The sequence below is a fragment of the Homalodisca vitripennis genome, chromosome 1, assembly GCF_021130785.1.
Source record: "Homalodisca vitripennis isolate AUS2020 chromosome 1, UT_GWSS_2.1, whole genome shotgun sequence".
Taxonomy (NCBI): domain Eukaryota; kingdom Metazoa; phylum Arthropoda; class Insecta; order Hemiptera; family Cicadellidae; genus Homalodisca; species Homalodisca vitripennis.
In genome coordinates this window covers 54268038-54328985 of record NC_060207.1, presented here as the reverse complement: position 1 = coordinate 54328985, position 60948 = coordinate 54268038, and the positions used below count along the sequence as shown (strand labels likewise).

Sequence of the window (60948 nt, the reverse complement as noted above, 5' to 3'; positions counted from 1 at the left end):
ACTATTAAATTTATGTATTACATATTACATCTAACATGAAATGTTAAACCTGTGAATAATAGTTCATGAGGTGTAAAGGGCTTATTCACTTCCAAGTAAACCCTGTTTAATATTTATATATTTTTGTTTGTTAGAGCCATTGAAAGTGACCATTTTAATTAGTATGCTACTAATATAGGATCTAATGACAAATTCGAGTATGACGAGTTGAGACAAATGAATGTTTTTGAGCCTGCTAAACTGCGAATAAGAAAAAAGGAAGAAGAATATAACATCTGCAATTTTAAGTGCAATTATTATTTATTGCATGCATTGCATCCTGCAATTTTTTGTTATTGTTTACTTCTAATTCTAAGATCGATTTGTTTGTGTTTCTCTTCTGGTTCTGATTCCGAACTTATATAAAATAAAACGACACACGAGCTGTCTATGTCGGCTGTCCTGTTAACCCATTAAGTTATATTTGCTTGGCAACAAGTATGTGAAATGGATGACAGCGCTGTAGAGGACTATTCAGATTCTTTTTCAGAGGATTCTTCAGGTAAGATGACCTTTCCTTAAAATTATTTGTTTTTACCACTAATATTTTAATACGCATATCAACAATCATAGCTGCAGTCTTATATTCATCCTTTTTTGTACTGATAAAAAGTTTGTTACTGTAAGAGCCCATGATCCAGTAAATATTTACTTTAGTTACTTCACACTATTTGTCAAAGTTTCAACTTAAAAAAGATAATAAATGTATAAGAGAGTAGTATTATCACTGAATATCACATATATCACTGAAATTCAAGCTCAGATCACATGAGTGCTCGTTTCCACCCTATTCAATGTTCATTCAACATGATTTGACATTGGATAAATGATGTACCCGGGAGACAATTAGCCTACACAAGAGTTAAAGTAATAAAATTTCAAACATAAATAAAAATATATATATATATATATATATATATATATACAAATTATAGAAACTTACAGAATATTAAGTGAAGGATTCTCTAAGAAATTTATGAAGCTGGTCCAGCATCTAAAACAATGAAAGGGTAGGGTACGATAAGCGGACCCGGTTTTTTATATCGAAGAATATAATCATCGATACCTAATATTCGCATCTCAATACATGTTTGACTCGTGCGGAAAAACCCATTATGTGAAATTTGTGGGAAAGAAACAATTTTAACTGTGAGAGGAGCAAATATGGTCGTCTTCAGTTTTCCTAATTTTGGTTATAATAATTTGTTTGATCACTGTAAATATTTCATATTTTAATTTAAAACATACGATTGTTATTGAGAACTATAGATACTTTATATCGATTGATAGTCTAGGGTTTGAGATGCGATATTAGGTATTGATGATTACATTCTTCGATATAAAAAACCGGGTCCGCTTATTGTACCCTACCCCAATGAAACAACAATGTATCCTCAGCTAGAGGATATTGGCTGTCAAATTTTATACTCAAGGAAAACTTTTAAATCTCATGTTGAACTAAAAACAATACAATTTCTGGATTAAATTGTTTAATGGATGTAATCAAATAACTTTAGGGAACACCCATTGCACATATTATTCACAAGTAAAACCTCTTGTAGAAGGCAAAGGAAACACAAATACAAAATTGCTAATGGTGACAAAAAAAATACGTAGAACAAGTCTTTTTTTTAAATGTACTATGCAGCAAAATCTGATTGAAACAGATAAAATTAATCTAATAACTAGATGAGTGTTGGTGGAAAATGTTGTTAAGAAAGAGGAACAAGACGACCACAGAGGAAGAATGTCAATATAAAGATAGAATCTGATGAAAAAATGCTCTGACATCTAAAATTCCTTGTATTTTTTCACCTAAATGCTGTTCTACCCAATTATTCCCTCCACTAAATGGGTCAATCCAAATCAAGTGGTCCAGAAATAAATTATTAATTGCTTCAAATAAAAACAACGCTAATGCCTACCCCTCCTTAGCTTGTTATCTCCCTCACCCAGAAACCACAATTCCCCCTCAGTCCCCTAGATTGATGGGTGGGCTATTTGAGATATATCTTAACCTAAAATTTCAGACATATTAGTTACTTTTCTTATTGGAATTCTTGGTATCAATTTACAATAACGTGACCATGGAAAGGTATGTTCAATTTTTTTCCTGAAAACTACAATTTTTCCTGAAAACAATAGTGAAGAAAAAATTCGTCGGCAACGAAAATCAAAGGAGTTACGATTTTTTGAAATCCTCTGAAAACTCTGTTTTTGACAGTACCTCTGGCAATTTTACTGAAATGATGCTGACTAGTACGTTAATCCTGTCAACGATGCCTGCCCGCTGCGCAGTGCTGCGCACTGCTTGCTCTTTTAGAAAAAAAAATTAACTCGAGCTTGCAAAAGTCGAATCCCAGATCACGTGATGCCCCTGATCCTTAACCCTCCAAGTGTTGTTCGACAAAAGTTTGTCGGTTATTTTCCATCCTTAACGCAATAATGCCCGAAAGGCATCAATATAATACAATAATATACTTTCCCCCCAGTTTATATGCACCTGTGATAATAATACTTGGCTATAAATGCCCAATCCATGAAAAAAAAGTCCATTTTTCATGGTCACGGTATTGTAATTAAATACCGAATTCTTAAATAATTTGAAAACAAACACTCCAATAATACACTTTTTATTTTTGTGAGGCCTTTCGTGTTCCTTGAACATGAACCAAGGAACGATTGTAACCACTATTATTCAGTTATGTCATTCTAATGAAATGTTTCTTGATCACGAAAGGCCTCACAAAAATATAAAGTGTATTATTGGAGTGTTTGTTTTTAAATTAATTAATATTAGTTACTGCGCAATTATGGATTACGACCACCTTAAAATTCTTTCTGGATATTAAAACATACTATTTTAAGAAATTGCTAAAAGTAATTTGAGATTGTTATAGCAAACTTCGCTAAAGTAAATTTGAACTGCTAAGTTAAGTAGGCATAACTCAGGAATTGAATTTTCAACTCAATTTCCAACTACCTTGGACTGGATTTGGACTTTGGATGTGAAACACATAAGTTAGATGGAGCAGTTTGGCTATGAAACTTTTTGAGAAGATTGTTTTAACCCTCTAGCTGGCAACTGCTGTCAGCAGATTGGCCGGCCCTGTACAGATACTACTGTATATACAGAAGTAAACAGATATTTCAGAAATCAGTTATTTTGACTGCGGTATAGTAAGTGGCCTCGACCACAATCAAACCAGGGTACTAAATATCAATTAGAATTACATAAACTATAGACTACAATAAATTCATCAATACAACAATAAAGTATTAAATTAAAAAAACTGTTTCAAAATAGGCCTAATTCATACAAAGTAAAATCATTTGTTTGGTATTTGAGTAATGGCTGCAATAGTGACATACTTGTGTTATTTGTGTCACAAGCTGGACATATTTTATCCTTCAATATAATAATAAGTTACTAAGTTAATTGTTATACTGTTTTGTTTGTTACATTTTATCAATACACATAAGTCTATCCTTTTTATGTAGATTTTACTCATTATTAAATTATTACCTTTTTAGATAACCAATAGAAAAAGCTGAACTATACTGTAATTTGAAATATCTGTAACGTAATTAGAACTATTGACCCATCGATTGAAGTACATTATTATTTAATAATTAAAACTTTATTTCTTTTTGTACAGCTAGAAAGACTGACTGTCATTAGTTTTAGTTTATTTACTTTATGTTTTATTTTTAGTTTATGTTTTGTTTTAATTATTAGTAATATGAGTAAGAATAAGAATAAGAATAAGAATATTTATTTGCCATTCGGCCATAGTAGCAATAGACATCGTCAGGTGTTTAATTTACTTAAAACTAAAAAAAATACGGTTTGCCAAGGCACTGGAAATTGACAAACTTAACAGTTTAAAAATATTTTAACAACAACAACAATAAAAACAAGTTAAAAATAGCAAAAATAACAAATATATAGCAACAGCCTTGTCACACAACAATAAAGCAAGAGCTTACGTCATCAAACCAGCAAGGTGTGTCAAAAAGCAAAACTTAACAATTCTAAAATGAATATAAACAGTAACAAAAAAAGACAAAATAAATTCAAAAATAATAATAACAGCCATGTGATTAACAGCAAGTCAGAACAATAACAATAAAAGAAACAACAATAACAAGTCAAAATATAGAGTCAGCAATATCACAGTCCATGAACTCATTTAAAGAATAAAAAGGGTGGTTTACTAACCAGTCCATCAGCTTTCTCTTGAAACTCTTTATATCAACTGTATGGGCTTTATGGCCTAATTTATTAAAAAGTGTAATTGACATTGCATTGGCATTTGACTGTGTTTTACTAAGTCTAGCAAAATCTTTATTTATTTTATAACTAGTTCTAATATTGTAGGAATGAAGTCTACCTCTTATAACATAATCACCTAGATTAGATTTCACATTGACAACAAGTAAATAAATATATAAACAAACAACAGTGGGTATAGACTCTCTAATGAATAACGGCTTACAACTAGTTCTTTGGTCTGAGTCAGTGAGCACTCGTACAGCTTTCTTTTGGATTAACAGAACTCTATGTATTTCTGAACCATTACCCCAAAGTTGGAGCCCATACAGTAAAATACTGTTGAAAAAGGCAAAATAAGCACTCCTTAGATATTGCTTAGGAACATTTTTCTTTAGTTGCCTCAACAAAAAAACCACTCTACTAAGCCTTCCACATACATAGTTAATATGATCTACCCATGATAGCTTATTATCTAGATAGATGCCCAATAGCTTAACACTATCAGAGAAAGTACTGGGGGAACTCATGTTTTTCAGTGTAAAGCAAATATTTTGTGTTTTGAGATCATTTAAAACAAGTTGATTGGCATTAAACCAGTTTTTTAGCATACACAACATTTTCATCCATAAAAGTGGCTAAGCTATTTATATTAGAGTTAGAACTAAAAAAAGTGGTATCATCTGCAAACATTATCACGTTAGCTTGAACATTGTGAGGGAGATCATTCATTACAACTAAGAACAGCAAGGGACCCAGGACCGATCCCTGTGGTACCCCATACTCAACACAACGCGAAGTAGAGAGAGAACCTCCAACACTTACCCTTTGTTCACGTCCCGTTAGGTATGACTCAAATAATGCCAATTCAGTACCAATTATACCATAGTGAGACAATTTAGAGAGCAGTAGGTCCCTAGGAACGCAGTCAAAAGCCTTGGTTAGATCAAAAAGAGTAGAAGAAGACGCATTCAATTTTAGGGATGAATTGAGTGATCTGTGAGAACTAGTAGCTGATTAGAACCAGTGTCTAGCACATTACAATGATGTTGGTAATTTTACTGGTCTAGGTTGGGAAGTTATAAGAAATCACTTGCTGATTTTTTTGTCAGGAAGTAATGTTGATTATGAATCAAAACAGATGAATTTGAAGTGTGGAGGGATCAACATCATGATTAACCAATGAGTGATCAAAATCTCTGCTTATATATGGCTTTCAAATACGTTTACTACTGTACATGATATGTCTGATTCCCTTTTTACTCCCAAACATGCTGTTGGGTCTAATCATCTCGTTGAAACAGCAACTATGAACACCCCTATTTCTTCAGAACTATTATTTAGTCATTATCTTCTTAAGCAGGAAAAGACACTGGAGTTTCAGGTAAGAGATACCAGCACTGGAATAAACATTTAACCACCTAGAAATTCTAATGCTATTGAGTACTTTTTTATTTTTTACTCAAACCATTTGCCTTGTGATTATGACAGAAACTAACAAATATGTCACTAAAGACATTGAAGATGCAAGGGGATGATGAAAAGGAGTAGGTGCAAGGCATGGACAGGTATTACAGTTTCAGACCTTACAAAATTTATTACAATTAATAGTGAAAAAATGTAGAATTTTGTAGAGACACCGTGGACCCAGAGGATCCATTTTTTATTGAAACCATGTCTCTGAGGTGTTACTATATCTCTGGGTTATTTATTCGGCTGAAGTATAATAAAAAGCCACTGCCACAATCGAACCAGCGACATTCATTGTTATCTAAACTACTGAAACCAAAATATTTAATTGAATTACATTATAGGTATTTCAAATTACAGTATATTGTTCAGCTGCTTTTATATCTTAAAAATTAATAATTTTATTATGAATAAAGAACTACAAAAAGTACATTTAATTATTTTTTACTATTTTGGTATTTATAGTGGTATAGTATATAGGTATTATAGTGGTAATAACCACCCTATCTGTGAGTAGGGCCCTTATCTAGTCACATATTTGACCATCAATACTACATCTTGAGACCACATCGACAATCGCCTGAGTGCCTGTGTTGTCAAAGTCTCCTTCGAAGTCCATAAACAGACCTATGGCTACTTCTTTCACTGCTAGGGCCTTCAAAATCGTGGGTGCATGCCAATAGATGCAGGCCTGAGTTGCATGATCTTCCTGGAGTGTAGACATGCTGATTTGGATGTAAAGGGCACACCAACCTACCCCCCTGCTTCGTTATAAACACTACCATGGATACCCTCCAGGACAGAGACCTACCTCCACCAGAAAAAAGCACCAGAATTCCAGCACTAAGAGTAAATTATTTTAAAAAAAACTTAGAATAATTTTAAAGAAAAGACCCATCTTTGTTCTCTTTTGACAGAAGTAGGCTTCTCTGATCTGTGTTATATATTTTCTTTATCGGGAAACAAAAATAATCAGCTATGGAAAAAAACATGCTAAGAACTTAGTAACTTACTATGGCCATAATTACAAATTTTTTGACATATTTTCTTGATGGTGGTAAGAAGGAAAACTCTACATTGGCTTTGGAAATATAATTCACTCGAACCATAAGTGTTCATACAGGTGCGATACTGCATGCGGAGCCGTGGGTGAATGCTAGTTATTGTTATGTATTCTAAGAGAAAATAATTAATAGCATGTATGCCAGTACAAACTTTTATATGTATATAATACCTCAATTTCATTTGTTATATTATATCATATATTTGTTTATTTTTAGCAATATATCACAACATAGCCTACTTTATATGTATTTATTCACAGATATTTGTGTTCTAACAAACTATGCTATAGAAACAAATAAATACATTTTAAAAATTAATATTCTTTTAGAAATCTTCATACCATTTTTTTTTTTTAGCGAAAACATTTCAAAAAGTGCCCTGTTACACATTATGTTATATTTAATTTATTACTCATAGTATTTTATTTTACCTAATCATTACCCAATCATTTTTATGTGTGGAATATATTTTCAATAAAATATAAAAGTTCAGTGTAGGTTCTAATTTGAAGCTTGTTTTTGTGTTTTCACAAAATATTGGCAACTACATGATATTTTTCTTTTTTCTTTTGCCTCTAAAAATTATATCTTTATAGATTTTGTTATAGATATATTTTATAATAGAGTATTATTGTCACAATAAAAAAACATTTTTTTAAGTATAAAAAAAAATACTTGACCTATTGTTTACAATTTTCGTAACTTATGCAGTTTTTTTATAAAACGTATTGCAGAAATTCCATTTTTATTTCTACTGAAAAACTGCATTCTTTCAATATTCTTTTTCTGCATAATATTCTTATAACTGTCTCTCCTTCAATTGAGATGTGTATTATTACTGTGACATATATACAAACAAATATGATCTAATTTTAGTCTTATTCTGAGAGCTACTTTTGATCAATAGCATTCAGCAAGAACTGCTTCTCCTCAGAAGACATTTACTCCTTTCCAGAAGACCTGGACATCTTCCGAATAATTGCGCTTCTTTACACTGCGTCTTCTTAAGTTTCAGGTTCGTCCTTAGAGCCTCCCGACAATAGGCTATTGTTGTTTGGTGTTCTTTATGCTTTTCTTTTCTTTCTGTTGATGAAGTTATTGAGATTGTAACCATTTATACAGTGTATCCCAAAATATAGTTTCAAGCGAAAGTCCAGAGAGATAAAGCTTCCGTAGACGTATCCAAACAACTTGCTTTGGTACACATTGGGCTTTATTAAAGTGCGTTGTGCACCCAATTGGGTGAACGTGTTAGGCATTGTCTTAAATGAGTAGTCTTATTAATCTGCCTGTATTTGTGGTTTGAGAAATGTGAACTTTGTGCTTGTAGAACTACCTAAGAATAGTGTGTTCCCTGTCCAGTTAATAACCACTAAATTATTTAGGTCAAAAAGATTGTAGCGTTCACACAATAAAAGTTCTTGTCATATTGTTGAACACAATGATTTAAATTAGTTTAAACAACAAAATATTAATAGTTTTAGTGTTCTTTACATAAAACTTGATAATAGTTCAAACTCATAGTCTAATTTGTGCATGTGTGCCCTATCAAGATCATAACATCCAGGCGTAATAAATCGCAAGGGGTGTATCTTCTGTACAAGGGTCAGGTCAAACACGCATGTAATCTTCCATGATAGTTTTGTTTTCAAGCAGTTAGAAACAAATAAATCATGTCCATGTAGAACCACAGCAGCACTATGGGTTAGCTGATTGAGACGGGCATGAAACCACGATGAAGAGTCATAGAGACGATTAAGAATCATATTGAGCGATTTTTCAAAGCAAAGTCCATACTAGAAAAGTGTTCCTCGTAAAACTTAAATTTTTGATGTAAAAGACCATTGTGTTTGTTAGATATAATTCCTGAGTAATATAATGGCTAGTAAAAAAGTTCAATAATTCCTTGTCATTGTGAACGTGTTATTTTTTGTTTGTGATTTAAAAGTAGAGATAAAAGATTAACTTTTGTTTTAAATTCATCTGAATATTAAATGTAACACACATGTACATAATTATTACCATAGGTTTAACATTGGTGGTTAAGTAACTTATTGAATTAAATACATATAATAATGATTGATTTTTTAATCTTAAATATTGTCTTTTAAAAATAAATCAAATTTGCTTTATGTTAATATTATGTATTGGTACAGCAGTATATACAAATTAATCATTTAGAAATAAAAACTTTAAAATGGCTGTAGTTGTAACATTTTTTACTTTTGTTTATGTAAAAACTATTTTTTGCCTTTTAAATTGTTAAAAGCTATTATCTTATTGTTGCTACTAGCAAAGTTTTATTTAGGTCCTGTATCACTTTGTAATTGTCTGTATCACTTAGCACAAATTTTTGCCATTTCGTGATTTGTCTGTAATGTTTGTGTACACAATTTGTTTTTAATTTTGGCTTGTTTTTATCCTTACTTAAAATTGGTTCCAAATGTATTTGAGAAACATTCTTATGACTAGTTTAGTTAAATTAAACTAGATATACTTCTACATTAAATCATGTAAATAATCGTGTAAGTAGACTTTTGCAATATTCACTGATTATTTTTTACCAAGTAGATAAAAACCTAATAAATGGAAATTTGTAACTTTTTTGGGTTAGAAAATATAGTTTGTATTAATAAAGGAATGAATAAATATAGTAAGTTACTTAATCATGAATATACAGTAGTGTAGTAATAAAAACAATAAAAAGTATCAGAAATAAAGTATTAAAAGTAATTTGTACTATTTTATGAATATAAAAGGTTAGAATGTTTGTCTGTGAGATAAAACTGATAATTTTCTTTATTACCCAAAGTTTTCTACAAACTTACTGTAAAGAACCACATGTTGATATTCAATTTAGTCGAATTTTCAGGAAATTAATATGATATAGAATATTATTGTAACCATAACTAAAATAAAGCTTTAAATTGTTATGTAAAGGGTATTGTTAAGTGCTGTTTATTTGAATATATTCAGGGTTTTCTTTTATGCTTGTAGGATAATAGTATAATTGGCACATTGGTGGCAGTTTCACATTGTGCAATTGTTATTGCTCTGTTATGATGAAAATCCCTGTGTTAGTGCTGTAATTATTGTTCAATCATTGATATAGGTTGTTATTAATCATTAAATTCTTAGAATAAGTATGTGTTATTGTCAAGTATATTTAATGTAAATGTTTAATTGTTGGGCATAATAAATAAATATAGGTTTATATTTATTGATTGTATAGTTATTGTTTATTTTGTCAGAGCCAGAAGAGGAGGAGTTTGAGGATGCGGTTGTAGGTGTTGTAGATGAGCTCTCACCAGAACCTGTAGGCCAACTCATGTCTGTCAACATGGAACAGGATCAGTCAGAAGAGCAGTTCGATACTGACCTGCCTTCCTTGCATTCTGTGAGTATCTGTGTACAGTGCATGATTCTAAGTAATCACTAAATTAAAATCTTGTCACTTCTTAGACACTATGCGTTTTATTTGTTGAATAAAACAAATATATATATATATATATATATATATATATATATATATATATATATATATGGATTATTTACTTGTATTTTATTACTCTCATTGAACTTTAGTTTTAATGTATATAAAAACAATTAATTTTGTACAGTAGGTTTACATAAATAAAGAGTAACTTAATGCATGTGTTTTAATGGCTTTTAATTTGTGTTGTGCCCATTTTAATGAAATGAATTAATAACGGGAATCACCAATACTTTATTTTTCACAAGTATTACTTTTGATTGTCTGAAATCTGAGACCTTTTTCTCCACATCTCGGAGTTGACCTTCTTTTCCCAGGCATTTACTAGAGTTCAGCTGTATGAGAATGGAATATCACACCTGGCTCTGGACCAAAATGCTTTCAGAGCCTTCCTATGTCTAGGGCCTATGACATCTATTTCATGTTTCCAGGAATGCTATCATGACTGGGCACTCAATCGAGGACTACTTTGTTCCTCTCACCAGTTCAGTTAGAGCAATCCTTCATATTCATTCTACTCTTAACTCAAATTATTGGCATCAAGTGCCTTTAAAGCAGCATCACTCATGGTGGTATGAAGTACTCAGTACCTTTGGGCTTATTCCAGAAAATTATAATTAACTGCTGTTCCAACTGCTATGATCTCTACGTGGAATACTGTGGATTGTTTCACTAAGGATACTGCCATTCTGGCTCTTATGCAACACTTATGCAGCTCTTCAATCCATACTTGTATATATATATATATATATATATATATATATATATATATATATATACTTCTTAACATCTTTTGTCAATTAGGCTTCTTTGTAGAGCATTTATCTGTATTTTTATGAAGAATCTATGGCTCATCAAAGGATTATATCATTACATCCCATTCAGACATGTTAATTATTATTTTGGCATTATGAGGAAATTTTTTTTATTATTGCATATGTCCTTCTGAAAAGGAGACTTTATCAACTCTAAAGCTCTGCAGTTAATATAGCTATCCTCTTCAAAGGGACATATGGCTATAATAAAGGAATTGCCGTATGTGCTATCTTACAGTGTTACAGTTAGACGGAAGCTCATTATTCCATTGATATGCAAAAATAAGATTTGTTCTTGAGCTTGAGTTTGATCTTATGTACTGTGAAATTTGAATCCATTGTTAGTGTTGGAACCAGACAAATAAATTGTTCTATTGGATTGTGCAGTATCTGGGAGCTGAGCTGGAAGTTGTTAGAGGTCGAACTGTGTTGGAGGATGGAGCAATAGTGACTCTCGACATGTTGCAACCCGCAGACTTGGTGTTAGTGCCAGGTCAGACTCTGCCACTCACTGTATTTGATCCCCCAACAATCAACATGTTGCGGGGCTGTTTACGCAATGACCGAACCTTTGGGGTTCTCGCTAGTTGGTATGTTATTGGATTCTCTCAATTATGTAGAGAGTTACTCTTAATGTTACAAATCTATTATGTATTATATTTTAGCCATAAATTTTTATTTCTAGTCCGCAGAGGATTAGAAAAGTATATGATTCCATTTCCTTAAAAATTCATGTTTTTAAGCTAGAACATAGATTTTCCTATTATATCAGTGTCATCTGTGCATATGAAAATAATTTGAAAAAAAAAAAAAATTCTTAACAATTATGGACCATAGATGGATTCTATATAATGTTAATAGTAATTTGAAATATTTTCCAGTTCAATCGTAAACAGTTATTCCATTTACTTAAGTAGGCTACATTCGTAATTTTCTTCTAACCTAATATAATTCAGTTATCTATATTCTTTATTATGGATTAATCAGTTTCTACAACACAGTGTATTTCATCAGATGTTTTAATTTGTTTCTATGTACTTTTTTAACCCTTTGAGTGCCGGAACATCGCTATTTGCGATCCTGCATTATATGCAAGAAATGCCAGAATCGCTATTTGCGTCTTCAGCAGTGACGCTTATATTTTATATAGTATTTATATAAATTGGCTCAATGACTATACATACGCACTCCAAAGGATTCAACACAACTTTTGATGAAGGTTTTGTTGCATTCTAGTTAGATTCTGATTTTTACGGCGGTTGTAAGGAGAGCGCGAGTTTAGAATCGACAGCTACAAGGACGAGCCGTCACATGTTTTGTTTGCGCTGGTGTTTATTTCACAAATGATTGTAAATATTGAAAGTTTGTAAGTGTAAGTGGGTTTGCAGTGTTAGTATTTTCACATTATTTCGTTTGTGTATGTTGTTCTAGACTGTGTGTTAGTAGAACAATGACTTGACCGTGAGTTACAGTGATCGTAAGCAGCTAGTACTTTACTAAATACATTTGTATAGTTTCTATGTTTTTGTGTTTGTTCAGTGATATTTGTAAGCAATGAGTCGTAAAAACATTGCTAACAATGAAGACCTAGTATTAGATTTAAGCATTAGCAGTGTAGACAATACACAGAGTGTTAGGTTAGGTTAGAAAATTTCTACCTTTTTAGCGGTTAATATTTTCATATTTATTTTCCAAACTTTATTTATAAGTATAAAAAAAGTTTTTATATGTCTTTTTGTAAAGAATTAAATGGAGTATAAGAGTATAGATTAGTGAAAGTGAAAAAATAAAATATTGACACTAAGTTGTGTCAAAATAAGAAACAAAATGTTTTTGCTCATAAAGTTTTTGTTAATTTTTTTATAGGTATAAAAACGTTAAATAAGTAATCAATGTATTATATTTATAAAGAAAATATATTTAACTAAAAAAAAAAAAAAAAAAAAAAAAAAAAAACTAAAACCAGGACATTATACAAAAAAATAATTCTTTATGAATTTTTAACCAGACCCTTGCAAAATCAGGCATTTTCGCTCAGCATTTTATGCATACCATGTAGCAAAACGCTGCAACACTCAAAGGGTTAATACTATACAAAAAATTAGTTATTCACCAGAGGATAAAATTACTTTCATCCATCCAATAAGTGCAGATGATTAATCAGTATGATTGCAGCAACGGTCAAATGAGTTTGTTTTTGAACTCCAATATGGTTGATTGAACTTAATTAAGTTCAATACCATACTAGTATTCAATACTAGGAACTAGTATTGGCTAAAATCAAATTGAAATTATTTGAATGGCTTTATACTTTTCTTTAGAAATAATTTGATTGAATTTTTAGGAGTGATGGGCGCAACACTACTATAAATAACATTGGAACAACGGCAGAAATCTATGAGTATCTTCCGGATGAAGGGTCAGCAGGATTCCGAGTGAAGGCCAAGGCCCGTCAGAGGTTCCGAATGCTGGATCCAAAGTCCAAGTATGCTTATATTTTTCCTTTCAGTACAGAATGAGCTTTAAACCTTGGGAATAATAAATCAATGTTGCAATAGCTATATTATTAAAGCTTAAAAGTAATTAAAATTATAGTTACTTTTATATTTTTTACTAGTATAGTATTTTTTATTGTTTCTTTATTTAATAATAATCAGTAACATATACTCTTTATGAGCTTAAAAAAAGAACTGAGTGCTAGCAAAAATTGTAACTGAAAGTATACTGAATCAATATGAGTGTTACTTGCTATTGCAAAACATACTACAAGTAAAACTAGCATTGATAGATCTATAATAATTTTAAGACTATATATAACATTAACAAAAAAAAAAAAAAAAAAAAAATGGTTCAACTTATACTTAAATATTATTCTGTAGTTGTGAATAATTATTAATCTCTAGTCAATTTACTGTAACTGATAACTGATATATTTAAAAAAAATAACTGTTTGCAATAAGGTTACAATAAATGTAAAGAACAAGTTGGAACAACTGATGTATTGTTAGTGGTCAGCAAAAACAATATTGCTTAACACAATGGCCATTCTTGTTGTTCATGTGCCGGCAACCAAGTATTTGAATAAATGCAAACTAAAATAGTTACTTTTACATGTTTTAAGGTATTTGTTTTATTAAAGTAACACAGTGATTTGAGTTGTGACCAAGTGAAAAACGTGAGTTTTCAGTGTAAAGATAATAAGGTTATTTTGGTTTTTACAAAGTTGCTGACACCTATACAAAAGAAATGTAATTGATTTGTCTCTACATTTACTAGTCAAATTGATTTGTAGTCTCTATGGTTTATTTGATGTATTGTGAAAACTACACTATTACTATGTAATTTTTCATTTCTGACAAATGAAGTACAATTTTAAAAATGTCAATACCTGGCAGCATTTTGTTTGTAAATATTTTATTTTTATTGTAGGATCATAAGAATTTTATTTAGAATTTCGTAGCCTGTACCATGGTATAACTATAAATGTTTACAACAAAATTTACTTGAAATATTTTATTTAATAAAATGTGGGGATTTATATATATATATATATATATATATATATATATTGTTAAATTTTGTTTGTAATAATATGTCTAGTATTCTTTATTTAATAAAAAATAACTACAAAATTGTGAAATATGTTAGATCATTATTTTACAACAGCTTTTTTCTCCAAAAGCTCTGCAAATATGCAAAAAAATAAAACAAACAACATCCCAGCACTTTATCCATATGTATGTGACTTGGAAAAATGCCAGGGAGCACTCAAGGGGAGTAATGCTAGCTGAACATTAAGCAACACTATGTAATTGTATCGTTCTCGTTTTTATTTTACAGGCACAAATAAAATGTGGAATCCAAGAGAAGTAACATAACAAAGATAAAAACAATATAAAACTTACATAATTTATTTTAATATAAGTTTTATTGTAAAACTTGTATTACAGTATCTTGTTAAATACAGTAATGTATGAAGATATTGTGTGTTTCAGTCAGTGGAAGGCTCGTGTGCGTATCCTACCCGAGATAAAGCTACCAGATCCTCTACAGGCTGTACAACTCCAGAGCCTCAACAGGCACAGGACTTCCCCTGCTCTACATCTCAAGTACAGTGCACACTTCTGGAGTTCCATACACCTTGTTTTACACTAGATTCTGAAAGTCAAATTAATCCATTTGCCTAAAATTACAATAATGCACGGGTGGCCCAGATCTAGATTTGCTAGTATATATTGGATATGCGTAAATATAATTAATCTTGTATGTTTCAGAAGCAGTTCTTTGTTTTAAAACTAGTTTGTGTCCCAATATCCTTTTTGCAGATATTTGAATGGTGTGTCAACTTCTAATACTTTGTAATTAATTAAAAATAATTCTGTTAATGGTTGCACTTAGGCACTAATGATACTATAGCAAGTTACAAAGTTTGAATTTATTATATTGTTGTAGTTAAAATGATAATAATTTGGTATTTCACTAGATTGTTTTGGTATGAAACTAGTCTGCAACGTTTAAACAATTAATTTTAGTTGTAAAACGAGGCATATAATATTATTATTTTATAGAATGTATTATATGTTATAAATACATTAATTATGCAAGTAATTTCAGAAATGGTATTTTTCTTTGTATTAAATTCTGAAGTATATGGCTTTGTAAGCTTTTAAATGTTTAATTTAAAACCATTTGTAACTTAAACTCTGAGAAAGGTCCCTAACTGAACTGTTCTGAAGTTTTCTAACTGTGCGGTCTTACCGTAGGTACTGATGTAACCATTTTTGAAAACTGTGCACCATTACCTCAATTGAGTTTTGCTCATTATTAATTTTCTGTATACATTAGAAACTTGGTGATAAATTTAATTTGATTGTGATATTTTGCCAACAATAACCTAACCAAGGAACACACATCATGAGTAATGAGATTTTCTATTGTAGTGATTATTTTAACATTTCGTAGAGAATGAACTTGTAGGAGCACAGTCAGTAGGCTACCACAGCTGCATGATTGACTGTGGGAATGTTTTGACACCAATATGGTGGCTATAGCCTCAAATTCTGCTGCGATAGGCCAAAAGTTGTAACTTTCTGAACAGCCCTAATTTATTTACAGTTCTGAAAACATTTATTACATGTTCAATAAGGAATAATATGTAAGGAAAATAAGAGAATATTTCATTTTTGCATTAGCTCCCATCTTAAGCGCAACAATAATGACATATTTGGACTGGATAGGGTTAAAGATGAGTTCAAAGTAAAATCTTTATACAAAATTAATCATTAACCCGTAGGTTACTGATTGTTTTGTGAAAATATTGTTGTACTTTATAACTAAATTGTAAGTTGAATTCAAAGAAAAATAACAGTAGAAGAGTCATAGAAAATGTAGTTTGGTTTTTATTATAACAGTGTAAGCAAACATTTGCATGTTTAGCCAAATAATTTGCTAGTAATATGTTATAGAAGAATCAGTTTAGCAACTTAGTTTATAGAATACCATTGAACTTATATCTGATAACTCAGGAACAATAAACACATTCATTGTATAATGTTCAGGTCGAGAAGGGCAGATGCGGCTGTAACCAGGTGGCCGGCTTTTGTTTACGAACAATACGACGTAGATAAACTGATCGCTGACATTAAAAAGGAACTTTCTATCTTTTCTCAAGGTGAGTGTATAACAATTGTTTCTGTAAAGTATACAATACAGTAAAACAAAATAATTATATGATGTGTTGTTGGTTAGGACAAAAAGATAAAGAGAAGGAGAAAGCACCTGTAAAGGTTATCATCCCTGATGATCCAACAGAGTTGTCATTCTGGGTGGCTCAGAATGTGCCCATGAAAGAAGAACACAGACTGCTGCTGCTCAGACTGAACTCCCCCATACAGAGGCTGCGTTGGGAACTGCGAGCTCTGCAACAGGTGAACCACTTGTTACAATACTGGAATAGTTGTAAGAAGGGTTAGATCCTACAGAGTTGTCGTTCTGGGTGGACTCAGAAAAAGTGGCTCATGAAAGAAGATCACAGACTGCTGCTGCTCAGACTGAACTCCCCCATACAGAGGCTGCGGTTGGGAACTGCGAGCTCTGCAACAGGTGAGAGCCCACTTGTTACAATACTGGAATAGTTGTAAGAAGGGTTAGATCCTACAGAGTTGTCGTTCTGGGTGGCTCAGAATGTATGCCCAGAAAAAGAGAACACAGACTGCTGCTGCTCAGACTGAAACTCCCCACATTACAGAGGCTGTTGCTTTGGGAACTCGCGAGTGCTCTGCAACAGGTGAACCACTTGTTACAATCACTGGAATAGTTGTAAGAAGGGTTAGATCTACAGAGTTGTCGTTCTGGGTCATGGACTCAGAAAGTGCTCATGAAAGAAGAACACAGACTGCTGCTGCTCAGACTGAACTCCCCCATACAGAGGCTGCGTTGGGAACTGCGAGCTCTGCAAACAGGTGATCCACTTGTTACAATACTGGAAATAGTTGTAAGAAGCTTAGATCCTTACAGAGTTGTCGTTCTGGGTGGCTCAGCAAGTGCTCAAGAAAAGAAGAACACAGACTGCTGCTGCTCAGACTGAACTCCCCATACAGCGGCTGAGTTGGGAACTGCGAGCAGCTCTGCAACAGGTGAACCACTTGTTACACATACTGGAATAGTTGTAAGAAGGGTTAGATCACTACAGAGTGTTGTCGTTTCTGGGTGGCTCAGAAAGTGCTCATGAAAGAAGAACACAGACTGCTGCTGCTCAGATCTGGAACTCCCCCATACAGAGGCTGCGTTGGGGAACTGCGAGCTCTGCAACAGGTGAACCACTTGTTACAATACTGGGAATTAGTTGTAAGAAGGGTTAGATCCTACAGAGTTGTCGTTCTGGGGTGGCTCAGAGAAAGTGCTCATGAAAGAAGAACACAGACTGCTGCTGCTCAGGCTGAACTCCCCCATACAGAGGCTGCTGTGTTGGGAACTGCGAGCTCTGCAACAGGTGAACACTTGTTACATACTGGAATAGTTTCTAAGAAGGGTTAGATCCTACAGAGTTGTCGTTCTGGGTGGCTCAGAAAGTGCTCATGAAATGAAAGAAGAACACAGACTGCTGCTGCTCAGATGAACTCCCCCATACAGAGGCTGCGTTGGGAACTGCGAGCTCTGCAACAGGTGAACACTTGTCACAATACTGGGAATAGTTGTAAGAAGGGTTAGATCTACAGAGTTGTCGTTATTCTGGGTTTGGTCAGAAAGTGCCCATGAAAGAAGAACACAGACTGCTGCTGCTCAGACTGAACTCCCCCATACAGAGGCTGCGTTGGGGAACTGCGAGCTCTGCAACAGGTGAACCACTTGTTTACAATACTGGAATTAGTTGTAAGAAGGGTTAGATCCTACAGAGTTGTCGTTCTGGGTGGTTCGGGAATGTGCCCTATGGAAAGAAGAACACGCACAGACTCCTGCTGCTTCAGACTGAAACTCCCCATTTTTTTTTTTTTTTTTTTTTTACAGAGGCTGTGCGTTGGGAACTGCGAGCTCTGCAAACAGCTCGTGAACCACTTGTTGTTACAATACTGGAATAGTTATAAGAAGGGTTAGATCCTACAGAGTTGTCGTTCTGGGTGGCTCAGAAAGTGCTCATGAAAGAAGAACACAGACTGCTGCTGCTCAGACTGAACTCCCCCATACAGAGGCTGCGTTGGGAACTGCGAGCTCTGCAACAGGTGAACCACTTGTCACAATACTGGAATAGTTTGTAAGAAGGGTTAGATCCAACAGAGTTGTCGCCCATTCTGGGTGGTTCGGAATGTGCCCATGAACGATGAAGAACACAGGGGACTGCTGCTGCTCACGAATGAACTCCCCATACAGAGGCTGCGTTGGGAACTGCGAGCTCTGCAACAGCGTGTGAACACTTGTTACAATACTGGAATAGTTGTAAGAGGGTTAGATACTACAGAGTTGTTCGTTCTGGGTGGCTCAGAATGTGCCATGAAAGAAGAACACAGACTGCTGCTGCTCAGACTGAACTCCCCCATACAGAGGCTGCGTTGGGAACTGCGAGCTCTGCAAAAAGGGTGAACACTTGTCACAATACTGGAATAGTTGTAAGAAGGGTTAGATCCTACAGAGTTGTCGTTCTGGGTCGGCTCAGAATGTGGCCCATGAAAAGAAGAACACAGACTGCTGCTGCTCAGACTGAACTCCCCCATACAGAGGCTGCGTTAGGATCTGTGTTCAATGTGGTAAAGCTAGCAAATATGAATACAAAAATGTATTTAAATAATCACAAATATTTGAACAAATGTTTGTAGTTAAAATACTGTTATCATAGCCCATTTACTAAAAATAAATATATTATAAATATTCAAAATTTTCTCATTTATTTTTTGCATTGCATTTTGATGAAAGTTGTGGTAGAAATTTGTATAACATTTTGTTGAAGATAAAGGTTTACAGTTTTTCTTCTGAGCCCTTTTAGTCATAATATTGTGAATCAGTCGTATTATAAATCCTTTCTTTAAATAAGTTGTTGATCAAAATGGCTTAACCCTGGATCTTTCGGTTTAAACAAGTACTCACTAGTCGTTTTTGCAGTCATCTTTTTAATCAAACCTTTGCTATAGAAAACAAGATTTGAGTAGATAAAAATAGATCTATCTGCATATAAAACGTTCCTTAAAATGTACTGAAAAAGAAAATATAAAATAGTATATTCTTTACTTTTCACTAATAAACATTCTTGATAGATTTGATTGATGAAGTGCACAAGTAAAATAATGCCTGCCATTAAAGGAATTTAATCTGCTAGATTCAGGGTTAAATCAATAACGAATTGAATGTTTATTATAACAAATGATGGTCAAATTAGCAGTTTACTGTATTAAGTTAAGCTCCATTCATCTTCAGCTTAGTGCAGTGTCTGTAATCTGATACTGGTACGGGTGACTCCTGAAATCTGGAGTCTACGTGTGTTTAAGGAGATCCACAACAAGTCGGCGATGAAGATGCTCAAAAAGAACTACTTTAAACATCAGAGACACCTAAGCTATAAAATAGCTTAGTCTGGTTACCCAGCAGCTATATAGTGTTGTTTGAATGAAGAGGTATTCTCATTAGGTGCACAATTGGCTCCAGGAGTCTATCTGTACTAGTATCAGATTTGAGACACTGTACTAAGTTAAAGATTAATGGAGCTTAACTTAATATTCACATTGAGTCAATCCTTCCAAACATAGCTGCATTGCATTTATCTCTATATATAAAAATGAATGTTTGTGTGTTTGTCCTTTATGGAATCGTAAACTATTGGACCGATCATTATGAAAATTTGTATGTATATACATTTTTCCACGGAGAAGGTTTATACGATATGCCCATTGATGTAACTCGCCACGAGGCGGCGCTGTAAAAAGATAACAATTTTCAAAGCGCCTGCACACTATAAACTGCAATTACGAGACAGTTACCAATATTAATTTGCCATAGACTATTAGAAGGCACTAAGTTAGAATATATGTTTGTCTTTATGATAGATATATGGTTAAACTTAAAGCTTGACTGTTAGACCGCTTTATAATAAAATACATGTTCGTGTATAATGGCTATATAATAAGCATACACAGATTTTCTTGATCGTGACAACAAGGCAAACTCTACATCGGTGTTAGAAATATAATGCACTTGAACCAGAAGTGCAAATACATGGTCAAGGCTTACGTAAAGCGTGCGAAGCCGCGGGAAACAGCTAGTTTACTATAAATGTTACTCACTAAAAACCTTCAAGGTTCACATTTAATTGTTTACTTTTGTTTGTAAATTATTATTCAACTAATTTCACTTGAATGATTTTTTGAATCAAATGTTACGAACCACAAAAATTATATATTTACTCACGCTGTATTAATTACTACATTGTGATCATGAAGTTGTATTGATTACTACTTTGAGTTTGTGAAAATTACGATCCACCATTGTAAATAACGGCAACAGCTCACTAAAACACTCTTAAAAAAACACCAACGTAATAGTAGTACTAGTAAATAAAAAATAATAACATCTGATGATAGAATAACATCATCCAAATGAACCTCTGACTCATCACAGCGTACACAGTGGGTGCAATATGTGAGAACGTAAACAAATAGTTTACTTAAACAAATAAATTGAGCTTGTTTATTTCTGTGTTTAGACATATAAAGCAAATAATGTACAAAAAATAACTTCTAAACTCTTTGATCTGAGAGTAAGCATTCCAGGTGCTATATGAAAACTAGCACTATGAGATAAAAGTAAGTTTTTATGTAAAACAGTTGGTATACAAACTCTAAGAGAGTGGTGTCTTAACTGTTATTTGTCTCTTCTATTGGAAAGGTGATTGTAAAGAAAGATGATGATTGTCTTTATCCCAAACAGGCTGACTTGATATGCATACCTGAGCTATTTTGCAATTACAAATACTTATTGTTTCAATTTCAGGACAGCAAAAACCTCATATAAGATAAGATGTATAAGTAGAGCCCTGCCCTTAAATTCAATCTTGATATACTGTATGTGATTAATTTTCCTCTTCTAAAATTTATCTCTTTCTGGAACACTAATTCATAATCACTAATTTAAAAAATATCTTCGTAGAATTTAATATCTTTTAAATAACTATTTGATTCCAATAGTGTTCATTGATTGTTTTAGCTCATTGATAAACTTGGAAAGTAAATTATTTTGTGGTTTGCAGTGCCGGCAGGTGCTGTGCTGCCAATATTGCTTGAACATGATCGGCTGCAGTGCTGACATGTTCTCTATGTCTACTGAAGGCCCTCAGAGCACATATGTCAACCCAGGAGGCTACCTGCACGAAACCATAACTCTCTACAAGGTCAAAAATGTCTTCTCCATTGGCCCTCCCTCCACTGAGTTCAGCTGGTTCCCTGGGTACGTCCTTTGTCCTGTTATATGTTCAGATTGGTATGATTGGAAGTATTAGATAGCGAATCGGATTTTATTTAGTTAACTGAATTTCAAAAAATATATATTTCACATTCATGTAAATCAAACTAGTGATTAACAGCTTTTAAAATAAAAATGAAAAAGCATCAAGAATATTCTAGATTATGGTTATTTTTTTATTGAGAAGTAAAGTTATTGTTGTAGCTTGATTGCCTTATTTATGTCTTCATATTTCAATAAATCATTACCCTGATAAAGCGCAATTCAGGAAAATGAAATTCTACTTATGATATAAAACAACCCTTTAGTTTATTACATAATTGAGGTTAATTAAACTGAATTGTACCTAGATATGGATGGTCATGCTGCAAGTGCAAACATTGTAACCAACACGTGGGCTGGAAGTTCACTGCTACCAAAAGTCAGCTGAAGCCAGTCAAGTTCTGGGGCATCTGTCGTCGGTCTATCACCGTCAAGATGGGCACCCTCCAACCAGCAGACTGTGACAACCAGCTGCTCGTCTTCTAGGCGTCTGTGATGACCGCCAATGCTAAAGCTAGCTCAGTTTTTTTACATTCATCTTGAAAAGTACAATAATGTTTTGTTCCAAACAAAATCAAAACTTCTAAACTTTCTTTGAATTGAAAACTTTGTTTTCTTAGAAATAAATTTTATCAAGACTTTTAGAAAAAAATGAAAGTATAGTAACGCTTTTTGGGATGTTTACGATTAAACTTACTTTCAAAGTTTGTCAGTACCTAATGATGGAATGAAAAAGAGAAATTTACTTACCCAATTGTTAGAAATAAATGTTTTTAAAATGTAGAAGAGTCATTTTGGACAATTGAAACTGTTAGATGTTACAAAAAACTACAGACCTTTCAAGACCTGACATATAGTACCTTCCTCATAGTAATAAATGATCTAATACGTTTAATAACAAACTAGATTAAGTAAACAAGTCGTATCAAATGTTCTGTTTCATGCTAGTGTTGGAAATCATGGCATACACTGGCATGGTGTATCGATTGGAAACACGAGTAGAGTTTAGTAACTGTAACAGAGTGACAGTTGAAATCTGCTATCTCTTTGTATCTGAAGAGATGAAGCAACTTCACAAGTTAGAGTACCAACTTGCAAAGCTTCTATTCCTTTGCTCAACCAAGCTTATAGAAGGACGCAAGGTGCATATTATGGGAATGGTGCTCTCACTGCTACAAAGGATGTCTGTGTTTTACAACCGGGATCAAGCATAATTCAGGAAGCCAAAGATAGCGTGAAGGTCTCAATTTGGACTACAGCGTAAAATCTCTTCTGGGTACTATCTCTCCAGGCTTTGCGTTCTATAGCTGTCATTATTGTAGTGTATCCAGATGAAGATTGAGAGCTTATAGTACCAGCCTTTGTAGAAAACTAAACTCTACTAATAAAAATTTCCTGGGCTAAAAAGATCTTTATAGACTACAACTTGTTCCATTTTGTAATGAACTGGTAAAATGTTTTAAAATTTAACATAAGTAACAAATAATAAAAAACCCACAATACAAAATTTGTATAGATACACAATACAATAGTCAAAGAAACCACTGATAGTAACTAATCAATTATAGTAAGTTATGAAAGTAGTGATTATCTGAAAAATAAGATGGCAAGACAAGGGTTGAATAGAACCTAAAATTAAAACTTGCAATCTCATAAAATAATTTTGAGATGTACCTTAAAGCAGGTACATACCTGTCCTCCACCTTAATTTTAATACCATTTCCAGCACTACTGTGGTATATTTGTCTTCTCTCAAAGACCAATGTGGCTGTTAAATTGATTATTTTATTGCCATGTGATTTTATTATCTGTTAGATTTATTTAGTAGATGTCTCCAGTTGACATACACCTGTAACTTGTTACGTTCATGAAGTCTAACATGTCACATTATTGTAATTATTGAGTCAAGCTACATTTCACCTACTGCTAGTACAGCATCTGAAATCTGACACTACCAGAACACAATGTCAGATTTTGGATGCTGCACTAAGCAGAAGGTGAAATTGAGCTTAATTCAATATTTGCATTGAATCAACTCTTCCTACTATAGCTATGTATGTCACACTATTTAATTATGACTTTGGAATATATTTTGATACCACACAAGTATATTCATCCATCGGAGGAAGAGATAAGTTTACAAATCTAAATATAGTGGTCATGTTCTTTGTAGCATCTAACAATGGTAAGTAATGTTTTTAAACTTATCCCAAGTCAAAAGTTTAAAAATTTTATCAAATTTTAAAGAAAAGAGTATTTCAAGTGAATTGATATTATTAAGAGTTTTATAGCTGGTGAAAAGTTTGGAACAATGAGGGAAAAAAGTGATTATCCCTCAATGATTAGCTGTGTTTTACTGAAGAGTAAGAATTCAATGAATTTTTGTCTTAGATCAGCTCATATGTTCACAAATAACTATGTATATGTAGCTAGTTCAGCATTTTGTAATTTTTGTGTTTATTAGTCTTCTTATAACCATGCCAACTAACTTTGTACGTGTGGTTAAGTTTTAAGTGTTTAAAGAATATCGTACATAAAATATAGTCATTGTGTTCTTATATGGTATAGTCACATTTTTCTTGGATTCGTTTAATAAAGAATTGATCTGAACAGATTAAAATTTGTTTGAATAAGGAATGAACGTAAAGATGTATTAATATCTCACTCTCGTAATAGTATTACAATTAATTTTCTTTAGAGTGAATTTTATAATCACATTTCACAACAATAATTTTCTTCAATAGGTGTCAGCCTCTGACACTTCAGTACTTCACGACATGGTAAAAAGTGAATCTGGAAGAAACTCCATTCTGGATAGAGAAGTCGTCGAACCTTCCAGATATACAAGGTTGGACTGTATGTGCAATATACTATATATATATATTTGTATATGCTCATTTTCTTTATCCTTGGAAATTTTAACATCTGGTCTGGATAGGTGCTTTGGACAACGTCAGCAATCACTACTTCCAGATATGGCAAGAGTTAGTATTTTGGTTTGAGGTTCAACTAAAATAACATTAAAAAAAAATTGCTGCTGGTCCTTTTCAATGCCTTCTCATCATTTTCACATTTTATCAAATGGAAGTATAATCCAAAAACTAATCTTTTATAGAAATAGAAAGGTACACTTACCTATCAGTAATTGATACACCATGCCAAAAAACTTAAAAACCTCTTTTTTCTGAATAATCAAAATATTAGCCAATACATTTCGGTTTCATGTTTTTTTTTGTATTCCCACGTCATAAGTTTATTAGTTCCCCCCCCCCTTGTTTTTGAGGAGCCATCAAACTTTTTGTCCAATTGATCTTTATAAAACTTTTGAGAAGAGTCTAAACGTTTAAATTGTCTCGAACCAAAACTATAAATGGTATTTAGAGGAGCCTTATGAAACTATAGGGTCTGTTCAATAATTATCGAGAGGTAGTTGGGCATCCGACGTGGTGATCGTCTTCGATGAGCTTCCGGTCTTCCTTAAACATTTTGTGCTACTCAAATAATCTTCTGCAGCATAATGCGTCGTCCCCATAAGCCTGTTTAATGAGTTCAAAGGTCTCGGACGTGGATTTATTGAGTTTAAAGGAAAACTTCACAGAGTAGTGTTGCTTGACGGTCTGCTCCATACTGGCGTAATGACACCATAAAAAATAATATGTCACAAAAATCCACCTCTTGTCGAAACGCATGCCTGCAGGCGACTGGATTAAAGTGCACCTGAGTGTTGGGGGACCCTTCTATTGAGCCAGACTGATCGGACTCCCCTCCACCGCTCCATTGTGTACACAGCGAACCAGTCCCGATACTTGAACAGACCTTGTAAATGTGTAGACTATAATAATTGAGAGTGACTGCAACATTTAGTGCTATTTATTCAACATTTGGAACTTTTATCAGTCTACTATTTCTTTATTGTTAATATCACCATAACCACCTTAAAACATTTTTGATGAATTTTGAGATGTATGCAGGGTTATACATTCCTCTTAATTGGTAATTAATGTAAAAAAGGTCCAATGCCTTTGACATTCAAAACTGTATAATTAATGAACTTTTTATCTAGTGTTAGCACTAAGTTGGTGCTTCATTACAGTTTGCCAAAGACTAAATGTTCTAGTGGGAGTGATTTAAGATCGAACAAAGTTAGAATCACAACAGTTTAACTAATGGCATTTTCTGTTTCATCTCTCATACAAATTAGAGATCTTAATTTTTGGTAGTCCTCGTAAATTTATTGTTCTCTTCTTTAAAGTCTTTAATGTTATTTGTTTCACACTATACCAAGTATTAATTTTCTCATAACAGTTCTCATTCTATCATAAAACCCAAATTTCACATCCCAAGGGTTTAGATTACAACACTCACAGGAATGCATGAAAAATGTTTTGTGGGATTTTCAAGTAGAGCAAATAAATTTGATTTTTACTTGAATGCTAAATATTTTGAGCTTTAAATAAAGTAAACTGACCTGAAGTAAATGGGAAAATTCCCATAACATCAGTTGAAAAGAAGCAAAAATTAATAAAAAAAAAGTTTTTGTAAATTTAAAGTTGCTTCTTTAATTTCTCATCTTAATTTTTTTTTATTCACAAATTTTTTACCTAACTGTCCACAAAAAGTAAAAATTAAAATTTTCTTAGATAACAAAATGTACTTGTTTTATTACATTTTCTTAAACTAGAACAGTAGTTTTACTTTGAATTGTACTTGACTGTGACATTTTGAAAAGCTTTCATGTGATGTTTTTGAAGTTTTGTAACATAAAAATGTAGTTTTATATGCTGTTATTATTGTATAAAATATTTTCCCCTTAATGGAAATGTGGTATTGCAACGTAAAGACTGTGATTTGATTAAAAGTCCTGACAAATCTATTGTAGAATTAACACCTTTGATGTCGTGTTTTGCTGGTAGTTGATTCATATATACTGTAGGCCTAGTGCATATATAAAGTATTGTTTCCATTATTGATATTTAGAAATAATATCGTAATACAACAATATACTTACCTGATAGATTTGTAACCAATAATATTAGCAATATGCATTAAGATATAAATGTTTTATCATAAGCAAGTTGGGTGCCCTTGCAAACTGAGGAATAGAGTTTCCAATATTTACTGTAAGTGGAAGCCTAAGGATAAGGGATTCATACAGTCTTGATATCAGCCATTAGGCTATTTGAAGTGGAAACGTGTGCCTTTGTGTAAAAAACTTAGTGAGTCACCAGTCTGATTTGATACCTCGTCCTTAGAGCTTTATAATTATTCAAAGATCAAGTACTATTGTGTTTTTGGTTGAATGGTACAAAATGATGAACTCACAGTTTTAGACTTTACTTATTCTTTAGACTTTCACTTACTCTAAAGGCAGAATAGTTTGTTTCGAAGTGACTACTTCTTTTGGCAGGCTATGGTTGTATTCTTTGCACGGGGAAAAACTTTTGTTTTGAGTCACGCAATGTCATGCATGTTTGTTTTCCACATGCTTTCAAAGTAGAATTGACAGCTTTCCAAAATGTAAACAAACCGTTATATAAACACCTGATCTTAATTAATATGCTATTTAAAGCATGTTTTATTGAAACTACCAGCAGTCAACAACTAGGCAATGAGAATAGTATCTGTAATCAGATGTGGTGGAGTGTATATATTATATATTATTATTATTTAGATTTAAAGGTTGTATATATTTATTTATTTGTTTTTCCACTGATAATTGTAATGGAGAAAAACTAATACAATTATTCCGATTGATCCTCAAAACCAAATAAAAAAGCTTTAAAACCAGTGAAGCAAAATTTGTAATTTACATAAGGCAGAAAACAAAAGTAAGTGTAAATGAAAATACGAATGATGAAGTAAAGCAATCAAGGCAAGAAGAATTGGCTAAATCAGGTTACAAAGAACTTTTAAGACAACGTTCATGTAGATATAGACACAATAGAAGTGCAGATCGTTTGAACAATTTTGATATTCCGTAAGCATGGCAAAAGGAATTGGCTAAATGACTTAAAATGAAATATTTAGAAAGGCAAAAATGTAGAACAAGATAAAATTAATTACTCATCTATGGCATGCTCAAAAGAACTTTCAAGACAATGTTCGTAAAGATATAGAAACAATAAAAGAGCAGATAGTTTGAACAATGTTAATATTCTTACAAATAATGAAAAATCACCTGTCAATGCCCAATCAAAAGTTTAAAATTAAAACATAATTCATAATTTGCAAATGGCTGGACTATCCTTGTTAAATGTTCTATTTGTGCAATTTGAAAACACTGACACAAATAATAGAAAATCACATATTTCTTAAAAAAATGTTGACTCAACTTCAATTCTCACATTCAAATACGAAAAATATAGATAATTTAGAAGTAATTTAAAAAGAAAATGTCAATATGAATGTGGAAATTTCTCAGGATAGCAAGAATATTACATTGCACAGTCTGATACATCAAAGACTGCTTCACAAATTCATTAGTGTACTAATAATCAACAGTCCCAATATTCTCATTCTTGGCAGAAGTATAATTTCCAAGAAGTATGTGTGGTGCTTTTTAGCACTGCACATTCAGAGTTTGCTAAAAAGTTCACTGACAACGATTTTGGTCATCCTTGTAACATTTGTGATATACTATGGTTTAAAAGTGACTTGAAACTTGAAAAAATTATGATTTGATTGACTTGACAGTATACAGTTTATTAGAACACTACTTACAAATTAAATATATATTTAATCAAAATATGCCAAACTTGTTTTCAATCAATCTAAAAACAAAAGAATCCTATCAGTTTATGATGAATTCAAGTACCCACAGATTCCAGATGATTTAAAAATATGTACCATTAGGCTTAGTTTTGGGTAGACTAATCTCTTCAAGAATACCATTCATGCATATAAGTATAGTAATACATGTTAATGACCAATATGGAATCTGTGAACAAGTTATAAATGTTCCACTTAAAGTAAATACAGTGGTAAAAAATTACCAGGGAGTGTGAATGATGAATATACTATTAATGTTCATATTAAAAAAATTAATAAATCAAGCTATGTTTATGGAACAGTCAATATTTAGTAAAATATCTGTGTGAAGTTTATAATGTTATTATTGATGAAATTTGTTTTGAAGAAAATAATGTAACTGATAAGGAAGCAAATGAAACAGATAATGATGTATTTCAAAATATACCAATTAAGGAAAGTTTAGTAGTCCAATAGCATACATTAATGTGAAATGGAGACATGTAATGTTATAAGAAGTAGTCACTTATGATGGTCAGTCCTGTGACTGCCTTACTTTTTTTTAAATATACATTTATTGGAATTTTAAGAATACAAATGTGTATTAATAAGAAAAGAACCCCCTCTCTTGTGTAATGTAGCATGTAGAAAATAATATTATTACATGTGCTACGATATTTACAGCAAATGTCATCCCTACATAATTTGTCTGTTTGTTGATTTGTGTAATAAATTTATGTTATTGTGTTTTGAAATTTATTTTACCATGTTTGCTCATTATAATTCCTTGCTTAAAAGTTAGTTATCTGTATATGCTTCATAACTGAAGGCCGCAAAATTGAGATGGCAAAAAATGCTAGGTACATAGGTAAATATAGAATTTGGGAAGGAAAAGAGAGGCCTTGTCGTTTTTTAAGTACAAGACTGCTTTATCAGTCTATTCTCCAAGAATCTTGCACTTGTAATCACTATTTAACATAAGCAAAGCATTTTTTAAACTATCCTTCATATTTGTATAGAACAATTAGTGATGGGGTGAGATCAGACAGTGGTGTCTCTAATGGAGTCTGTGAGATATCTGGTAATCTCCCTCTGTACGTTCAGAACCTATCCAAGATGGCCGACAAGTAACATTTAGTGATGGGGTGAGATCAGACAGTGGTGTCTCTAATGGAGTCTGTGAGATATCTGGTAATCTCCCTCTGTACGTTCAGAACCTATCCAAGATGGCCGACAAGTAACATTTAGTGATGGGGTGAGATCAGACAGTGGTGTCTCTAATGGAGTCTGTGAGATATCTGGTAATCTCCCTCTGTACGTTCAGAACCTATCCAAGATGGCCGACAAGTGACATTTAGTGATGGGGTGAGATCAGACAGTGGTGTCTCTAATGGAGTCTGTGAGATATCTGGTAATCTCCCTCTGTACGTTCAGAACCTATCCAAGATGGCCGACAAGTAACATTTAGTGAAAGTTACCTCTTATTTAAGTGCAGTATTAGTAGTGATTAATAAAAAAAAAAATCACCACGTTGCTCACAACATTACAACTAACAACTGTAAGTTTGTTCCATTAAGAAAAAACAAATTTCCAATACAAGCCAGGGAAGTTTTTTCCAACAGATTTAAGCATAATTCTAATAACAAGCAACTACACTCAAGAAAAAGTTCTATTCAAACTGTTATAAACTTCAGACAGCTGTTTTAAGCAGAATTAATTAAGACAAACTTTTCAATACAAATAATTACTCAGATATAAAAAATATGACACATTGGCAGTGACGTAGTGCCAGCAACATACTCATCAACTCCAACTCATCACTTCCTCCAACACAAACAAGTGTGGATGCCGACAGACTGCTGGACAAAGTGTGTCGCTGCTGAGCGTGAGTGACCTGACACCTGCTGACACAGAAGCCCTGACCTTGTCATACATACTGTACACACAGCTGAGTGTACAATCTCATTGACAACAGAAGTAGCCTCTTTTACAACTTTAAGGATTATTTCTCACAACACACTACAGCATAACCACTTTTAGACTGCCAAAATAGTCAGACAAAGTTATTAAAACTGTATTCCAGTATCTATTTTAACAATCAATAACCAAAAAATTGACAGATAATCAGACAAGTCTTTAAAACTGTTTTCCTACTACACCAATTTTCAATTAAGAATCCAGTATTTTTATTTAAAAAATGGCTAAATATCCTTGTGAAATGTGCACAGTAGGAGTCAAGCACAAAGGCATTTTGTGCACTGGTGTTTGTAACCAGTGGTACAATTCAAAATGCTTGGATTGGCCAGAAAAAAAGTTCTCAAAGCTTTCTAAATTTGAAATAGAGAACTGGAAATGCAATAAATGTAAACTGAAAATTTCAACTACAAATCTTACTTTGGATACGGTTAATGACCAACTGAACAACTCTGCTATAAGAGTAATACAAGAGAAATTAATTAACGTTCACAACTTAGAAGAAACGGATTTGGAAACTTCTCTTTCGTTAGCTGCTGAAGTTGGTAATGCCCTACTAACGGAAAACCAAAAATTAAAGCAGGACTTACTTGATATGACACTTAATAACACAAAACTAACACAGGACTTTGAAAAATTAAAAACCTACTCTGAAATAAACTACCAATCACAGATTGAAGAGCTAGAAAATGACAGGGAACAAATACTAAACAAATACAACAAACTAGTAGAAAATTTAGATTGTATTGAAAACTAATTAGAAAAAGAAAAACAAATCCGGATGGACCTCACTAACTTATTTGAAGAACAAGATAAAGAAAAGGAAGAGACCATCTGCAAACTTCTAAATGAAGTCAAATCCCTCACTCAGTTCAAAACAAATCAGACTAGCCAGGATCGGGAACCTAAAACTCTCAAAGATATGGAAACCCAAACTAGCAACACTGAGACACCCGATATAAGTCCTAAAAGCCTAATCTTTGTAGAACTAGTTCACATAAAGAGACGGCAAGACCAAGCTGAGGAATTTATGAAGACTATACAAGCACAACTGCAATATACCACTTCGTATCCTAACTGTCCTAGTAACTCAATATCACAAAACTGCTCAGCCAATGATGACAAAGTTAGTGATGGACAAATCAATTGTAAAATATACGACCACTCAGATTTTCAGAGCCTGACAGCAGATAGAGACTCAAACACTACCCCAGGAATCAGCCAAACCTGTAGATAAAAACTAAATACTGTGACTAAAATTATCAGGCCATCAACCCCAGGAACCAGCCAAACCTGTAGACAAAAACTGAAGAAAACTAACACAACATCATCAGTTAGGAACAAAACCAATTATTTTAGCATCTCTTTACAGGCTGCTAAATATGCTGCGGGTAACAATACCTCTCTAACCAAGTCCAACCTAACACCGCTAACATTAGAAAAGAAACCACCAATGACCGCAATAATTCGTCCAGACAACGAAAATTTTGAGGAATTCTTCATGAAAAACATGGATTTTTTAAAAGAGTCAATCAAAATTTCCTGAACAAGCCAATCACACTGCACCGTACCCATGACTTCACAAGCATGGGTATGGTGCCTCTGCCTCTGCTACTTCACAAGCAACATCAGTGACTCCCCCTACTGAAATAGACCAACACCACATAACAGCTGAGACAGAAATACATCGGTACAACCCTTTTTTAGACCATGTAAGCTCAATAAATCACCATCAATAACAAAACTCAAAGCAAAATCAGGACAACTACTTTTCTTCCACCAAAATATGGATAGAATGGCAAGCAAAATTGAGCGGCTAGAACACCTGCTGCACAATACAAATCCAGATTTTATAATACTGACAGAACATGGTCTAAAAAAGGGCACAATAGATCAAGCCATAATAGCTGACTACAAACTAATCAGTGCTTATGGCAGAAGTGAACACATTAAAGGAGGAGTCGGCATATATAAACATAACCAAGTTTCCTATAAAACCGAAAGCGTAGGGTTTGAACAATACAGTATTGAGATGACTTGTGAAGTATCAGCTATTAAAATAAGAATGACCAAGAAAAAATGCTTATACTTACTTGGAGTGTACCGACCACCAGGATCAAATTTTGACAATGTACTTAAGTCCTGTCTGAAGCTCTGGACAAACTACCGCTGAGTGCTAAAAAACTTGTTATGGGGGATGTAAACATTGATAATCTTGATGAGACATCAAGAGAACGCAGTGCATTCAACGAACTGCTAAGGGGATATAACATCCAGAGATTAGACCTCCCACCTACCAGAATCACCGAAATCTCTATATCCTCAATAGACATAGTATGCTCAGATCTGGATCAAGACATGATAAGTGTAGAAGTGACTATCACTGGGCTATCAGACCACACTGGACAATACTGTACAATAGACATGCCAAAAGAGACCATAGGAAACATATATCTCAATGAGAAAAAAACAAAACAAATGACTCTAGGCAGTAAAAAGGCCCTTGTAACTGAACTACCAAATATCGAAGCAGCTGATGAAGTTAAACATCTTGGCATAATACTTTACGAGAACATGAGCTGGAAAACCCATATAGACAGCCTCTGCCTAAAGCTTAACTCAGCATTGTTTGCATTAAAGAGAACCAAGACAACTAGTACTCATGAAGCCACGAGAACAGCATATCATGCGTTATTCGAAAGCCACCTGCGTTATGGAATAGCAGTCTGGGGTGCTTCTTCAGCTGGCAATCTCCACAGAGTTCTGGTGATGCAGAAAAAAGCAATAAGGTTAATGGCTGGAATAGGACCTAGAGAGAGAGCTGCAGAAACATCTTCAAAAACTGGAAAATATTGACAGTAACATCCATTTACATCATAGAAACCATACTTTACTGCATAACTAAGAATCCTCCAAAACAAAGAGATCTCCACGGCCACTACACTAGACAAGCAGGGGATTACACTCTACCAGTCCATAGAACAGCATTGTTCGAGAAAAAAACCATCATATGCTGGAATGAAACTGTTCAACAAGCTACCAGATCATCTAAAAGACAACCCAAGAGCTATAAAGAGAACCTTACGGTGTTGGCTGCAAGACCACGCATACTACACGCTCGATGAGTTCTTCTCATGGAATGATGAATTTTAAATAGACCTCTCATTTAATAATACAATTCACTTTTAAAAACTGTTTGACTCTGTAACATGTCTTGATGATATTGTTAATAAAGCATATTGTCTATTGTCTATTGTCTAATATATCCGTATTTACTTGACAACCTGACTTTTTTCCTTCGAGATTTTACTTGATAATCTAGTCATTGAATGTCCAAATTAGGCCTTTAGGAGGAAAGCCAATAAGTGAAAAAACCAACTATGGGACGTAATTCAGGTTACCTGTTTTAGTGTAACATACCGAAAACCCTCTACTCAAGTGGTGGTGCAAGAGGAGGGAGGGGGGGGAGAAAAGGAAGGAAAACTAGATATGAAGGTTAATTGTGAAATAAAAATTATTTCTTATTCCGGGATTGTTTTTATTTTGATAAACAGTAATAAATTAATGTTTATCGATGTCATAAATGTGTGTCATAATAAAATCAATAGAAAAATGTATGGTAACAATGCTTGGAAGTACTTACGTACGGAGTAATCACTGTGGTTGTTCATTGTAGACAATTTGGGCAAGAGGGACCTGGTTCTAGATCTTGGCACCCCACTTGGTCCCTTGTTTGCATTAATCCACAGAGACCAAGACATCATATTGATGAAATCGGACCGAGTGAAGGTGCCAACCAATCTGTATTCTACTGTTGAGCTACAGAAGCTTGGCAAAGGCATTCTACTTGTCCACACCTTCACAGGGTAGAATACATGAGCAGTATTCCACAAGAGTGAACTTGAATATGCCAAACTGTTCAAAGAGGATGCTGATGTGACGTGAGTTGCTGGTCTTCAACGGTCCTTCAGTCACAAGCAGATTGTAGAGCAGGGTAACAACTGTTCCTCCGGTGATATGGTGCTCCGAAAAGAGAAAAATCTCTCAACAAATACCACTATGACATATTCAGGAATGGAGATGGGAGTGCAATGCAATAGCCTGCCTCTTTCTTATTACAACCCAAGATTTAGTAGCTCTTTAAGTACTTCCAAGTAGTGTTACCACACATTTTTCACTTGGTTTTATCATCACACATTTGTGATTTATTGTTAAATTGTAAAATTAATTTATTATTTTTAATCCAAATAAAAGTTTGGGATAAGTAATTTTTTTATTTAACAACTACATTATGATAATTTTTCCTTTTTCACCTCTCTCCCCACCAATCCCAATCAACCTCTACCCTCTTCTGATCATTACTGAAGATCAAGTACTAATATCATGTAAAAGGAGTTGAGCGTGTATAGAAAATAATGTTTCACTAAGTGCTGGTTCTTATTAAAATCACTCGCTCCAATAAAAATCTTTAAAACCATTAAATTCAAATCCAATAAAAAAAAACAAAAGCTCATGTTGAAGTAAATTTAATTATTTACAGATTTTTTATTGACAAGTTATGTAGAATGAAGAATTGAGGCACTCACTAGACACAAGTTTAGCAATAAATGTGTTGCCAGAAGATTTTTTTGAAAATTATTAATTTACACGAGGTATATATCATTAATGGTAACAGATCTAAGAAATACTGTAAGAACAAAAGATGTAGGAAATTATGTCAGCTTTAATTTTGTATACATGCCAAATTGTTGTAGAAACAATCTGAGATATAGGTGAAAACCTCAATAAAGGGATCTTATAATTCCCCTAATCCCTCTGCGCCACCCCTAAGGTTGGGACATTTAGTATGTTACACTATCAGATACCCTGAACAATTCCCATACTTGGTTTTTTCCGCTTATTAACCTTTCTTCTACATTCATTTAACTGTCAGAAACTGTATGTGGGGGTCAGGGACTTGTTGCTGGGCGGTCTGTAGGGGTGACGGGTGGCGGTGCTCGTGGCGTGCTTGTGGTCAGGCTGTATGTTTGAGAGAATATATGTAGCAATAACAAGAAATTCTTTAAAAAGTAAATTGTTAATTTAAGTTTTAATTTATCTTAGTTTGAATTTTTTCTACATATTTAGCTGATAAATTTGATTTTTAATTATTACATAGTAGTAAATATTTTGGTTAATTTTAAATTTTATTTTAAAATGTAATTTGTTATAGTTTTAAGGTCATTAAATGTACATATGTATATATGTATATATATATATATATATATATATATATATATATATATATATATATATATATATAATGTATATTATGTGAGGTTGAGTGGTAGAGAGGGCTAAATAGCCCTAACTCCGCCTCTTGAATAAAGGCATATTTCATTTCATTTCATTTCTTGACTAGGCTATAACTGCTAAGATAAGATAATAACTATAAATAACTGTTTTATACACATCAGTTGCTGATGGAAACAAATTCAATGCTAGTAAAGAGTTGTATGTATTTATACAAATAGCCATTAATTTATACAATTTAATGTAAAGAAAAATTGTCGTTTGACAGGTATTTGGTCTTCCGATCATATGTTAGTTTGCTTATTTAAACGCATACGTGACAGATACGGCCAAATACAAAATAATTGAATCGGAAAAAGTGAGCGCTCTGTGGTGTAATGGTAGCACATTCACCCGGCAAGTGAGGGATCCGGGTTCGACTCCCAGCGGAGCAAGTACTTTTTGCGATTCAATGTTTATTGAAATTATATATATATATATATATATAAATGAATGAAGGAAACAGGATTATTCCGGACATTTGCCATCGTTCAGTGAAACAAAAAATCAGTAACACTACGTTTCGAGATCTGCAATCTGATCTCTTCTTCAGGTAAATAACTAACCTAATACGTAATTACAAACTAAGTTAAAATAAACAAATCACACCAAAGCGTCGTAGCACGCCTAAGTCAGGAATCACAACCACCAGTTCAGTTTATATAACTTTGTAGCTGATGCAGAACAAGTGGATGTCCAATGTAGGCTTGTCTTTTGCAGGTGCATTGTTTCTTGCAAGGAAGTAGCCACACTGCAAGAAATCTTGACAAATTAAATGTATTTCTGTTGAAATGATCAAAAGGTGTATGAGGAAGTAAATATTAGCATCACAGAAAGTATTCAATACTCTTTTTGGTTGTCACTTACCAATCTACCACTTAAGTGATAGTCACTTGCAGTACTGGTCTTTCTGTGGAAAACAGCTTGGTGCATGGTCATTGTCCTCAATTAACAGATCAGCCCTTTCAAGCCTTTTGGCTGATAAGAAATTTTACCAGCTTTCATGTAATAAGGGCCAAGATTCTACGTAATCTTGTGCAAAGTATTTAGGGCTACAATAGTCTTGAGATGTGGGCCTTAGTAGTGATTGTACATTAAAAGAAAAAAAAGGAGGATGATATTCTTTTTAGTTCTGCTCTGTCTCATGGACCATAGCATGTCGGATCTTATCAAAGTGAATGGAAAAAGAGAGTGCAAATTTATGCATACAATAAGTACAATCTCATATTTCTCACAACAGTTTGTACTTCAAGGTTTATTGATAGACTAAAGTATCGTCCAAAGTTAATCTAATATCAAATACCGGTACCTCACCACTAATTTTCACATGGTTGCATTTGTAAACCATTCTAATAACATGCACATGCGCATGGTAACAAGCTGCTAATTATTCTATTTTAGTCTGTCGGATCCATTATCTCTGGACTAGTGTCAAGGTCATAGTCAACAGACCTCGTTCAACTCAACTACATCGCCAAGCGGCGTCTAACGTTTGCTATGAAAACGTCACCAAGAAAATTGTACCTGCTAGTATTATTCCATTTAAAGTATAAGAAGATACACATACACGCCACCGAATCGGTTAAAATTAGCTAGAATATCTTCAACCATAGACTACGGAGCAACATGTAAGTTAGTGAGTTAGAAAACAAAATCTCTTGTCTCACTGGATATTTGGTTCAACCATAGCGGCGTGTCTAAAATCGGAACTAACGAATTTTCAAATGACTTATATAAGAATAAAAGGTCAAAAACTTAACGATGTTGAAAAATGCTGTGTCCAGATACCTAATTTTGTAATGATCTCATAATAATAACTGAGGCAATACATTTTTACAGTGTTTTTGCAACCCATTTCAATGGATTTAGGCATACATAGGCCTAACATTGATTTAAATGAATCATTACGCGTGTATTTCCCAACTATAATTTATTCGGTAATAGCAAGCCAATAACTAAATATTTGTCATATCAGAGGTTATTTATTATCTGTATAATTGTCACATTTACAGTTTGTAGTTATATCTCGTAAGTTTGGCTTCATGTGTTATAATCAAACATTTTGAGATCTAATCAAATATACAATTTTTGGTATATATATTCTTTGTTATTATGTTTGTAAAAAGGGTAAATTTTTCAGCTGCAATACGGATTTTGATTGGAATGTCGTTTAGCATTGCGTACTTACAGTTTAGGTATCATTATTACAGATTCAGGGATAAAACCTGTGGAATTTAATTCAAACTTTAATATTGTATATTATTACCAAAATTCTATAATTATTGTACGGTAAACTTCTCGTCTTTCCCAAATGAAATTAGTGGGGTAATAAAGAACCAGGGTCGGGAAATGTAGGAGTGTGGCCGTTTATAGACGGTCGTCCGAGGCAGGGGAAGGGCGATGTAGTCGAATTAAAGGAGGTCTGCCATAAAGTTGTGCCCATAAATTGTGTGGGTCGCTATAAACTGTATTATGGTGGTGAGGGGCTGAATATTGATGTGTCTTGACCGGCCAACACTGGCTTTACTGGCACTTGTGGAGTGTTGTAAGCCATCCAGTGCCGTAGCTAGCTAGTTGACCGGTAGATGGGTAGATGGGGGGGGGGTCTTGATTAATCATCACAAATTGAGGAGGCAGCTAGAAGAACGGCCCATCTGCTAAAAGCATGCTTTCAGAAGCAAGTAATTAAAGTTTTCTTACCTCCATGCTCATAACTTTAAGACAGTTTTATAGTTTAACCGGTAAATGTTATACTTACAGTCAAATACAGTTACTTATAGGAGTATTTTAAAACCAAAATAGGACAAAAATGTTAATGACAAATGCGTATATATATCTTACAAAATCTAAAAGTGAACAATCATTTTGGAGAACATGTACTACAGATTACAAATATTCTACGGGAGAAAATACATAAATTTAAATATATTTTACTTGTGATTTGTTAAAAAGAAATATAAAATACTACTTTTGATTAAAACGAGACAGCATTAAAAAAAATGTAATAACCTGAATTTGAACCTGCAGTTGAACTTGTTCAGCTTGGCCAATATTGCACCACAAGAAATAATATACTGACCCAAGATATCCGACTACGACGCCGAAGCTTTCTGGAATAGAAGGAAAGAACACGAAGAATTCAAAACTACTAAACTAGACATTATAGTGTAACGTTTATACTTGGAAACGGGGGTTGTTAAGTAAAACTCGCATTGTTCGTATAACATAGCCTACTACCGGAGGAATACACAGGCTGGTTAGGTTAGTGTGTGATGCTCATGCCTCGAGGATAGGCGTGGAACAGCCTGTGGAAAATTAATCCACAGATTTCGCGAGTTTGCGTTTTCCATGTTACTATTGTTATTTTCAAACTATAAACCAAGATTTAAATAATTTATTTTAACTCTTCCTTAAGCATGACCGTAAATATTGAAATTACTCACATTTTTGTTGCGTCATAATGTTAAGTATTGGACATCTACTAAGCATTCAACATATAAAATTTATAAGTTGTACCAGGTATATGAACGACCATATATAGTGATTCTTTGTAATATACCTATGCCAAAACTACTTCTGGCGTAAAGAAAAGACTCCAGCTGGATTATTTTAATATGTACCGTAATTCTATAGGTAGGTAACTTAGCTGTAGAGCATTCCAAACAACTGCACTTAGCCGAGATCGAGCAAGCACCGCAGGGTTGTGTCAGGCAGTTAGACCGGGATAACCGGCTGAGGGGAGTGACGGCTCGTATTGCCGAATTTGGCTGCATCGGAATGCCATGAAACATTCAAAGGGACGCCCAGGGGGGAGTTTTGAGGAAATTGGAAAAAGTTGGTATTGCGGGGATCACGCCAATCGCCGGTCGTGTGTCTGGGTTACCGCGGTCGGGAATGGGCGATGTGAAGATAGATGTCTGCGGAGAGGTCTTGTACTGTCCAACTCTTCTCAATTCACCAATAGTAAATAAAACGATAATCTGTTTCTAGTTTATGTTTCACTGTCAATCAAAAACAACAATATATTGTGTTCGTTCCTACTTAATGGTTTTATAGAATAAATGAATCAATGGAGACAACGTTCGTCGTCTCAGGAGAGGCTGTGATCATTCGACATTAACCATCGCATCGGTCACGACGATACTTATTTTGTTACAACGTACGAGTATCAATCTCCTTATTAATCCCCAATTTCCGTTTATACTCCCTTACCGGTATATCTGATCCGTCAATCACCTACAGTATTTGTTTCTAGGACCAGTAAGGCAGAAATGTAATAAAACCTATAACATCTATACTCTCTTTGTAGGTAGATTATTGCAATCGTCCTCTTCATCAATCATGATCCCTAAGCTCAAAACTACATATATAAAAATACGCTGCTTGTGGAAACGATAACCATTCCAAAAAACACAAACAAGTGGAAACTTGATACAAACTTTTAAATATCTCAGTTACGTTTGTAAGACAACTTTATACTCAATTTCGTTTCAAAGTGGCTGCTGGTTGCACTTCACAACGTCACAACTCAGTTATTTATAAAGCTAGAGATAAATAGTCATGCGTTCTGGAATGCTTATAACATTACCTTTTTGTATCTTTAACGGTTTTTCGAGATATTGAGTACATGTAAATCGCATGAGAAAGATTAGTAATACTTATGTTGTCACAAGATCTACATACTTCTTCCAAAACAAGTCTTCTTTTGAGCTGGAAAGACTATTTATTTTGATCTTTCCTAGACATGTGAGGCAGGGACATTATATTTAAATGTCCTAAGGACCTAGGTTTGGGACTAAACCACAGTAATTTAAAGTTGTTTAATTCAGTTCGTGTTATAAAATATTTTGACAACGTCATATAGTTAATAATAAATATGAAATATAAAACTGGTCAACTCCATGGTGTGCGTAAAGGTAGGCTAATATTTATAGTAACTAATAACATAAATATTGGTTTAATGGATTCCCCATTTGCTGACGTGTATCTCAAAGTTAGATTGTTAATATATAGGAACATATATATATATATATATATATATATATATATATATATATATATATATATATATATATATCAATCTCAATGTAGTTTTCAGCGTAGCCTACATTTAGATTATTACTGAAAACCTAATACACAAGATAAGAGCTTAATAGAAACATATTGAACTCGTAGAATGTATTTAAAATAAAGATAATTATACAAATTGATTTAAGTTTAACCATTTTAGAACGAACAATATATTTATATTTTCTTTTATTCTGTTTTTTTCAAATGGTAAAGGCATATTGTAGATAAGGAACATGAAAATAGAGAAAATAAAAAACGAAAAAAATCTTAAGTATAGTAATATGGAAGCTATACACACCAATCTTTATCTTATTATTCACAATAAAACCGTCTGCAACACATTACTAGTTTGATTTCTTTTAATTACTGTAAGTTTACTGTAATAAAATAATGCTATCGCAATAACTAACATTTTTTATTTGTGGCGATCGTTTGGCAAATAAAGATTATAGAGGTAAATAAAGAGTACAAAATATCAAATAAGCTCACTAAAACGCATATCGAGCAATGAATGTGTTTGTGTCGTGATTGACTATAAAATACTACACTGCCAACTTAACGCATAAAAATTTGTAGAAATGTTACAAGACCTACACTATCATAGAGAATCATGATCTTTCTATGTAACTTTAAACATAAACATTAAAACAAAAAGAAGGCTATTGACTGCCCGACCTTTTTTCGAGAATGAACTGTGCAGACTGTAAGTAGTAGCCCGCCCGTTAAGCAAGTTCTTAACATTACTTGTAGTGTGACTAAAGAATAAAAATGAAATCTAGGTTTGAATATTGTTATATTGAAACACAATTATAAGGAGATTAACTAAATCCCATATGTTTTAATTGCGTAAACGAATCGAAATAAAAAACCAAATATTTATAATAAATAACACCAAGTACTGCATACTTAATATTCACTTAAAGTAAATTAAAATACAGTTAAAGGCATATTTTTATTAAAACTAATATTAATATGTGTGTAAACTCTGTGATCAACAGTAATTTCAGCAAAAAGTTACATTATGAAGTTTTGTTTACTATTAAGTTTACTATACTTTCTAGACGATAATGTAAACAATTTTAAAATGGTAATAAAATAAAATAAACATAAGGTTGTACTGCCATAATACAATGTTTAGGCTACTGCTATGCATTTCTAATGGGAAAAATTGGAAACTTTAAAGGCGAAGCCCTGGGGTCGTAGAGAAAACTCCTTTCCTAGTGCGCCTCTAGGGCACAAGATAAACCTATGTACCAGATGTTATGTCTCTCTCTTATATGGCTTTTGCTGGACATTGATGAATCAGTAAGTCAGTCAGGAATCTCATTATATATAGACAAGAGGGCACTGTCGATAAGGCTGTATTTTGTTCTGAAATACGTCACGATACACAAGTGATGTTGTGGGCCAGGATTGACAGTAGCCAGTTCACTGACAGACGAAGGAGGAATGCGGAAGACGAGTGTGCTGGCCAGGCCTTTGATTTCCCAAAGGCGCACTTCCACACCTGACACTACTTTAGTTGCGCGCCCCACCGCCAGACTTCTCTACGTTCTAGATAACTTATAAATTTATAATTAATACAACAGTTTCTAAACAAAGAGGAAATACAGGGCGGTTAACATTACCTTTTTACCGTGCAATAATAGTTTCTTTAATAAAGATAAGATAAGATTTGTATTGATCATTGGACATTACATGTTAGTCAGAATACTTATACTAACAGCAAAATAATAAAAAAACAATTTAAATTGTACAGTCATTGATATAAGATGCAGTAATCTACATTCAAAAGTATATTATAATAATACAATATATTAGTGAGACAAAAGTGTAATATTTTAGCAGAACAATACACTAAAAACTATCCCACTGATGTCAGATAAATAAAACTCTGGCAAGTCATAAAATGGCCTTTCTATAAGCCACTTATAAATAACTGTTCTAAACTTACGTAGGCCTAAAGTAACAGTCTGAGAATTCAAAGGCAATTTATTGAATAAATTTATTAGAACAGCCAAATATAAAGATTGAATTTTAGAAAGTCTTGTGAAAGGTTTGCTGATCACGTTAGCGCCCCGAGTGTTGTGAAAATGAATGATTTAGTGTCAGGTTTTAAAAATTATTTTTTACATGGATTAAGCAGTACAATTATAAAGATTAATAACCGTTAAAATGGGTTATTTTGTGACCTTTGACATTAGCACCCGCTATAACTCTCATAGCTTTGCTCTGAGACATACCAGATGCATTGAACCATAAGAGCTTTGACAGTGCAAATTAAACAATTCTCAGCATATTTTTGGAAACAAAGGTTTAGTTTCGCAATAAATATACTCTGCTCAATCCTTTATGAACGTAATCAACCATATGCCAAGACAGTGTAGGATCAAGAAAAATGTCTTATTATTTTTCATTTTCAGTGGTTGTTTCTTTTGAAGTTGCTCTATTTAGAGTAAATACCATGTATTGGGTTTTCTCTGCGTTCATAAATAACATTGGCTTTATACCAGTCATCGGCTTGATTTAAAATCATTGAAAACTAAATCTAATGAAGGTTGAGGTGTAAAAAAAGTAACGTCTTCAGTAAACATAACTGATTTGAAACTGACATTGAATATAAATTATTAACTAAGACTAAAAACAGAAGTGGTCCCAGAACGGATCCTTGTGGTATACCATGACAAACCTCAGCATAATTAGAATGTGTATTATTGCTAAATACGTACTTTTCGAAAACGATTACTCAGATAGGAATTAAAAAAGAAATTTTCAATACCAATTATTCCATAAAACTCCAACTTTTTTAACAGAATACCTCGGTCAACGCAGTCGAACGCTCTAGAAACATCACATAAGTGGCATCTGTAGGTGAACCTAGCTCACACTTGAATAATATGTTGGACACAAGACCCTCGACCGCGTCGATCATTGACATTCCACACATACAGCCGAACTGCTCTTTCTGAAAAGATTGTTAATTTAGAAAAAATAAGTTAATGGAGTTTTTTAGACAGTTTCAAATACTTTGGAGAAACTGGAGACCAGAGAAATCGCTCTGTAGCTGTTTAATTCACCGTAGTTACCTTTCTTAAAAACAGGTACTACCTTAGACATTTTAAACTTAGAGGTGAAGTTTCCCTCTAGAAGACAAGCATTTATACATATATCCAATGGATATGCTATTGCATTGATTACACCCTACAAAATAAATGATAATATGCGATATATATTACAGCTTCCCATGGATTAAAACCCCGAAACCAAACGGCTCACTTCACTATCGGTCACTGGACGCCAGTTGAAGAGCTGGGAAGGGGCCGAAGTACTGAATTGCAGCAGATCGACAGCAGAAGAGGATGGAAGAGAGAGGCTCTGTCGAATCTCGTCAAAAGCACTGATGCAGTACTTACTGAAGTCTTCAGCATTGGGTTGCACATGATGTGATGGTCTATATCTGCCGGTTTCACGGTTCACAGTAATCCAAGCGGTCTTAAACTTGTTATCTGCTGTATTAATGAATTCTTCATTTGACTCCCTTCTTGCAACTTGTAAAGCGTGTCTGTATGTCCTCTTGGATGTCCAAACGACAAAGCAGTGCCATTACACAGTTTTACATGAGTTGTAGATAAGGAGAATACCATGAGTTACGTATCTGTTTGGACTTAAAAGTTTTCGCTTGACTGGTAGATGGACAATCATCCAGCAGATAAAGATGTCGTTGAATTTATCATACATAGTTTCAGATTCCAAACAGCTAACAGTCCTAATCTATTAAGCTTAAGGGGCGTGAAAGACCGTCCAACAGAGTCAGTCGATATTCAATGGAACCATTATCATTTTTTGAGATCCAATTCCTAGCAGAAACCGTGTTAAATATTGAGTATGCCTTAGTTATCTCCATACTCAAAAAACTGTGATCTGTTATGAACTTATACGAGTACTCTGTAAGAAGAAGGATCCAGGTTGGTAGCAATATTGTCGATGCAAGCTTTGGTAGGTTTAATATTGTGCAGTATAATCCTGCAGACCAGTACATTGAGCCAACTAGAAGAAATGTTCCCAAAAATGCGAACTTCAATGTTGGAATCGCCAGTCAATACCAAGTCACAATTTAATATTAACCAAGAAATCTAGAAGTAGGTTAGGTTGTTCAAGGAATATTTTATGTTTTGGACAAAATTTGTAAAACTCATAATTATTTAAGTCTAGCCAATGTTCCACGAAGCAAATCTGAGAAGCTATTACACGGGCAAAGCATTTCAATGTCCGTCACTTTGTTCGTTAGGCATTGCACGTTACCGTATAAGATAATTAGAGTAGAATGTTGGTCATTAAGATCAGGAGTACACATATCGGGAAAATCAAGAGACAAAAGGTCCTTAGGCAACTCTGCACTATGTACAGTATTAGGAGGAAGTGGTTTTAAATTATTAGTACTGTTTGTATCGCATAAAGACTTATTTAAGTTTCTCCACTGGCTGGAATCGGAGCGGACAAAAAAGTTCCCCTGAACTCAGAAGAGATTCAGACGTGAGCGAAGAAGTTGAACCGACCAAAGATGGATGAGACAATGCAACAACAGGCTGATGTGGATGAATTGATGCAGCGTCATAACGACCAGTTAGAGGTGGGAAGTCGGTAACTTTTGAGAGTGACGAATCACCAGTCTGGAGGCCAGAAGGACCAGACACTGACAGTAAAACTGGATCAGGTGCCCTGGATGGTGTTGTTGGCTTATTTCTTTTCTGGAGTGTCCGTTTTAAATGATATGACATATATCATTGGTTATGTTCTTTTTGTCCATATGATTGAAGTGCAAGCCTCGGAATAAGTGACGGTGTTTGGAACCTAACTTCAATAGCTTCATGTTTTGGTAATTGATTGCCAATTCTTTAACGTGTTTGTTGACTGTTCTTATATTCTCTAGAATAGGGACTTAGGTCAAATCTTTTGGGGACTGTAGAGACGAAAAGGGTTCCAACAAAGTCCCGTATGCCTCCACGGCCCGTCGGATATGTATGTCGGGACGATCCATGTTATTTGTCCCAGCAATGCAAATCACAAATTCATATTCCTTTATGTATTCTTTGTCGGCACTGACCGATTTGGCAATGTCTTCAATGTGGACACCTGGTAGAACTAAACCAGGTTTTAGTAAAGTTGTTATATAATTGAACTTTGTATCAATAAGTTGATTAAGACCTCTACCGTGGCTATCACTGTTCAATCATACAGATGTATTAAAATTTCTCTTCTGCTTTATGTTTCGCAATGTATAATGTTTTTCCATATTTTAAACGTGATATATTATTGTTGGAGATAGGATTCCAGGATGTTCAGATATATTAGCAAAAGGGAGGTATGTGTTGGATGTGGGTACAGGAAGCACTGGCGCTACCAGAACAACAGGATCAAGGAACGGCGTTTTGTGCATATTTCTATCAGATACATCATTATTCTTGTTTAAAGTTTCAATCCTTACTTTTAAACAGTTTATATTGTCATTCAAAGATACTATTATTTTTGGTTGGTTTTATTTTCAAATGTGAGGTCGTATATACGACTTTCAATTTCGGTTCTTAATTTATCGTTTTTTTTATAACTTATTTGAGTCGAATAAACAGGTACAATTACTTGCTTCGATCTTGTTTTATTGTTATTGCTTTGGAATTTTTTCAATTTAACTATTTCTTTGGATTACTAATTCATTAATACGAGCAATAAGTTTATCTTTTGATTTCAAGTATAGATCGTCGAGGTTTAAGAGGAATAAAAGTAAATTGATCATATATTCATATATCCACATAACTGCCATATCTCAATGATCTTAATTTTGAAAAATTGTCATTTTAATATTCTATTTTTCAGATATTAAGTAATTTTCAGAATTTTAAAAATTAAATGTGCCATAAGAATAAAGTAGTTTTAATTAGAATGTATAATTTAAAAAAATTTTCCACACTAAATAAGTTTTAAGATCAAAGTCTGGGGGATAGTATCATTGGTGAAAAACTCACTGGTATGCCGACTACAGGTGAAAGACTCGAAGACTTGTAGAATGAAAACTGGTGGAAAACTAAGTGGAATGCTGAATACCGGTGTAGATCTACACTCAGTGTAGATTGAACTCCAATGAAACACTCAACACTTTTGGAAGACCATCGAGTAACAGTAAGTCGGCCAGATCAATATATAATTGAATATTTGAGCTTTTTCTTTCTGAAATAGAACCGAAGAGACTATAAAAGTGGTTCAAGTAAACGAGGTGGAAGTTTATTAGAAACATAAAAAAATGTAAAAAACAATTTATCGATCATCACTAATACTTTAAAATGTGTATAGATTTACCTGATATGTTTTCAAAACACTTCTTGGAAAATCTTTAGATCATAAAATATGGCTGAGACATTTTTTTGTATGCTAGTTTTTTTTAGTTATTGAATAATAAACTTACTAACTAATACTTACTAATAACTTTTACTTAATAACGTTACTCCGCATTCTGTATTATGCGTGAATATATTTACGTAGTAAATTATATTAAGTGATATTATAACACGTCTATTAGTTAACACCAATTTCGTTTCGGAATAATGGACTATGGGTAATTTTAAACATCAATACATTGATATTAAAGACGAATATGCGACCAGATAGACAGAGTGTAGGAGTCAGTATATACGAGTAGTAAACCAGAAACGAACTGGAATAAATAGAAAAAAAGGTTTATCAGCTTTGCTCGAGAGAGGGGCCGCGATTAAATGTGTCTATCAAATAAATAGTGTCAACAACTTGTCAATTACGACAAATCTGGCCCCGAGCTCTAGCAATGGGGCGCTAGCCGTCGCCGGAAGCGTGCGGCTGGCGCGATCATCACTTATTCATCGCAAAAATAGCGCCACCGCACGCATCGGCGACCGACGGAAAAATAACAATTTCAATTCTGGTAAACCACTTCGAAAAACGGCAAACAAAATGGTGGACCGCATATGAAGTTGGTCGACGGAGGAAATCGACAGTGTTGATAAAAAACGGGCGCTGATCCGAGCGCGTCACGGAGCCGATGAATAAGTAAGCGGGCGACAGTGCCGAATCGCTCTGCGGTCGACGCAAAAATGGGGAATAAAATACAGATACCCCCTCCCCCTACCCCGCCTGACCTCGCCACCCGGTGCACTTTTATTTACAAACATTCTGTGGTCAGGTTTATATACCGAACTCTCCGAGCGCGTGAGAAGAAGGCACCTGAATCCAAGTGTAACGTAGATTTTGATGATGTAATGGTATTCATATTTCTTACATTGATTGTTACCAGGAGCGTTGGTAATATATAAATTAAAACCCAATTTTACAGTTTTCAAGAATAGCATGTACTCTATCTTTAGCAAAGTACATAGCAATGTTTTTCGTGAAATTCTTCTTAATAGCTATATTTACACTTTAAAGCCATGCTAGGCCATAGCGCTTACGTTTACAGAACTTTTCTACATTAGGGTATTATTCCTACTCCTTACGCAAACTGTACTGCCGGTGCCTTAGTCTAGTGGTTACAGAGCTTTCGCGTCATAACCAAGCCAAGCAACGTCGAGCGGATGGGTGACCGCTAAGTGGTCCTGCTATTGCCAGCCATTTGACAGGGCTGAGATGTGAAGCGATGGATGGATGGCATTTCAGCTTTGACTTCACCTGATTATGTGAGACGTTCTTTAACATCAAGAAACCTAACTGAGTGAGAAGCAAAAGGCAGTCTGGCTTAGTTTGAAGAACTGATAAGATTATTCAAATGTAGGATAGTTGCAAGTCGAATGCGCAAAAGAAACACTGTTGAAATAACGTTTGGGTAGCGGGAATAAAATTTATCAAATAAAATGTTAATGACGTATTAAGGTTGTCTTAAAATAGTGTCGGTGCTTGTCTGTTTGTGCAAAACCTTTTGACATAAAGATCCTAAGAACTTAAAACTTGGTACCGTACATAGATGCATCTTGTTCAAAGGAAAACCTATTGATTTTGGAGTCAAAAGGTAAAAGTACAGCAAATTTACTTTATTTGATAGTCAGAAGTTAGTTTAGAAAACATGCAACAACTACTGTCAGTCAGCCTCATACTATTTTGTTACTTTCATGGGTACAACCTGAAACTTCCCTCATTAATAAACACTGAATAAGAAACTTTTAGAGCTATCGAATATAAAATTTCACTAATCCGGGAAAAAATGTTACAGACACTTGGGTAAAGACTTTCGTTGAGTTCTGTCGGGTCCTTCGATTTAAGGTGAAGGCCTATTGGTTCTTTTTAAACTCGGTCAAGGTTTGATGTATACCTACAGTGCACTCACATTGAATACTTGTGGATTTAACATAAGAGTAAGGATGCACGCGAGGTACTAATGAACGATCCGTATCCCGATCTGACATGTCAGCACTGTCACCAGTGAAGGACAAGTAGCGACAGAAGGGAAGCCTAGCTCTAGCCCTCGCCCTACAGGCCATATGCCGCTACCCTGGGCTTGTTACATACATCTGGTCCCAGGACACGGTAGCCGTCTCCCCTGCTACCCCGCGGCACCCAAACAGTGGAGTCGAGCAAATTTGTTTACTTTTCATCTAATTACCGGGTGATCCCTGTTACAGAGCGGCTTTGCGGGCAGAGTAAACACAAGTGTTGCTTCGACTAGATCCGCTAGAGGCAGGTGGCCTTGTCTTCTGATCGTGAACTATACTCCGCACTCACGGTACACGTAGTCTCGTACCTTCCTAGTGTCTTAGTGTGTCATTTAGAGTTTATAGTACTAATAATCTGTTTAGTTATTTTAGCGAGTGTTTAACATTCATGTTCAAGATATAAAATATTCACACATACAAAATATAGTATTTTCAACACAAAATCGCCCATTCACCCAATACTCGTATGTCAAAAACCGGTGGAATTGTTTGTTTATCTGTTTTAGGGTTTGCTTGTTTGATATAAACAGGAACAAAGAATGTGCAACTAGCTTCACATGACTTTCCTAATGAGTTTTATTGGATTTGAATCGGATTTAATCTACTAATATTATTAAATGGTGATACATAATGTAATAATAGAACTGTAAGAGGAGCTAATTGGCAGAGCTTTAGCAAAAGATTATCACTTGAGAGGCTAAAAAAATGTAATTCCTGTCTCTTGCATTAAACTTTATTTACATACGAGGAACACTGAGTTCGATGATGGTGCATGTCACTCTATGTGTTTAGGCTGAGCAATTCATAGCGTAAAACGAAAAATAATAGAGTAGAGAGTCAATGTTAATAGTCGGTGACAGGATTTGATTTCGGCGCACTCTGGTGCTGTTGCACGATGTATCCTCCTTAGGTCATCGGAACTTTTATTATTTGAACATTGCTATAAAATCTATCTTAGAAAATGTGAATGTATCATTTGGAAAGATTTCGTAAGAAAGATTTCATCAGCAGAATTTAATTTTTGCATGACATTTTATTTCCTCATAGACAAGAATGTGTTTTATGATCGTGTATGTTCAACCAAGGAGTTTGGCTGAGTGAAATATTTCTGTCAATTTCTTTTCTATATAATTGTCTATACATCTGTCTATGTGTCCGCAGTACATCTCGAGAATGTAATAAAATAAAGATTTAACATGTGGTGTGGCGTACCCTACCTTTTAAGATAAGTCTATTTATAAATTTAGAATACTGAATCAAGAATATTATTTAAAATGAAGTATTTCATTTTTTTAAATTTTAGGATTCTATATAGTTCTATATAGTGTGTAATTGTTCAAACTTAGAACAGGTTGATAGTATTAAGTATCTTGGATTACTGGTAGATTCAAAGTTGAATTGGAAATCTCATATAGCTGAAGTTAAGTCTAAACTAGTGAAGTATGTTAGACTTTTTTATTCTCTTAGAACGGTATGCTATACAGGATTGCTTAAACAAGTTTATTTTGCCTTTATAAATTCTAAAATTGAATACGGTTTAGAAATTTGGGGAGGAACTTATATTACAACCCTCAAACCAATTGTTACTCTGCAAAAACATTTCATAAGAATAATAAAATTTAAAAATAAAATGGAGAGTTCAGCTCCAATTTTTAGAGATTTAAATGTGTTACCGATAAAAAATCTGTATATCTATAAAGTATTAAAATCATTTTATAATCAAAGCAGCAGTTTTTACAATGCAAATTCACATTATAGTCAGAGAAGAATAAACGTTCAAGTTCCGAGACCCCATCTAACCTTGTTTAAGAAATTCTATCTTTTTTTAGGACCAAAGTTTTTTAATTGTTTACCAGAATATTTAAGAAAATGTAAAATCAAAAATAAGTCTGTTAAAATGCTTCGGCATGTTTTGTTATTGGAAGAAGATGTAGACAGGTTTTACAACACTATAGTATGATCATTACACTTTTAAATTGTAACTTTATATTATAATTTTACTTGAACATCTGATCAACATTTCACATATATTTCTGTTTTGTGTTACTTTTTTTTAGAAGTTAATCTAGTTATAGTTGTTTTAGAGTGTATCATTACGAGGATCTGGTAGGGCAGTCCTTTTTTTCGAGTTGCTGTTTCTTTATGTGTACTAGTGTAATTCCCGAACAGGTATTTTGTTACCTCGGGCTTTATTGTTGATTTTAGTTTAAGACCTACTGTATGTAAAATGTACAACTGACAACAATAAAGAAATTTTTCATTCATTCATTCATTCAGTTCCCTGAGGGCTAAAAAAATGCCTAAATGATATTCTAATCGACTATAGAAATGTGATAATTAAAATAAGTGTTCATCTTCGAAATTATCACCACAAATGCTCCCCTCCATTCAATATTTCAAAATTATCCTGCCTCAGTTATTTATCACGTACCCATTCATATGTTGTTGGTGGCATAATGATTCTACAAATAATCATATTCACCAGTTCAAATTTCTGTTCATTCCTCATTAGAGGGGTTCTAATTTCTTTTGAATGCCACCTGCTACGTCACATCCAGTTCAATCACGAACTACAAACTGTGCAATCCGCATATATATTCTTTAAGATAAAATCCAGGCACAAATTGTAAATATTTAAGTAATCAACTTTTCATAGTTTAACATGTTAACTGTGGCTGACGTCTTGTGCGCGTGCAGTAGTGTTAACCACTGGGAAGGTTAGTTTCTCACGTATGAAAAGTTATGTACAGTTTTATATTACTTTAAGCAGTGCTGTGAAAACTTTTATAAAATATAAATGTTTGATAAAATTGGGGAACTATCCTAATATATTTCTACTTACTTCGTGTAATCGTGTAATCAAGTGATTCATCCAACACAAAAAGTCTATTATACTAATAGACACCGAATAAGTTCTTCCAACAAAGACTTTGACAAGAATATCTGCATTATTTAGAATATTATAAAATAAAGTCAACCACGTTAGTGCTGACACACTTGTGTACGTGAGAACAATCGTGGATACTTCACAATTATTCTGTTATCTGTTTGAAATAACATACTGTGGTTACATAATTCATTGAAATGTTGAAACTGGATGATTGTATTAATATAATTGATTCTGAAGATTACTGATCTTTCTTCCTCCATTCCAGTTTTTTTTTTAAATTGTTAATAGGATACAGTTTGATCAAGTATCTTAAATGGTTGTAAATTTTGTAATGGTCGTGCAGTGTGACTGTTTTGTGTTTTATTTGGTCTGTGAAATTATATTGTTGTGTTGTTCTTGTGCCTATTATTGTAATTGTATAGTGAATTTTGAGGTGTCAAAAGAGTGTATTTTTTTACTGATAATGTATAGATTTATTATGGTTTGAATTTCTGTCTGTGTTAAAAGCAGTTTGCAGTGATCTAGTGTTTAGGAATTTGTTATGATTCTGTCGTATAATTAGAATGGTCTGTGTCCTGGTACAATTGCAACATTGAATTAAACCATATCTGTAGAAAGATTGAAAATATCCCAAATACGCAGATCTTCAATAATTTTTAGGAACACAGCCTGGTGGTCGCCTTAAAAGAAATACTACACAAGAGAGCCTGCCTGAAATACGAGTATAATCTGCATGTGGCCCCCAGGTCAGGGGGTCATCAATTACCCACAAATTTTGATTGTCTGGTTAGAGATTTAATGCCATTAACAACTTTAATTTCTGGTTTTAGATTAAATATGATATTTTTTGTCTTATCAGCATTAATAAAAAAGACAAATTCTATTAAATCACTTCGAAGCATCCCCTAAAGTACTTTTGTCATAAGTTTAAGCTCCTCTACATTACTACTTACATTAACAAACGTTGTATCATCTGCATAGAGCCGTGTAGTTGCTTCAATGGAGTACATTATTTTAGACCCAATAGAAGCTTTATATTCAGCAATAGCCTCCTCCGACCATAGGCCATTCAGACGGACTCTCTGTCTTTTGCTTTCTAAATATGAACAAAAGGAATCAGAGGTGTGTTGCGAACCCCATAATTATGCAATTTACCAAGCAAGTCATCGTGGTTGATACAGTTAAAAGCTTTGCTCAGGTCACAGAATGTAACCTGAGCAGAGCATCTCTCTTCAAAGGCTGATAACACATTCCTCACCAATCCATCCATAGCATCAACTATGGACTTGCCCCTCCTGGATCAAAACTGTGATACATTAAAAACACCATTATCTTCAAAAAACATACTAATTTGATCGTAGACCAAAATCTGTATTAACTTGATATTACAGATAAGATATAGGACTAGCCTATAACTCTTAGGGTTTTCTCTAGGCCCTTTTTTATACATTAGCAGATCGTATAAATATTAAGTGTAAGTTCCACCTTGGTATGACAAAACATCTTATATTAATTATAACTAACACGGTATTGTTGAAGTAGACATTGTAGCTCACTCTTTAGGTTAAAAAGCGGAGATGATTGATCACGCTCATCGAAATGAACAAAGCCCGCCCTTTAATGTCATCAAAACGTTTTATAATGCTGAAATTTTCACGTTCTAGTATTGCCTTTTGAACCAAAAACTTGATAAAATATTTAGACAATTGAAAACTGTCCGAGCAACAAACAGATACATACAGCATTTTGATGGGATTGTTTACATCGCTTTATATTGTTATACCACATGAAGACAGTCTTTTGGAAAAAAACACTTTTGGTGTTAGATTTCTAAAATAATACAAAAGTATTAGACAATCCCATTTTTTTGAGCACGGGAAGAAAGTAGAGAGCGCGAACAATCCCTGAACAAAGAAAACCCCTGATTACATCTAAGTCCGTTGGACTCGCAGTAAAAGTGCCAAACATAACAAGCACTAAAGTGTCCCCTGCAGTGTCCACGCCGGTGAAGTGTAGACAAGTAAAGCCACTTATGACAACAGTAGGTACAACAATGCGAGCTAGTGTGGCGGGAGGGGTAGGTCCCCCGGGGCCCGACCCTCGTAATGCTCTCTATTGCGACCTCCCCCCCTAACCCCCTCACCCGGCCGACCCGCGCGGAATAATTTTCAATTTGTGTATGATATTAGTAAGAGCAAGATAAAATATTCATCGCTGGCTAATGTTTCGGGCGATGGGATTAGCAGATGTTCTTTAGCATGGAAATCAGCTGGCGGTGTCAGTCACGTGGCGCGCGGTGGCGGGAACTGTGATGTCACTACGAGTATACTATGTGTCTACCTGCCGCTCCGATATCTTGTTACTCTGTAGCTTACCGTATTTTTAACATTGCAATTTTTAAAAGCCATGATAAAGTCTATACAGAATAATACTATATATATATATATATATATATATATATATATATATATATATATATATATATATATATAAAATGATGCTAGAAATATTCGGGAAAGATTTAGTTATTGAAATGTTTCATAACGACTTCTGGCTAAGTTTTGTGCCTTATATTTGGATCCCAGCTTGTGGCGCGTGCGCCAACGAATTAATTGATGCGGTTTTCATACAAATTAGGTTATAAATGTTAATTCAACTTATCTTACGTTAATTTATCCAAACTACATCAACTTTCAGATTTCTCTTACTATTTGTTTAATTCTTTTTTATTTTTTAAGGAGTGTGCTGTACAGATAGTATACTGTTTTGTTTAAATACAAGCATTACACTTTTTAAATATTAGTTGTAATACTTAAGAATCGAGGGAAACGAACAGATAGCACAAATTATATATATATATATATATATATATATATATATATATATATATATATATATATATATATATATAATTATTCTGTTAGTCTGAACCTATATACTACGTTATATAAATGTTGACTTTAGCTCCAGTTCACCTTTCTCCTAGTGCATCGTCTGAAATCCGACGCTGCCAGAGACTTGACTCCTTGAGTCATGTTCGTTTGAGGGGACTCAAAAAAGGTTGGCGAAGAAGTTCCAAATAAACCCCTTACATTGTTTCGACATTAGACACCAAAATACAAAATAAGTAATATAAGTGAACAGGTATTCTCATTACCTCATTAGGTGCAGATGAACTACTGCTACCATAGCAACATTACATCGTACTTTCTTTTTGAAATTATTTTTTTATCGATTACAATGAATTGTTCCAAAGCTCAAGATAAGATTTTATAACACATTTGTCATTGCCTAGTTTTAATACTAAACGTTATGTTGTAAAATTAATTGCAACAGTAGCGTAAATAAGCTGAGAATGAGGGAATAAAACCCCAAATGCAATAAACAAAATTATAACAACATATCTATAATTTTATTGCAATGAAACTTGTTTGAAATGCAGCAGTTTTACTTTCAACTTGGCCTAGGTATCTAGTTTATTTAAATTTCAATTTATTCAGAGTTTTCATTTCCCCGGAGTGATATGCTCATAAATAATATTAATAAACAATACATGTAATTAAATGAAAATATTCTTAGTTAATTACTATCACACTTAACGCCATTGAATCCTCAAATCTAGAATTGAAATAATGCCTTGAACGTAATAATTTTGCCTGTGACAAGGACAGTGCTATCTACTACTACTTAACTTGTTACGTAACAATTTGAACTTAAGTAGCCTACTCAAATAAAATATCTTCTTTAGGTCAATGTCAGGTCATGCCAAAAATCGATGCAAAGCTGAGATTTTACGGCAATGTAACTGGTTTACGGCACTTACTGCAAAACAAGTACACAACTGTACTGCAGAGTTTGCCTCTCCTGCGCCTGACTGAATCTCAAATTGAAAATTGGGATTGTAAAATAAATGTGTACTTTATCAGAGAGTGTAACACAATAAATATTTTATCCTATTTGTTTTAATTTCATATATTTTAAATTCTGGTTTTGTTGATACATATTTGTACCCAAAATATAATGGTGTTCTGTTAGCTTTATTTTATGTTAGCAAGAAGAAAAGTAACAGTTTTGTTATGGCGCAAGCAAAGAATAATCAAGATCTTAGTGTGAAATTAAAGATTCCACACAAATGTCACATTTTTATACTTATGATAAAACAAACAAATGCTTATAAGAACATTTTTGTAAATAAACGATTAGTACAATATGGAATAACGATAGCATGTTAATTGTAAAACAATGAGCTTTTGCAAAGATTGAGATATTTTGTTAAATTTAATTCATTAGTTAAACAATCAAAAAATTATATGCATTTATTTTTCAGTCAAATTGAACAAAATCCGAAGTAAAACTAATGGATTACAGAAATCCAGTAGTTCAGAAACCTTTTGTACTTCTAAGTGTGTAGTGATTTTTTTTTATTTCCAAGTTTTCACACAAGAAAAATTGGCTAACTTTGTCATGCAGTAGTAGTGTCTTAAACAGATTTTTAAAACACATTTACAGCATTTTGTTGTCGGAAATAGTCTTAAAAATAAGTGTTTTATAGTGATCTAAAAACTCTAGATGTAACAGTTTCATCCCGTAAAAAGGTACCCATTTTTCAAAGGTACTCAAAATAATCACCAAATTATAAACATAAAATATTAAATTTTAAAATGATTATTATTTTAAATATGCAAGGAAGATTTTAAGCTCCAGAAGACCGGAAGTTAAGTAAGTTAAACCTTTTCATTCCAATTTATGTTAATCGCAATGTAGGAAAAAGCAATACTTTTTATATTTTTCGTTGCATATGTTTCATAAAGACAGTAAATTAGAAAAGATTTTAGTTAAAACAATAAATATCCAATTATATATTTTAAAACTACTAAAATTGCAATAACTCAATCACTATTAACTATTGTGACTAACTAGTCTTAAATCAAATGTGTCGTTAAGTTTAGATCCTGCTAATTAATCGTTTGTACAGTGACAAAATATAGGATTGTTTAGTAACTTATGAACTATTTTGTCAGATGTGAATTTATTAGTTAATGCATGGAAGTTTAGACTAAAATGATAGTTTTTCCTCTTGCCACTTCTTTTAAAAGTCTTTATTAAATCTGGAAACTAAATTTCCAGAGCGTTTTTAGCGTAATAATTTAGAATTTTCAGTTTATTTTTATAACATAAATTCATGATTTGAATTAGTTTACAAATGGAATAACGACAAGATAGAAAATGAATAGAGACGATATCGACCTATGCTTAATTTATTCAATTCCCGCAATGGGAGACATGGGAGAATTACATGATTAAAAGCAGCCCATGTATTTCTGGTGACAATTTTATTCCAAAATAACACTATTGCTGAAAGGTACATATCTGTAACATAATAATAACAGCACCTTAGTTCTGAATGTGGCCACTGTAACTACTGTTATATATTTCTAACTTTGTCGGCCGGAGCACAAGATAAAACTTCACCCGGTCAAGAGCTATGTGAAGACGTCACTTTGTCTTTCACAACAAAGAGTTCGTCAGCATTACTAAAACAACTGACCAACCGACTTTGAATACCAAATTCAAATCTCAGGACGGCACTCAAAACGACCTCTGTCAGCGGGGTTTATCTTGGTATCACTCAATAAACCCTCAAAATGTCAACTGCTACTTCAACACCGTCGAATTAGGTCAAAAAGATTACTTCAGGTTGTCTTCAGTTCTCTATGTAAGTCGATTATATCATTTTCCCGAAGGCTCTAAACCAAGATCTTATGGAGAATCCTGACTACTTTGTATTACGTTTTCGAGTGGAAAGTATCAGCAGACTTTAGAGAATCGGGATGTTTAACAATGAAAATAACTCTACCAATTGAAACATAGAGAGTGTCCAGTTCCACGACCTAGGCCCAATAAAATTTCTTCAGCAGATGTTAAAACTGTATTCAATTGTCTAGGTGAAATGCCACAAGTCCAGGTTCAGGCGAGACGAGAATCTTTAGGGCCCACAATTCATCGGATATCTCAGCGCATTATTTAATATACTAGAGTGTGTATCTTGGGCCTTACTGCTACTGTACTGAGTTACTAAAATGTATTGTTAAGCGCACGCGTAGTGAAACTAGTCTTCGTTTAAGTAGGCAAAATACACATGCATTGTTCTCATAATTTATTTTCAAAAGTAAAAAGAACTTTTACATTTCTCTACACAAAAGCCCTTCTACCACAAACAATGGAGCTCCACCGCACTCCGCCTTGCGGACCACCGCGGAAAATAAAGTCAATTAACGCATCTGTTTGCGAGCAGTGAATTGTACATGAGAGCTCGCCGGAGATAGGAGACCTTTTAATCGAATTAATGCAAGGCAAACACCGACTCATCTTTCGACGGGGAAAAATGCACGCTTGTATTCATAGGCCATATAATCGCATGGTCGGACAATGGACGGGGGCGGCCCATTGAGCGGGATAAAGGAGGGGCGGCAGAAAAAATACCCATAAGCTATATACACAGTATCCGTGTGTGCATTTTACATGATGCCCCGATGGCCATCTGGTAGCGGGTAAATCAGGATCTAATAGACTCCCCCCCGCCTACCCTAGCCCTCGCCCTCCACAACCCGCAGTTCACACCCCTCTTGTTATTGTTATCATCCATCATTCCTATCAATAGAGTCTACCCCACAACTAACTACATGTAATTTTTCCGGTTAACTTTTATTGTCCCTGTTACTGGTGGCATTCGATTTCCATTCTGCTGATTTATTTCAACGGTTATTGATGTTTGATCTCGACTTACTTTCAGATGACTTTTAGCCTATTCGTTAATGAGTTTTATTGGTATTTTAATCGTTGTGAATATGTTTCTCTTCGTGTAAAAAATGGAATTTGTTAGGTAAAATTATTAAGTAAACACAGGTTTTGCAACACAATTATTGGAAGAGTGCCTCAAGAATGTATTTTGATTTAGATGTGCTTTTTCCCGTTTGGGCTACTACACATAAGCCATCACTACAAGAATTAAGGATGAGGTTGTACAGATGCCACTTATAAGCGCTTAATAAATTAATCATAAGCAGTTTGTTGAAAGTGGGTTGTTCAAACTTGTAGCATTCAAACAAATTCCATTTATACAATCTGATAATAAGAGTGACACTAGAACACTGAGTAGTGTTGCTGTAAAATAACTTTGTAATGTTATTTGTATAAAAATATGTCGCCATTGTCATTGTCATGTCAATCTTGAATAATTACTGTTAAAAAGCTTTCTGTAGTTTACCTTTAGTAAGATTTGCCAAATAGGGAACAGTTTACAATATATTTTTTAACCACGTTTTAAGTAATGTTTTAAACGGTGTGAATATTGAAAACATTTTATTTCGTAGTATATAATTATAGTTGTAACATATCTATACAATTTTAGTTTATTCAATGAGTCAAGATATTTATTATTTTAACTAGGTACAAGTGTTTTTATACGATGTTAAAATTTTTGTATTCCTACTATCCAAAAAACAACATAAATTCCTCAAGTTCCAAAGTGCTCATAATGACCCGTCCCATGCTTGTATAAACTGTACCGACTGAATATTATATGCGTACCAAGTGAATCATGAGCTGAGTATTAAAATAATATGTTGAATCTCATGTGGTATTTTAACGAAGAGATATTAATGAGAAAAAAATCACAATTGAATGTCTACTGTCTACCAGTATGCTGTCTAGGTTCAAATTCACAACATGCTTACACGAAAACAATTATACTGTTGGTGTAATTTTAGTTCTCATGTATGGTTTTAAAATTTATATGTAACATTATGGATGTTTTAGCTCCAAATTTCTAAATACAAGTACTTGATCATGAAGCAACAATAATAAACAACAGTCGCCGTTATATTTATTTAAATTAAGGCTCGTATGTCACGATATTGTGGCATGTTTGGATTAAATCTAGCCATCTGGAGTTAGTTTGCCAGACTAATAATTTTCAACTATTCTGTACTCCTGAGGAGTTTCTAGATGCTTTACGAAACATGAGCTCAGAGGTCTAGATTCCTCTATTATCTATTTAGTTGGATTTTGAAATATTTAATTTTTTGGCTCTTTGGTCAATTTGTGTGAGCTCTCTCCGTTTTGGAATTTCCCAAGTTTTTGAAGCTCTGGAAATATAAATCTTCTCTGGATTTTAGACTCTCTATTCTTAGATTTAATCGAAATCCAACCCAAAAGTAACTAAAAAGCTATGGTATACATATCCGGTCTATGAATTCGGGATGTGATACACGTTTCCGATTCTAAGTCTACTTAATTTATATTAAACTCTTATCTTACGGTCTTTTTTAAGAATTAAAACTGTTAGTGTGA

At 33.7% G+C, this 60948-nt stretch overlaps 1 protein-coding gene across 2 annotated transcripts; it reads left to right on the top strand.

Moving 5' to 3' along the window:
• The first annotated feature begins 289 nt into the window (after positions 1 to 289).
• LOC124361417 (protein cereblon) lies at positions 290 to 29643 on the top strand. 2 transcript variants are annotated; one of them, XM_046815474.1, is made up of 10 exons: positions 290 to 541; positions 7754 to 7861; positions 10098 to 10243; positions 11542 to 11744; positions 13499 to 13639; positions 15150 to 15263; positions 16713 to 16825; positions 16903 to 17081; positions 21884 to 22080; positions 22446 to 29643. In XM_046815474.1, exons 3-10 carry the CDS (start codon positions 10175 to 10177, stop codon positions 22621 to 22623), a joined length of 1194 nt encoding a protein of 397 aa, XP_046671430.1. In that variant the 5' UTR covers positions 290 to 541; positions 7754 to 7861; positions 10098 to 10174; the 3' UTR covers positions 22624 to 29643. The 2 variants fall into 2 exon arrangements, with proteins under 2 accessions (XP_046671430.1, XP_046671425.1); XM_046815469.1 differs by lacking the exon at positions 7754 to 7861.
• Positions 29644 to 60948: the final 31305 nt, after the last annotated feature.

What these genes read in the sequence shown, in the direction of transcription:
- LOC124361417 (XM_046815469.1), top strand. Translation starts at nt 487, where the DNA reads ATGGATGACAGCGCTGTAGAGGACTATTCAGATTCTTTTTCAGAGGAT. An exon ending in TCCCCTGCTCTACATCTCAA is followed by an intron (nt 15,264 to 16,712) that starts GTACAGTGCACA and finishes TATAATGTTCAG; the next exon opens with GTCGAGAAGGGCAGATGCGG. An exon ending in ACTTTCTATCTTTTCTCAAG is followed by an intron (nt 16,826 to 16,902) that starts GTGAGTGTATAA and finishes GTTGTTGGTTAG; the next exon opens with GACAAAAAGATAAAGAGAAG.